Source organism: Myotis daubentonii, chromosome 7, assembly GCF_963259705.1.
Source record: "Myotis daubentonii chromosome 7, mMyoDau2.1, whole genome shotgun sequence".
In the NCBI taxonomy this organism is placed as follows: domain Eukaryota; kingdom Metazoa; phylum Chordata; class Mammalia; order Chiroptera; family Vespertilionidae; genus Myotis; species Myotis daubentonii.
In genome coordinates this window covers 83376128-83448216 of record NC_081846.1, presented here as the reverse complement: position 1 = coordinate 83448216, position 72089 = coordinate 83376128, and the positions used below count along the sequence as shown (strand labels likewise).

The following is a 72089-nucleotide window of genomic DNA, read 5'->3' as shown; positions in this document are numbered from 1 at the left end:
TAGGTCTTTAATAAATCAACCTATCTTCTAACCAGCACCAATTCAAAGTAAGATTTCGATTTCTCATTTAATGTATGATCTTATTTAAATCAATATAAGATTCTTTTATTGGCCCAGAAAATTTAAAAATTGTATACCATATGCTTGTTTTGAAGATTCTTGAAGATCGTCAAACATAATTAATTGGAAATTTTGAAGAGATTCTGTAATGGAAACAACATACTAATGCAAACTCTTTGGCCATTATGAATTAGTAAATGTGTTTTTAAATTTTTTTAATATATTTTATTGATTTTTTACAGAGAGGAAGGAAGAGGGATAGAGAGTTAGAAACATCGATGAGAGAGAAACATCGATCAACTGCCTTCTGCACACCCCCAACTGGGGATTTGCCTGCAACCAAGGTACATGCCTTTGACCGGAATCGAACCTGGGACCTTTCAGTCCGCAGGCCGATGCTCTATCCACTAAGCCAAACCAGTTAGGGCAGTAAGTGTGTTTTTGTGTTTATATTTTGGTGATGGGGATTGAACCAGGATAAGATGGACATCTGATGATCAAGCCTTTCAACTTGCTATTTTATAGTGACAGCAGCCAGGAATCAATACAGCTTACAAACAACTCCAAAACTGTTAACTATAACCATCTAAATATTAATTTCTTTATAACCATAAGTCTAGATAAGCATGAATGACTATCAGCTCTTTGAGTTCCTATAAGTGGTTGCCTTACCAATCAATAGCCTTGTATTTCTGGAGTTGACATGACAAATCAAACAAATATATTTTAATGATATGGTAGCATAACAGATATAAGTTGAGTTAAATAGGACCAAATATCATAGATCACTTTGTGAAGTCTTATAATCACATTAATGCATCAAATTTGGAGAATTATGAAAACCACTTCGTGGTTCTATAGCCTATCTTTGCCTGTCTTTTATAGACAGGTAATAAGAATTTCTCTAATAAAAAGAACAAACAAACAAACAAAAAAACTACAAATGCAATACTTACGTACATGTAACCAGTATTAGGTTAAAAGATTCTTGCTACCTGCATGTTTTGTTTACAGGTTGAATACTCATCTCTGCTGATAGACTCGGGCTCAGACACAACGGTTAGAGCATCTCTGTGTTGCCTGTCCTTCAGCATGCTGATTCAGCATATCTGGAAATACTGCGTTGGAAATGCATATTTCTGGAAATATAGTTGGCATAGCCCAGAATGCTGATTCAGCAAACTGATGATAAGCTGTGTGTGGAAATGTGAGAATTTATTGCAGCTTTTAAGATGAGAGCCAAATCTTTGGGATGAGGTAAATTGATAGTTAGCTCGCTATTAGGCCACTTGTGCTGTGTACTGAAGATTCAGGGTGTGAAAATTTAGACAAATGTGGTTACGAGTTCTAAAAGAAGCTACTGGGGAACAGTTTTCTTATTTTAAGTACTAAATACATTATGACTTAGCTTTTTGTTTTTTGCAATTTCTTTTTTGTTTTGTTTTGTTATTTTGTTTTGTTTTGTTAATCCTCACCCAAGGATATATTTTTCCCCCATTGATTGTTAGAGAGAGTGGAAGGGAGGGGGAGAGTCAGAGAGAGAAAAAACATCAATGTGAGAGACACATTGATTGGTTGCCTCCTGGAAGGAGGCCTAACCGGGGTCAAGGATCAAGCCTGGAATCCAGGAAGTGTCCTTGACAGGAATCAAACCTGGGACCCTTCAGTCTGTGGGGCCCATGCTCTGATCACTGAGCCAAACTGGCAATTTCAGTCTTAAATAAATCAGAAATCATATTATACATTTTGGAAATGTGCTTTTTTTTTTCACATTTGACAATCCTTTATGTTACTAAGGAACCAAAACATACATTTTCTGTTTCTGATAAAAGCGTATGTTTATGTTAACAATGCCAGCTTTTCTTAGCATAGTTATAGCTATAATTTTGAACCATAAAACATAGAAAATAGGATTTTATGTGAAAAGCAGTCTGTGGGAATTGAGAAAAGATAAAAACCAGTGTGTTCAAAGAGATTAGAAGAGTCATTCAGGATTTGAATAGGATTTTATGCTGTGTCTTCTACACAATATGCAATCAATAATAATTTTAAAATTTAATTTCAAAATGAAAAAAATCATGTTATGCAAAAGTACAACTCCAATTTTTAAGCATCATTTAAAGCAAGTTAAATTTAAATTGATATTAGCGCTACAAAGAAATACTTAAACATTCAAAGATAGATGACATAGCATAAGACATTGTAACTTAGGTACTGCCAAGTTTAAAACATGTTTAAGAGTCATATTCAAAGACTAGTTTTTCTTTATCAAAACTGAGACTAATGACCAGCTGCTAAAAGACCAGAGACAACCAGAACACACAGGATAGTTCAGCTTGAAAATGAGATCTGCTAGAAACCTTAGCTCTGTAAATTGAGGCACCTTTAGCAGGAAAACATGTGAAACTAAATAAGATATATTTTCAAAAATTACTTAGGAGAGCATTGTAGCTTAACCCTAATAGGATGAGCCTGGGACCTCTTTCAACTTTCTGAGTTGAGAAGCTGAATGGTAAGTGACAGTTATAAAGTTGATTTAAAGACAACATATAAAAATTAATGCTGGAGAAAAACTGAGAGTTTAAAATGTTAGGCAGGAAGATTTTTTAGAATCTGGTTTAGATATGGCCTTCAGTGTTTTTGAGAAATGGGAAGAAAGTGAAGAATAGTGGAATATGCAGCCCAGAATGTGCTTTTCTGGATAAGGATTATTTTGACAAATTGCAGATATAAAATCTCTAAAAACAATAGAGGATACCCTTTGCAAGGAGCCTTACATTCATAAAGAAAATTCCTGCATGTAAGGGTCTCTCTCTCTCTCTGTGCCAGAAGGAAAAAGATGACTAAATCATAAGAGAATCTTATCAACAGAGAAGATGACTTAAATCTGCATAACAAACTCTATCCCACTTACCATGCTTTCCCTGGTAATCTCTCACAACTGCCACTCCCTCCTGTCCCAGCATCTGTCCTGTGTCTTAGCTGAAGATGACATTTAAGATGGTGGCCTGGACTTCTAGGGAGTTATTCAGTTTTCCTGGATAGCTCCCATGTGTACTTGAGGTATACATGTTAATAAACTTTTGTTCAATTTTTTCCTGTTAAACTGTGCTTTATTACAGAGGGTTTCAGCTAAGAACTCAAACAAGTAGAGAGAAAATACATTTTTCTCCTCTGTTTAAAAAAGAAAAACAATATTGAGAAAATACAATGTGATTAATTAAATTATGCTTCAGGAAAAGACAATTTCTATAATAGCTATTTTAGCTAAAGCATATGATCCATAGCTTTATATTCCCTCTGTCATAACATAACTAAGAAAGGGAGAAGCATAACATAACTAAGAAAGGTGGAAATGCAGATATAAATGCCACCTTTTCTTCCTGGTGCTCAACTACTTAGAGAACCATCTAAAACACGTTTTTGTTTTACCGTAATTATTATCCAACCCAGGCCCGAACCTATAATCAAGCTCATGTACTCACATCAGTCTTTTTAAAGACATCAAGTTCTGAACTTTCTAGATGATTTCAGGACATTTGTCTGCTTTTTATACTTCCAAATTGCTCACGCTGCATCTATATTCTTTCTGTTCTTACACTGATTTTTATCCCTGCCTTTCAACTCTCCAGGATTTGATTCCCTTGTGAATCTTGCATCATAAAACAGTGGAAAGAACTCCCAGGCTTTGGAGTTAAAAAAAAAATGCATCAAAATACTATCATAATGTGCTGTTTCTGTGTGACATTGGAAGAAGGACCCAACTTCAATGAACTTCATTTAATGTGTCTACAAAACGTGGATTGTTAACAACACTAATGAGATAAACTCAATCATATTCAGAGAAAGTACTGTATTCATGGTGTTATTATATTTAATGATATGGTGATTTTGAAATCATAGCAGCAGTCTTTATTTCCCCCTCTTTCTGAAATATGTGGTTCTCTCATGAATAATGCCTATGTCAGTCCTCAATTATCTGGAATCTTTCCCTAAGTTTCCCCAAGTCAGTGCCTATTGGGGAAGATAATTCCTTAAGAATATTTAGCTTTCATCACCTGTCATCTGTCTATCATCTATCTAACTATCCATCATCTATCTATCTATAAGTCATCTATCATCTTTTCTCTTATCTAAGTACCTACTATTTCTACTTATTGCACTTTTAAAGTATGTAAAATTTTTATGCATTGTTAAAATCCAAACAAAAAGTGTACATTTAGAAGAATTAGCTAATGCTAGAAGTTTATTGATGGATTTTTTTTCTTTGAGGCTGCCATTTATCATCAAGTAAAAAGCTATCTTTTTCAAGATACCAGATAGGACCCATTTGACCCACCAGTCAGCTGAATAAAATATATAACAGTCATTATTTTTGAGATGTGGATATCAAATTCTTTGCCTATTAGAGAAAGTTACAATTTTATGGTTGTCAATTGAGAAGTGATTTTAAGTGAACATAAATGAGTGTTCTTATGTGTTTACTGAATAAAAAAAGAAGTAGTAAAACACTATTAATTTTAATGTGGTTGACTGATTACCTTGTATTTATAAAGAAAGGAATTTCAAATGGATAATCTTATAATAACTTTCAATGTCGTTAAAGCATGATATATATGTATGTCTTCCTAAGGCTTTATTATTTGCTACTGGTATAGGTGACAATAAATACTTCATTCTGGTTAAAGGGGTAGAAATATTTTCACAATCTATAATTCATTTCAAAATAACAACCTTTTGCACCCTAGACTATATAACCAACCTTACCAGAGGAAAAAAGTAATAATTATTATCTAATTTTGTTACAAAGGCCTGTTTGTCAAGTTTCCAGTTAGAAATTACTCTTCTAAAATGTTTACATTCTTGCAGCACAATTTTGAATATTAAATCCAGCTGTATCTTGGTATAAAATTTGAACAAATGCTAACATGTGTACAGGTAAATGTGGTGGGTGAAATTCTACTTCACAAGAAAACAGACTTAGAGAGCTTCCAGTGGACTGGAACAAGAAATACCGAGGAAGACCAACATGGTGACACAAGTAAATTCAGCCTCCGATCCCCCCACAAAGATCAATGATTGGATAGCTACCCTCAAACAAAAACAGCTTAGGAAACATCCAGAGTTTACTTAGAAAATTTTAGCGACATAATAGAACTAAAACACCTGAGCATAATTGCTCAAGAAAAGTAGGAAGATAACTACATTTCGGCCTGCATCACCCCCATCCCCCCACCCCCCAAGCTGGCGTAGTTCAACAACACAAAGGAACTCCTCAGCCAGAGAGAGTTTCCCTCACCAAGATAGGAAGCGCTGGGTGAATTACCAGCTTCCCCAGCCAGTTCAAGGTACTGCAGGGAAGTCTTCTCAAATTCGCGCCACCCAGACTAATGCAGGGGAAATGTACAGGGTGAGGAATAAGAAAAGCAGAACCTCTTATCAGCACACCTGCAGCAGGAGTGTCTGTGTTCACAGAAGCCTGCTCGGCAGACAAACTCAGCAGATCTCATCACTGACTAAGGCAACAGCCAACATAGCCACTGTGAACCCCCTGCAGATTTCACCCATTTTTGCCCCGTAGATATTTGGACCACTGATGCCAGCTGTCTGAGTTTCCCCAATCCCTCCTCCCAACCTGGCCCCTCAGGAGCCCACACCAGCAGCCGTCCCAGGCCTCTGGGCTATCCTAGGGTCAGAAGCTGGCCACTTGAGTATCTCCCTATCCCTGAAAGAAAGGAGCAGAGTTTACTCAGGCCTCTGTGGCCCTGCAAATGCAAGATGCTGGCCTCCGCCCTGGAGGCAGATCGTCTCAGCTGTGCTGTACTCAGGGTTGGCCCCTCCAGCTGTGCATCTGAATCCCACCAGCCTAATACTCAACATCAGTCTCCACAGCAGTGCACTTCCTCAGCAAGAAAGTGTGCAGCCAACCAGGATCCCTGCAGCTGCTCATGGGCTCCCATCAAGCCCTGCTTTCTGTTATTGGCCAGCAATACCATGCCCACCTGGGCTAAGCCCCTCCTACTGTGCACCTGTATACCCCCAGTCCAGTACCCATCAGCAGCCTCCATTGCAGAGTGCGTACTTAAAGGAAGAGTGGGAAGCCACAGGACAGCATGCTGACAGCCAGGAGCTCTGCACCCTCGGGTGGCCCTGGCACTAGCTGCCTGCCCTGGCCCCTGTCACTTCACATGTGCCTACAGCCAGTCCCCATCACTACACAGCACCGGCACCTGAGTGTGTACACACCACTAGCTCTGGTCACCGATTCTGTTTGCCCTGATTCCTAGCCACTTGTCCTGGAAGAGCTGCTGAGGACCCCAACAGTGCTTGAAACCACTGCACACTTCCCTCATTACTTGCTGAAAACCTCACAGTTGTGGGTGCTATGGACCCCAACAGCTTGAGCTGAAGAGATACCACATCCCCACACACAGGGTGCCACCCTGTAGCCCCAGGCTTGTGGTCAGAGCCATGCCCCTACCTGCCTACCCGCTTCAGCTGAAAGGCTTCCCTTACTGAAGTCAGTCCAAAAGGTATGGAAGAGGTAACAGAAAACTATGCAAGACTGCAAAATCAAAAAGAATGAGGGGAAAATGACTCCACTAAAGAAATACAGGAAAAAAAGTCTGTAACTAACTCCAAAGAAATAGAGATACAGGAATTGCTTGATAAAAAAATTAAAAATAATTACTTTAAACCTAATCAGAAAGCTATAAGAGCACACAGATGAACACTTTAACAATATCAGAAAAACAATACAAGAACAAAATGAAGAATGCAATGACTGAACTGAAGAATTCAATAGGGAGTTACACCAGACTTGAACAAGAAGAAAGAATCAATGAGTTATATGAAAGATCTATTAAAATTATTCAACCAAAAGAGCAATAATTAAAAAAAACAGAAAGGAATGAAGACAGTCTGTGAGACTTATGGAAAACCATCAAGGAAATGAAATGATGTATGTATCACTAGAGTCCAAGAAGAGAGGGAGAAATGGCAGAAAGCTCATTTAAAGAAACAGTGGCTGGGAAGTTCCCAACCCTGGGGAGAGATTTGGACAAATACATGAAACCAATAGGTTGTCTGAAAATCTTAATCTGAAACCAGTATCTCTATGCAAATTATAATTAAAACTGTCTAAAATCAAAGACAAAGAAAAACAATTTTAAAGCAGCAGTAAAAAATAAAATAAAAAATTCCTTACAAGGGAATCCCCAAAGGCAATAAAATAAATGGTGCTGGGAAACGATATTTACATGTAAAACAATGAAACTAGACCCCTACTTTTTTAAAATTTATTTTTATTTTATTTTTATAGATTTCAGAGAGGAAGGGAGAGGGAGAGAGAGATAGAAACATCAAGGATGAGAGAGAATCATTCATCAGCTGCCTCCTGCACATCCCCTATTGAGGATAGAGCCCAGAACCCAGGCATGAGCCCCCGACCGGAATCAAACCTGGGACCCTTCAATCCACAGGCCGACGCTCCATCCACAGAGCCAAACCAGCCAGGGCTAGACCCCTACTTTTCACCACTCACAAAAATTAATTCAAATGGAGTAAAGATCTAAATGTGATAACTGAAACAATGAAACTCCTAGAAGAAAACATGGGGAAGCCTCCTTTACATTAGGCTTGGCAATATTATTTTGGACATAAAATCACAAGCAACAAAAAAATAATAAATAAGTGGAAAATATGGGCAGGAAAAGTGAATAGACCTTCTTTCTAAATTAGACACACAAATGGCCACCACGCGTATGAAAATATGTGGATAATCCTAATCATCAGGGAAATGCAAATCAAATCCACAATGAGCTTTCACCTCACACTTGTTAGCATGGCTATCATAAAAAGACAAACTATACAGGTATTGGTAAAGATGCTGGAAAAAGAGAACTCTGGTGTGCTGTGGTGTGGGAATTTAAATTTGTGCAACCACTATGGAAAATAGTATGTAGTTTTCTCAAAAATTAAAAATAAAACTGCCATATAACCATTTTATTGGTAAATCCCATTTATAAGTAAAAGCAATAAATAAATGAAACATAGTATTAAAGAGATATATGCGCGCCCATGTTTAATTGCATTTTTATTTACAATAGCCAAGATAGGGAAACAACGTTAGTATCTATCTATGGATGTATTAACAAAGAATTTGATACACACACACACACACACACACACACACACAATGGAACCTTATTCAGCCATGAGAAAAAAGAAAATCCTACCATTTGCTACAACTTGCATGAAAGTTAAAGGCATTATGCCTGGTGAAATATGTCAGAGAAAGACAAATACTGTATGATATCGATTATATGTGGAATCGAACAAGTCAAATTTATAGAAAAAATAATAGTATACTGGTTATGAGGACTAGGGTGTGTGGAATAGTGGTCAAAGTGTGCAAACTTTTTTATAAGTTGAGTATGTTCTGGGCATCTAATGCACACCATGATGACTATAGCTAATACCATATTACGCAGTTGCAAGTTACTATGAGAGTAGATTGATAAATGTCTTACCATAAAAAAGAAAGACAGTTAGTTATGTAATGTATTGGAGATGTTAGCTAACACTAGGTGGTAATCATTTTGCAATATATAAGTGTATCAAATAAACACATCGTATACCTTAAACTTAAAAAGTCAATTGCACCTTAATAAAGCTGCAAATATAAATTTTAAATTTAGAGATTGAAAAAGGAATTGTTGAACCTGAGCAAAAGAATGTCACCCAGAGACATATGCTGATTCCTTAGATTTCAACAAGAAAAGTATTAGTTTAATCAGAGTTCTAAGTCTTTTTGTTCTGGGCCTTTCTAATAATTATATCAGAATCTGACTTAGGGATGGATGTTAAGCTAACTAGAGACCTGTGCAAGACATATTTTCAGTATGGATTATGTGATGGTGAGTTTCTTGTACACCTGTTAGGTTTTCCTACTCCTATTTCTTCCAGCCCCGCATTAAAGGCGAATAAAGCCACCAGTGTGCACCAATCGCGGATTGCATGATCTCCAAGAGCAGCTCTCATTCTAAGTCCAATGAACAGGAAGGTTAGTCCCTTTGGGGCAGCCCTGCTCCTAGTGCTGAAATTCTGAGGTCGCAGTAACCATGCAGGCTCAGGAAATACTGACACACAGAAGTCCTTCTTTCCAACCAGAGAAACTGTGGCCCAGAAAACTCTGTGGGAGATCACTGTTTTTCACCTCTCTGTGTCCTCCTGCCACTCGGACACAGCCCAATCTACTCTGAGAATCTATCTGAGGAACTGCTCAGCAAAATGGTTATTACACAGCCTTGGCTTACCAGCCAGAGAACTAGGAACGGGAGTCTGGAATTCGGAGAATGTTGGGCCCATCAAAGAAAGGAGTTCAAGAATAGAATTCATCTTGCGGTTCATGGGGGAATATCCAGAACAGAAATCAGATCCATCAAAGCAGCAAAGAAAACTTGCCATGTAATTCATCAAAGAACCAGAATGATTGGCTAAAAGTGCTTTTTTAAAAAAAATTTTAGGCTGAAAGATGGCTCTTAAAATAGAAATTCTCTGAAGAAAAAACTAGTTTAATTTTTCCACCGTCTTCCCACTAGATATAAAAATCCATCCTTTTATACAAGAAGACAGTGTGGTGTAGGGGAATGAAATAAAATTGGGAACTAAAATCTGAATTATAATCCGATTATCATTGCTGCCTAATTATATGGCTTAAACAGGTCAGCTGTCCCTGCTGTTCTTTTATTTTTTAATCATTTTTTTTTTTTTTAGTTTTCAATTGCAGTTGGTGTTCAATATTATATTAGTTTCAGGTGTATATCCTAGTGATTAAATATAACTTACTAAGTAATTGTCCCAATAAATCTTGTACCCATCTAACCCAACCATAGTTGTTAGAATACTATTGACTATATCCCCTATGCTGCACTTTACAACCCCATGACTATTTTTTCACAACCAATTTGTACTTCTTAATCCCTTCACCTTTTTTAAATAATTGATATTAGGGAGAGGGAGAAAAAGATGCCTCCACACTGGAGCTCAAAAGGAATGATAAATATAATTGTTTTAAAAAATCCTTTGATCATATAGCAATAAGAACAGAGAGCACACCAGTTACCTTTCCATATAAATATTCATACACCTATATATGTTACAGGAATGGTTACACTTATCCTTAATGATTCTTGATTTTTCATTAGAATTGGATAGTATTTTCATATGTATTAACCCATTTTATTCAAATGTAGCTCCAGGAAGATAGGCAAAAATAATGTCACATTTACATATTATCTTTGAATGTATGTAGTGCCTATTCATAATTTCATTACAGTCTTACTACCGCTCAGTGGAAGAGATGGGAAATATTATTCTCATATTTTACAACTGAGGACACTGAGGGTCAAACAGTTTAATTGGATGATATGTCCAAGGCTGCATTTTATAACATGAAGCACAACTAGAGACAAAGAATAGTTTGTCAGTGTCAAGTGCTCTTTCTTCACATCATGCTGCTATATATTGAAAGAGAAGATGGTCTGCTGAAGGCTTTACTAATTCTCAGTTATGAATAGAATTCAGTTGCCCTGCCTCCTGGCCAAGCCTCTTTAATTTCTAATAAATGTGATTTTTCTGCCATTATTTAATCACAGGGCCTTGGGAAAATTATAGTATCTTTTAGAGCCTTACATTTTAGTTCTATAAAATAGGAATAACAACATCAGTCTTGCAGGGTTATTATAAAAATTAGAGTTACCATGAGGAAGACATTTTTACAGTGCCTAAGCACAGTGCCATAATAAATATGATTACTTCATTATTGTTATAGTGCCTGGCTATTTTATATTGCTGTCATGGACGTTGGGACAGTCTGAGAGTCACTGGCACTCTGCTTCTTGGGTGTATTCTGTCAACACCAGTCTTTGATTTCTCTACCCAGATGTCCGCGGTCACTTGTACAAACACTCATGAACTGAGACCCTGACATTCATGTCTTACCCTGGTGGGAAGTTCCCAAGGATCTCCTGTGGAAATAGTTTTTACTGGAGAATCATGGATACATCAGTGCTCTCAAATGCAGTCTGGTCACTGCCATGAGCCTATATGTGTATGTATTACCTAGCGCTTCCTAATCTGAGCATGCCTGATATTTAATATTGGCTTGTGTGAAAAAAATAAATAAATAAGACTTTTAGTCCCACAGACACAGGATCAAATGCTAACTGTACCACAATAGCTATGTAATCTTGGGTATATTGTTTAATTTATTTGTTTCTCAGATTCTTTTTTGTTAAAATAAGTTAAATACAATTTTTTTCTTTAAAAGGTTTGTTAGAATTCAATTTAATAAGACAATGTGTGTTACATTTTCTCCTCCCTTTAGTAATTGGGTGGCTTCTTTTTATTTGTTTTATTTTTCTGGGTTTCTGCACACCCCTTGTGTGTTCCCAAATCTGATAAATTTGTTGTCCTCAGGTCACAGGCCCTGCCAAAATACTTCTAATCTTGACTGTGGTGAACAACAATTTACATGTATTGAGAGATTACTAAATATCAGACATGGTAAAGATTTCATTACTTGCACTGAATTTTTAAATACTCATTACAACCACCTAAGGTATGGACCAAGATTATCTTATATAATAAAAGGGTAATATGCAAATTGACCAGTGGAACGACCCATTGCTATGACACACACTCACCACCAGAGGGCAGACAGACACTCAACGCACGAGCTGCCCCCTGGTGGTCAGTGTGTTCCCACAGGGGGAGCACTGCTCAGCCAGAAGCCCGGCTCACAGCTGGCGAGCGCAGCGGCGGTAGTGGGAGCCTCTCCTGCCTTCACGACAGCATTAAGGATGTCTGGTGTCTCCATGGGGATGGAGCCTAAGCCATCAGTCAGACATCCTCCGAGGGCTCCCAGACTGTGAGAGGGCACGGGCCTGGCCGAGGGACACCCCCCCCCCCCCACACACACACACACACTGAGTGCATGAATTTTGTGCACCAGACCTCTAGTTTCATTATATAATTTAAAAAACTAAACCTTAGGAAGTCAAATAAATAAAGGCAAAGCTAGGACACAACCTATTAGTGTCCGAATGAAATTGTGTGCTTAAACTACCTAGCTAGATGACTTCCTCTAGCAAATATGAGCAGCCTTCCCCACTCCTCAATTTCTAGAACCTGATGAGGGACCCCTGGGACCTATAAGGCCACATCCTCAGCGCGGCACTTTAAGATAACAAGTAGACAATACAATGCTGAACATGCAGCACAAGGAGCTCCCTAATTTTGAAAAAAGAAACACAGGGTGAGCCTGGCGTCTCCAATTACCGTATGAAAATGATCAATGAAGAAAGATGCCAAATACTTCTTACCTGGCACTCATCGCACCACGTATTTTGAGAAGTCATTTCTTAGCTATTTAAAAACATCAATAGAACAGCAGAGACAATTTCACAACAAATGTGTCATGATGGATTTGCTAGTTGAGACTCCTAAATGTTTGATTTCCCGCATTTATTATAGGCATTGGAGACGATTCCTCTTCTGCAGTGCAAGCATCAATTGTTCTCTAACATCCAAAACAAAGATAATTTGTTGTCTTTCTGTCATTGTGCAGTTTAATTTCAGAATAAGCGAAACAATGAAGCATCATCATCTCAATTCATATAATTTGAGAAAGCAAAAACAGTTGCATAATAAGGAAAGAAAGATCAGAAAGGAACATTGTATACTTTGTATTAACTTTGAGAGTTAATACAGAGAAAAATAGTATATGTGCATGACTGAAGGTGGATTTTTTTAAAAAAAAATATATTTTATTGATTTTTTACAGAGAGGAAGGGAGAGAGATAGAGAGTTAGAAACATCGATGAGAGAGAAACATCGATCAGCTGCCTCCTGCACATCTCCTACTGGGGATATGCCCGCAACCCAGGTACATGCCCTTGACCAGAATCGAACCTGGGACCTTTCAGTCCGCAGGCCGACGCTCTATCCACTGAGCCAAACCGGTTTCGGCTGAAGGTGGATATTTTTAAAAATTATATACAGTAGTACCCCCTTCTCCCCAGGGCTATGTTCTAAGACCCCTACTGGATGTCTGAAACTACTGACGGTACTGAGTCCTATATATACTATGTTGTCTTCCTACACATGCATACAGTAAAGTTTAATTTATAAATTAAGAAGAATAGGAAATTAACAGCAATAGCTAATAATAAAATAGAATGATTATAAAATACAATGTACTAAAAGCAATGTGAATGTGGTCTCTCTTTATCTCCAAATACCTTGAGCTGTAGTACAGCATGGATACTCTGGACAAAGGGATGATTTGTGTCCCTGGAAGGACAGAGAAAGATGGAGCAAGATTTCATTATGTTACTCATTACGTAAATTGTGAGCAATTTATGAATTGTTTATTTCTAGAATTTTCTATTTAATAGCTTTGGATCACTGTTGACTACAATAATGAAAACTGTGGACAGAGAAGATGCAGATAAAGAGAGCTGCTATACCTGATTCTCCTTTGAAAATTGGATCACATTTGATCTGTTCAGTATATTATATGTTAATATTATTTTGAAACTCTGGAGTTAAATATTAGGACTAAACTATATATCAGGCAATGATGTAATAAGATCTTTGAATAAACCTACATGAGTGTATATTGCTTTAAATTTTACAAACTACTACTTTATCTGTATATCCTTAGTAAACTGGTGCATGACATAGTATCAATAAATGTTTCTTGAATAAATATAGGAAATTTTTCACATTATTCCAGTCATTTTTATAATAACCCCGTGAAGTATATATGATTGCCATTTCCTTGTTTGGGGATGAGTTAATTAGTCTAAGGTAACAGGAGTTGCTTAGGTCACCCAGTGGCAGGTGAGAACTTGAGCACAGTAAGTCCTCTAACTCCAAAACAAAAACCAGGTTCTGAGAAAGACAAGTACCACATGATTTCAGTTATATGTGGACTCTAATGAACAAAATAAACTAATTAACAAAATAGAAACAGACTCATGGATAGAGAGCAGGCTGACAGCTGTCAGAGGGGGGCAGGTTACAGGGCTGGGTGAAACAGGTGAAAGGATTAAGCAAAACAAACAAATAAAAAATTCATAGACAGAGAACAGCATGGTGATCACCAGAGGGAAAAGGGGGAGGGAGGGTAGAGGGTAGATACCTGGTGATGGGAGGAGACTTGACTTTGGATGATAACACACAATACAATGTATAGATGATGTATCATAGAATTGTACACCTGAAGCCTATATAATTTTATTAACCAGTGTCACCCCAATAAAATAAAACAAAGAAACCAAAAACAGGTTCTTTCCATCACACTTTGCAGCTTAGCTCTGGAGAGAATATGACCTAATCTGCAAAATACTAGACAGCATGACCAACATTTGTGTAAACATAGCCTTATGTTTTCATCCAGAATTCCAAGTAAAATATAATTTTCAGATGCCTTTTGTTATCTTGTTTCAAAGCTTTAGGAATATCCTAGGGAACAGGTATGCTAAAAACAGGATGAAAAATCCTTTTAAATAAAACTTGAATAAAAAAGACTTTCCTTTGGCAACTCACTTAATAAGAAAGGATTAAGTGTTTACATATATTGATTTTTTGTAAAGTTTGACCAAAAGAAAATGTAAACATTGGTATATATATATATATATATATATATATATATATATATATATATATATATTGTTTTAATGTATGCAGAAATTCTTGACATAATATTTAATTGACTGCTTACTAAAATTCAGGTGCATCAAATTCACTCTATTTCATTAAGTCATATTTTCTGATCCAATAAATTACTGCAAGGTCCAAACACTATATAGTAAGTTTTAAAAAGAAATAAATACAAGGTATTTGCTGAAGGGTGCAAATACCATGAAATAATCAAATTGTGAAGTTTGGAAAATCACCAACATAGAAGACCAGGGTGTCTAGTCGCACTAATGAAAGATGTTTGAGGAAATTGAATGGAAAAATAATTTCTGTGAATATATTTGTAATTGGGATGATGGAATTTTAATCACAGAAAAGAGTAGTTGGTAAAGGTAACCATTGTTCTTCATAATAATCTGGATTTCTACTTATTAAAGATTTCTCCCATTATGGTTTTCTGTACCATGTTTTCTTACTTAATAAGGAAGAATCGAATGCCCAATTGTCTCTCCTTTTTGGTTTAGGTTTATCTTGCCCAGGTGTCTTGCCATAAGACAAGAAACTTTACAAATAACATAGCACAGATATCACTCTTTAAATTCCCAACAGGTGCTGGGATTCACTCCACAACACCTTGGAGAGCAGTGGCACATCTTTGCTTGCACGTATCCTGGTGGAAAGTATCATTAGGATAAGGAGTGGCTTATACTGAGTTTTGCTTTCATTGAACATACTGCCTCTCTGAAATCTCCGCCCATTTGTCCTGGAACAGGTCAGCACATGCTACCCCAAATATGCCACTTCGGCATATTGATTATTTTGCACGGAGGGAATTTGAAGAAAACACACACACACACACACAAAGTAATGCAGGTAGAGGCTTTCTCTGAGTACTTCTTCTTATCTCCCTAAATCAGAACCTCCAAAACAAACAAACAAACAAAGGAAACTCAATTGTCATCAACCCCCTTCTCAGGAATCTCATCAATCAGGAAAGATTGGCTCTGATCACAGGAGAGGAAACTGGAAGTTGACATGGAACCCAGACAAACTGTCACAAACTATCACACCCCTCATCTCTTCTCCTCAAGACCCATTCATCTTTCCTAAAAATTATTTATTTTCCCCTAAGTTGCTTATATTACCCCTCCCCTTCCCCTATTAAGATGATTAATAAGTTCCCAAATCTCACTGCTGTTCTGGGTATTACTCTTTTTCCTTCCTGTGATGCCCCTGTGTACATAACATTAAAAATAATACATGTATATATCTTTTCACCTATTAATCTGCCTGCTGTTAGTTATTTCACAGACTCAACTATCAATCCTAGGAAGATAGAGGAAACGGTTTTCATTCTCTGTAGTCCTAATTCCATTCTTTTAAGAGCACAGAAGCATTTTTTTTTCTTCATGGGATGATGAGAAAAAAACACACACACACAAATAAACAAAATGACTGATACTTGTAAAAGACTTGGAGTACTACTTGGCATCTAGTAAGCTTCTGATAAAAGGTAACTATTATTATTACTAGTTGCCTCATTTGAGAGAAGGTGCAAAGTGTTCCTAAGCACCAGGCTCTTCTATTGTAGAATGAAGATTCATTTATCAGTCATTCTAGAAATATTTAGGAGTCTAATAATGATCAACCCTTATGTGAGACAGTGGTACTGGTAGCTACTTCACATTGATTTTAGAAAGACTAAGTGAGGTAATAAATATTAGGTCATCAACACCCTGCCTGCTGGTGGGTAAGAATTCAGTACATGTTAGCTGGTGATAGGGAATGGTAGTGGCTATCATGGAAAAATTATGTATTGTTATTTAACAATTCAAGAAAATATTCCAAAAACACACACACACACAACAATAACAACAACAACAACAATAAAAACAACACCAAGGTCAAGGAGAGATGCAGGAAATAAATCCAAGGAAGGGTAAAGGACAGCAGAAGAACATACAGGAAATGACTTGTCCCTGATGCAGGATCAAATATCAACCCAACTGCCCAGATTTTGGCAACAATTTGGAGCAGAAATACAATGAAGATGGTGCTGGAGGTGACAGACACTAGACAATACTAAGGATCAGAGCAAAACTGGAGATAGAATGTAGTTGACCACATCAAAGTACAGAAGCAAAACAAAACAAAGAAACAAAAAGAAGAAAACAAAAACCCACCAATGATATAAAAATTTTTGGCCGAAACCGGTTTGGCTCAGTGGATAGAGCGTCGGCCCGCTGACTGAAAGGTCCCAGGTTCAATTCCGGTCAAGGGCATGTACCTGGGTTGCGGGCATATCCCCAGTAGGAGATGTGCAGGAGGCAGCTGTTTGATGTTTCTCCCTCATCGATGTTTCTAACTCTCTATCTCTCTCCCTTCCTCTCTGTAAAAAATCAATAAAATATATTTAAAAAAATTTTTTTGATTAAAATAATATAGTTCCCTGGCTGGTGTGGCTAAGTTGATTGGAGCATCGTCCCATACACCTAAAAGTTGTGAGTTCGATTCTTGGTCAGGGGACATAACTAGGTTGCAGGTTAAACCTCTAGTTGGGGTACATACAAGAGGCAACCAACTGGTGTTTCTCTCTCACATCGATGTTTCTCTTTATCTCTTCCTTCATCTCTATCTAAAAATCAATAAACAAACAAACAAATATAGTGGGTGTGGGCGGGTACTGAGATCCTGACATTCAAATGAGGCAGGAGAAAGGAAATGATATAATTCAGTATCACAGGTGAGATACCCAGACTTTAGTGGCCTTATCTTCGCGTCTGTTCTTGGTATGCAAGGTCACCACATGCATGAATCCTGGAACTCTGTTAAGGCTTCTATCTCCTCCACTGTGCTTAAGAAAAAGCACATTTGGACAACAGAGCAAGGGTTCATGAGCTAGGCATGAGGTAAGAGGAGTTGGAGAGATTCAGCTTTCTTTTAAGTGAGTGAATTTCTTGATTGAATGAATGAATGAATGAATGAATGAACCAAGTAGAAAAAGTGAGAAAGTACTCTTAGACACCCTTGTCTAATGGCAAGAGCCCAGGATTAGGAAACAATAAACATGGTAGAAGTAGTTATTAAACTTTTTTTTTCATTATTTGAATTCTGGTAGAAATAGTTATTAAACTTTTTTTTTCCTCATTAGAAGGTTATATTGAATTAGATGTTAATTACTAAATAAACGTATGACACCATATATACACTGAATGGCCAGATTATTATGAACACTCCATCCGTACTTCGTTGGGCCACCTTTTGCCTTCAATACTGCTTCAATTCTTCTTGGCATTGACTCCACAAGATATTGAAAGGTGATGTGAGGAATCTGACACCATGCCTGATGAATAGCACTGTCTAGTTCTGTGAGATTTGATGGTTGTGGAACCAGCTGCCTGATGGCTCTTTTAACTTCATCCCACAAATGCTCAATTGGATTGAGATCTGGTGATTGTGGGGGCCACCTAAGCAAGGCAAAGTCTTCCTCATGTTCTTGAAACCACTCCTGCACAATATGAGCACCATAGGATGGAGCATTGTCTTGTTGGAAGAAGCCATCTCCATTGGGATACGCCATCAACATGATAGGATGAACTTGATCTACAACAATACTTAGGTATATTGTGCTATTCAGACGTTTATAATGATCTGGCCCTCTAGCAACTTCAGTGGGAAATTATAGCTAATTTGCTTCCGGGAACCAATTCCAGCATGTCATAATTTCAAGAGTTTCATCAAAAGGTTGATGAAACTTGGGGACTCAACAGGGTTGAGTCACACATGTAGTCACCTGTTGGGAATGGCTAAAGGCATTTCCCCAAACCTGAATAGGAAACTGATTGTGGCTGCCAGACAGTTAAAGGGCATCTTAATCTACATGTTATTGCCTCATACTGGCCAAACACCTGAACAGCCTAGGCTATTCCCCAAACTGACAATGCTTCTGTACCCTGTGAAACCTTACCCTTTGAAGTGTATTATCTCCACCTTGCCTTAGGACAAATTGTGTTAATAAAAGCAAGGGTCCTAGACAAGGAGGGAGTCTTCAGTTCCTTTAGCTGAAGGTCCTCTGACCCCCAATGCCTTTCAAAAGTATATCTTGTCTCCAGATTCTTTATTAGTCTCTGGATTCCTATGTCATCTACACACAGTGCCTTTTCCAGATTCCTGAACCCTTCTTGATGCTGGGACAAGAACCCCGGCACTTGCCTACAAATGTCAGGTGGTCATAAAAACCTGGCCACTCCATGTATATGTGGTCTTAAAATCTCTCATCTATACAAAGAGTCTCATAATAGGTAATACCTCAGATGATTTGAATTAGTTAATTAAAAAAATAATACCAGTGACTTTCTGATCACAGAAGAACCACTCTAATCTCCATAATGCTAGCATCGACAGATAGAGGTAACTTCTGTGATATAGATTCATTGTGCAACATTTTTTTAGCTTCCAAAAGGCGGTGATATTCATAGACACACTTAGGAAATGCCAAATCCTGACTACCTCATAAATATTTTAGAAAAGTGTCTATTATTACATCTAAATATTAACCTTTAAACAAATCCATCAAAAGAAAGATTCTCTCTGTCTCTCCATCATTTTCTGGATTTTTATCAGTCTCAACCCTAACGCGCTGTGGTGCCTGAGGGTTTCCCCATCACTGCCTCTCATATGCCAGAGATGCATGTGTGCGCCTTTATGGGAGCCATTAAGTGGTGTTGCTAGCAGAAACCTGGGCCACAGTGTTAGGGATTTCCCTTCTGAGAGGGAGACATATAAATGGGTTGGAATTATTGGCAAACACTGCTGTGCTCCTTGATCCTTTCATTTCTGTGCTCCCTCTATTTTAAGCATTTTGAGGCCCTGTGAGTCATGATCAAGGCAGACGAGAATGCTTTGGCCTAAGTGTGCTCAACCTGGCATCAGAACTGTTGAGCTTATACAATTAGATAGCCTATATTTCCCCAGCTAAACGGGTTACTCAGGAACAGCATGGAGTCTCATGGCGAGCCACATGCATGTCTAAAGAAACACAGGCGAGGAAGGCTCTGGTATGGATTTGCCAGGGGCTTTTGTAAAGGAAGAGTCCTTAGGAGGAAACTAAAATTTTAAAGTGTAGTGACTTATTGGCTGAGTTGTGGCCAGCTGCCATTGGCTGAGCTGTTACTGGCAAAGAGGAACCTTTATTTTCTTTTCTTCCTGCTGAGACAGTACAGTAGTGCCACTTCCTACCAGAGATGCAAGGAATATCTCTGCCTGGAGGGGTCACGAGTGTGCTGACATGTGCATGAGCCTTCTCTCTTCTAGGCTCCCTACTCCATTTTAAATTAGGTTTCTGTTTATTAATTTTTTTCAAATAGTAAAGTTTTAGGTGTTCAGGGTCAAACATCAGGTAAACTATGAGGAATATGTACATCTCTGAAACCTATGGCCGAGAGCTTGGGGATTTAGAATTATCTGTCAATTATTTTGTACTCCTTTTTTTTTTTTAGATTCAACATAAAAATGGTTCCCAGCTTACCCTGACTCTGTAATCATTGCTTGGGACCACTCTTTACAAAGGGCAAATGTCAGGACATTACTCTGTCTACAAGCTTTAGCTCACAAAGTGACAGCCCAGAGGTGGAGATAAAATCAAACAAACACTGGAATTCCTTTTAAAATATAATTTTAACTTAATTTGACCATAAGAGGGAACATTGTTGCCATTGGAGTAAGAAATAAAGCAAAGTTATGCCCTAGCTGGTTTAGCTCAGTGGATAGAGTGTTGGGCTGTGGACCAGAGTCCTGGGTTCGATTCCGGTCAAGGGCACAGACCTTGTTTGCAGGCTCCTCACTGGCCCGGGCCCTGGTTGGGGCTCCTGCAGTAGGCAACCAATCTATGTGTTGCTCTCACATCGATGTTTCTCTCAGTCTTTCCCTCTCTCTTCCACTCTCCCTAAAAATCAATGGAAAAATATTCTCGGGTGAGGATTCATAAAAAGTAATAATAAAAATAAAAAGCAAAGTTATGGAAACTTTTATATTTGTTCATTTTCAAGTAAGCGAAGAAGGGCAGGGGAGTTCTCTGACAGTGGCATTGTGATTGGCTTCATACAGACTCATCTCATGCTGGGTTCTGACAGCTTGCCAGCTTCTGTATCTTGCTTGAAAACCTGAGCCTGTGGAGAACCTTTTGATGGAATGGTTATATTCTCCTCTGGGGACATCATTCCTTTCAAGGCAGCTCCTGCGGGTGACCTAACACAGGTGTCGCTGTAGTAGAGGTGTTTCTGCACGTGACCTGGCTAAACTAGTGGAATACGGATGAATTCCAGAGAGGGTGCCAGAGGGCAGCAGGACACCCTGCATTCCAGAACCATCAGCTGAGCCGGGTGACATTCAAAAGCAAGAGAATGAAATCACCATGAAGGCAGATCACAGTGGAGGGCACACCCTCGTAAATTCAACAAGTAACATCACACAAAAGTGTGCCCTACCGCCTCGTGCGCTGATACGTACACACTTTCTAAAATAATAGAGACAATGAAGTATGTGAAAGATTGCTTTAACGTGTAACTACATGTGGGATAGAAAGGGAAAAAGACAGTACTCCGAGAGGATCCCTTTTCCAGTCCAGATCACATCTTACTGAAATAAACTATTTGCCTGTTTCCAAAATAAACTACTCATTCCTTTTGGGTAGGATGTTTGTTTCACTATTCTATTTGTAGCAATTCTGGTACATCATAGACGTCTACAATATTGTGATTTTACTGATCAAGAAACACAAATAATACATACAATGGCATAGGATAAACGGAAAAATAAGTTATTTGACAGAAAAAATAGTGAGTTGGATATGTTCCTTATGTGAAATGGATTTCAGCTAAATTATAGGCTTAGTGAGATACTGTGGCATTAATACACAAACCAGAGAGAAATGTCAGTATTTGACTTGGGGACAGAAACGTTGCAAGGATTTTTTATGCATTAACACACCAACAGGCGTCACAACAAACAGAAAGTAATAAATTTGCACAAAAACAAAATTGCAAAGTAAAAATTGCAATAATCAGTAAGTAATAAATGATGAAATAGAAAACACAGCACATATGGAAGATCAAAAGTTGATACTCTCAATTTACAAAAAAACCTTTATAAATGTAGTACAGCACATATCCCAGTAGAAACGTAGGTAAAGGAGACACACAAATGGTCAATGATCATGTTTTAAAAATTTAAATTTCTGCTTCTCCCAGCTGCCAGAGGTGCTCGGCCGGAGAAGCTAAGGCCACCTGGTGGGGAGGCCCGCACCTGGCCCCGCGACTAGCACCTGGCTGGGGAGCACTCAGCCACTGCATGGCCTCTGGCTGGGAGCTCGCCTGCATCTACTGGGCCCTTATCCGGCATGACGGTGACAGAGGACAGCTTATGCCCTCATTAAAGCAGGTGGTGCAAATGTTGAACCTTCCCGGCCAGGCTTCTTGCAAAGGCTCTGGCCAATGTCAATGTGGGGAGACTCATCTGCACGGAGGGGCTGGTGGACCTGCCCCAGCAGCTGGTGCTGCACCAGCAGGAGGTCCTGCCCCCACCACTGCTGCCCCAGCTGAGGAGCAGAAAGTGGAGGCAAAGAAAGAAGAATCTGAAGAGGCTGCTGATGACATGGGCGTTGGTCTTTTTGACTAAACCTCTTTTGTAACACATTCAATATAAAGCTGAACTCGGGAAAAAAATTAATCTCTGTAGTAATAAAAGAAATACAATTGTAACTAAAAATGTATTGTTCCATATGAAATTAGAAATAAAAGGTTGCAACATAAGACATCCAGGGGCAGTGAGAGCACAGTGAGCTGGGCTGTTTAATATGCAGCTGTGGGATGTGCTTTTCCTAAAGGCGGTTGCCTATTATATAAATTAGGAATTAAATTGTCCATAGCAAAGCTAAAGTGGTAGTGACTTAAATGATTTAGGTGTTTGATTTTCTCACATAATGAGAAAACTGGAGATGGAGAATCTGGGGATGGGATGGCAGCTCCTTATCAATACATTCTCATTCTCCTTTCTGTCTCTCTCCCTCCCCCGTTGCATTTCCTCTGGGTGCAGGCAAACCAGGCCGTTCCCAGGTTGCTGTTTATTTTCCATGTGCAGTTGCTAAAGCTCCAGGCCTGTGACAACATGTTGGCACATTCCAATGCTGAAGGCAGAAAGGAACAATGCCAAGAGGGTCTTCTCTGAACAGAACTTTTCCACGGGTCCACCTTCAGTTAGGTTTTACTGCCAGAGCTCTGCCACAGGACAGTCTGCAGGCATGGAGAGAGTGGAAGTGGATAGACAATTGGCAGTCCCTATCATAGTCTCAAAAGTTCATGCACATCCAACCCATCAGTATCTCAATATCACTTATCAGTTATATAATCTGATATATAATTTTTTAAAAGGTTTTTACTAATATGTTGTTCAAAATAATAGTTACAACAGTGAAAAACTAGAAACAATGTGATTGATCAATAATAGTGGAATGGTTAATTTAATCAAAGTATGTTCACACAATTCATATACTAAAATATGGCTTGCAAATAAAGCTAACAACTTATAATATTTAACAACTTAAATCTCTACCTATATATATTTACACACATACACAAAATGACTCATAAAATGTAAATAGTGCTTTTGACTGATTTGCCAGGTTGTATCAATTTTTATTTACTTACTAGAGACCTGGTGCATGAAGATTGTGCACAGGGGAGGGGGTCCCTCAGCCCAGCCTGCCCTCCCTCACGGATGTCCTTCTGACATGGGGAGCGGGCCTAAGCCGCAGTCTGGCCTCCCTCTGCGGGAGGTGACCAGCCGATCAGGTATACAGATACTTTCTGGAGGCAGTACGGACTCCTTCCTTATTTCTTTCCTCTGTGGTTGGAGAACAGGGGACTAAAAGTTGGAGACAGAACTGTGGCTGGGCCCAGGGCTTTTGTAGGCAGCGGAAAGAGGGAGAGGGCTGGGCAAAGTCTAGACACGTTTCCTTCGATTGTCCTCCCTTCCTCAGGGCCCCTCCCTCCGTTTTCTCCTTCTCGTGGTGGACATTCGGGCCTCAGACTGACCGGAGCCCAGCAACAGTGGTGTTCAGTCCCCTCACTTCTCAGCTAAATGTACAGCCGCCTCGCATTCCAAGCGGGGCTGTTTTCAAGTGACTAAAGCGCTGGGAATCCACAGCTCCCGGCCTCTCTCCTCTCCGTTTCCTCCTTGGGTCGGTTGCAAAGTTCACCGAGACACCGAAGCAGCCCAATGTGAGTAGCATAAAGAAAATAAAGATCACAGCAGAAATAAATAAAATAGAGTCTAGCCCTAACTGGTTTGGCTCAGTGGATAGAGCGTCAGCCTGCGGACTGAAAGGTCCCAGGTTTGATTCCCATCAAGGGCATGTATCTTGGTTGCGGGCACATCCCCAATAGAGGGTGTGCAGGAGACAGCTGATCAATGTTTCTCTCCCATCAGTGTTTCTAACTCTCTATCCCTCCCCTCCCTCTCTGTAAAAAAATCAATAAAGTACATTTAAAATAAAATAAAAATAAGAGTCTAAAAAATTAATGAAACCAAGATCTGGTTCTTCAAAATTAAACAAGGTTGCTAAAACTTTAACCATACTCATCAATAAAAGAATAGATATGACCCAAAATAGTAATATCAGTAATGAATGAAGATAACTAAAAACTGACACAACCAAAATTCAAAGAATTATAAGAAAATATTATGAACAAACGTATGCCAATAAGTTTCACAGTATGAACAAAGTATGTAAATTCTTACAAACATACAATCTTCCAAAATTGAATCAGGAATAATCATAAAATATGAATAGACAGTTTAAAACAGTTGAAATTTAAGCAGTAACAACAATTAAAAAAAAACCCTCCAGCAAACAAAAGTCATACACCAAATGGCTTCACAGGTGAATTTTATAAAACATTCTACACCTATCCTTCTCAAACTATTCCAAAATTTCAAGAGGAGACAAAACTTCCAAGCTCACTTCATGAAGGCAGCATTATCCTAATTCCAAAACCAGATATAGGTACTATAAAGAAAGAAAATTATAGGCCAATATCCCTAATGAACATAAATACAAACATCCTCAACAAAATATTAGCAAACTGAATCCAGGGATCCACTCAAAAGATCAAATACTATTTTCAAGTGAGTTTTATTCTGTGGATGCAAGGTTGGTACAATATCCACAAATCAATAAATGTGATATACCACAGGAACAAAATAAAGAATAAGAATCACATGATCATTATATAGATGCAGAAAAAAGAGATTGATACAACTCAGCACTGTTTAGGATAAAAAATCTCGGCAAAGTAAAAATGCCTCAATGTAATAAAGGCCATACATGAAAAACAGTCTACATCATACTGAAAGGGCAAAAACTGAAAGCATTTCCCTTAATATTAGGAAAAAGACAGGAATGCCTGCTTTCATCACTCTTATTCAACCCAGTACTTAAAGTCTTAGCCACAGCAATCAGACAAGAAGAAATAAAAGGCATCCAAATTGGAAAGAAAGAAGTAAAACTGTCGTTTATAGATGACAAGACACTGTATACAGAAAACTCTGAAGATTCTACAGAAAGAAGAAAAAAACTACTAGGACTGATAAATCAATTCAGTAAAGTAGCAGGACACAAGATAAATATCCAGAAATCAGTTGCATTTTAACAAATCAATAATGAACTATGTGAAAGAGAATCTAAAAAAACAATCCCATTTATAATAGCATTAAAAATAAAATAACTAAGAATAATTTAGACAAGGACATAAAAGACCTGTACTCAGAAAACTATAAAATACTGAAGAACGAAATTGAGGAAGATACAAATGAATGGGAGTATATACCCTGTTCTAAAATAGGAAGAATTAGCATCATTATAATGTCTATACTGCCCAAACAAATCTATAGATTTAGCTGAATTCTCAGCAAGCTATCAATTTGCTCAAAGAATTACAGCAAATATTCCAAAAATGTATATGGAACCACAATGACTGTGAATAGCCACAGCAATCTTGAGAAAGAAGAACAAAGTTGGAGGTATAACAATACCTGATATAAAACTATACTACAAGACCATAGTAACCAAATCATCATGGTATTGGCATAAAAACAGACATATAGATCAATGGAGCAGAACAGAGAACCCACAAATAAACCCACATCTTTATGATCAATTAATATTTGACAAAGGAGGCAAGAACATACAATGGTGTAAAGACAGTCTATTCAATAAATGATGTTGGGAAAACTGGAGAGATATGTGCAACACTAGACCACCCCCTCACACTGTACACAAGAATCAACTCAATATGGATTAAAGACTTAAATGTAAGATCCTAGAACTAAACACAAGCAGTAAAATCTTGGTCAGTTCTTGTAGCAATATTTTTCTGATATATCACCTTGGGCAAACAAAACAAAAGGGACTACATCAAACTAAAAAGTTTTTGCACAGCAAAGAAAATTATCAACAAAATAAAAAGACAACCCACTGAATGGGAGTACATATTCGCCAATGATGCATTTGATAAGGGGTTAATACCCAGACTTTATAAAAAAACTCATCATCAAAAACAAACAAACAATCTAACTGAGAGGGGGCAAAAGACCTGAACAGATACTTCTCCAAAGAGGATGTGCATATGAAAAGATGCTCAATGTCACTAACAGTCAGAGAAATGCAAAGTAAAACTACAATGAGATACCGAACACTTGTCAGAATGACTATCACCAATAAATCAACAGACCAGTGTTAGTGAGGTATGGAGCAAAGGGAGCCCACATCTGTGTTCTGTTGGCGGGAATGAAGATTGGTGTGGCCACAGTGCAAAACAGTATGCCAGCAGTAGATTAGTGGATAATGAAGCCTTGGTACATTTACACAATGGAATACTACTTGGCCATAAAAAAGAAGAAAATCTTTCCTTTTTGGAGAGTATGGATAGACCTGGAGAGTTTTATGCTAAGTAAAATTAAGCCAGTCAGAGAAAGACAAGTACCATATGATTTAACTTATAACTGTGAAATCTAATGGACAAATAAATAAACAAAATAGAAACAGACTTGTAGATACAGAGAGCAGACTGACAGGAGTCAGAAAGGAGGAGGAGTGGGGGGACTGGGTGAAAAATGGAAAGGATTAAGCCAAAACAAACAAACAAACAAAAACAAAAAACATTTCATAGACACAATATGGAGATTACCAGAGGGAAAGATAGAAGTGTGTAAAGTGGGGATAAATGGTGATGGAAAGAGACTTGACTTTGGTTGTTGAAAACTCAATGCAATATATAGATGATGTATTATAGAACTGATGACTTCAAAGCTATGTAATTGTGTTAACCAATGTCACCCTAATAAATTCAATAAAAAATTTTAAAAGACAGAAATATAACCACTGACAAGATATTTAATAATATTTAAGAAATCATTGTTCATAGATTTTTAGATATATTGTGAGGTTTGATAGTTGTCATCAGAGTCTTTGTCTTTTAGAATATATTTATGGATTAAATGAAATTATATATTTGGAATTTGCTTTCAAAGAATATAAGGAGGGGAGTGGTTAAAACTGTAGAAGAAACAAATTTGGATGTGTGTTGATAATTGTGGAGGCTGGTGCGGAGCAGTGTGGAGTTCTTTCTTCTATTCTATTTTCTATATGTTTAAAATATTTCAAAACAGAAATTAAGAGATAATAACAGCTGACTTAAGAGGACAGAACAACCACCATTACAAGGCTTATCAACTTTGAATTATACTATTTAAATTGTAAAAAATTTGAGAATAAAAAATTAGTCAATTGAAACATTAACCCAATGACATTTTTATGAGTCCAAAATGTTAAAAAGATAATAGAAGCCAGAAATTGCCATTTGAGATAGCAATAAAACAGCCCAGCTCTTTGAATACCAGTAACTAAAAGGAGAAGAAAGGGCAAGTATCCTAATTTTGAATTAAGAACTATAACCAAATAAACCCATGATGAGGGAAAACTCTACTTTACAGAAGAATGACAGCTAATAAATAAGAACAAAAAAAATTATCATTCCACAATCCCCTTTAATGAATATATTAACTCAAAAAAGGACTCTGAATAAATGCCAAATCCATTGGGCATATGGTAGATGATTAAACTGGAAATTCATATGGTGATACAAAAGTTATACCACATTTTAGCTTCTAGATGTAAGGATGGGAATGTATGGGGACAATTTAGGGCTCTGTCTGTCATCACTCTGATCAAGTAGTATCATTGGTATAAACGATGGCACAAGCCAGGTAATATATGTTTCTTGATGAGATGAGATATAAAGTAAACAACATCACTTAGAAAGTATTTTAGAAAACGTTCTTAACTTAAATTCTCTAGCCTTTAGATCTAGCTTTCAGATTTCAGGATCCACAAAAGCTGTTTACCTTACATGTAAGTTGTTTAACTTACATGACACCATGAGGAAGCTGCACACAAATGCAGAAGGATTGACCTTCTGTAGGACACGAGGCCAGGTCCTGTCAAAAAATGAGCGTCATTAAAAGTGATGTACTAAGGAAAAAGGAGCTGAGAGAACACAAATACCAAATGGAATATGTTTCTGGAATAGATTATCTTTGGAAGAAACCAGCTGTAAAGGACATTTTAGGGACTTTTAAGGAAATTTGATTGCAGAACTGAGTGTAATATAAGGAAAAAGATGTTATCATGGAATAATGGAGATCATTAACTGAAGAAAGCATGTTATAAATCAGCACATAGAGTATAATTTCATTTTGAAAAAAGAAAAAAATACATAGTCATATATAAACATAAAAAGTTTGGGAGGATATACCAAGAAAGAAAATGATAGTTTCTTAGAGATGAAAATATGGTGTGTGTTTTTTGTATTTTCATGATCTGTGTCCTCAAAAATTATTCAAAGAAGAATTTATTTTTGTAATAAAAGCATTTGATTAAAGAAAAACTATTAGCATTCCTGTATGAGACACTGGAATATTAAGAGACTTTTTCACTGATGCAAGGTGGTGACTAATTATGGGCTAAGTCAATGATATGCAGAGCTGCATGAAGATGATTTTGAGAAGATTGAAAGGCGGCATTTGGACATGTGTAAAATCACAGTTCACAAATAGCAAAAATTGAAAAACAAAAACACAAAAATACATATACAGCTGGCTCCAACTATAGTTTTCTTTAGGTACCTTTAAAGCACTAAGGGTCCCTGGGACATTGTTGCTGACAATTATTCCATCAAGTGCCAGAGGTTTGTTTGTATGCTTTTATCATGTCTTTGAAGACTGAGCTTTAAGGGGGGTAATTCCTGACACCCTCTGAATGGTGACAGGTCATAAAATATTCAGGATCTAGACATCTTACCAGCACCTCTCAATCTCATTAACACTTCATGTTGGTTTTTATGGCTCTGTGCATCTGGACGGCTTTAAGCTAACAGGAAGGAAATATCTGTACATCCTGATTGCCAAAGCAATAGAGCAGAAATGCTTCCCTTGGTGTCTCCTCTCTGGGCTCTTTCTGAATTATTATATTCCTTTATTTATATTAATTAGTTTTTTAAAAGTTTCTTAACTGTGCATCTGGAATAAGCAAGCTGATAGTAACACATAGTTCATCTGCTCCTCTAAATAAAAAACCGCAAAAATTTAACTTAAAGAGGAAGTGGCAGCAGGAGCTGCATCTATCGGGGCCACAAGTGTGCTGAGTTGCTCTGATAGAACTCAGAGAAGAAAAAAATCACAGGGAAAGGTATAAAGCCATCACAAGAAAAGAACAGATTTCTCAAAAACAATGATTCAAAGACGTTCCCAAGAAATGTTGTTAAAGGGAGGTGGACCTAAAAATCACATCTAAGAATTTGGAGAAAAGTGCCCTACTACCAGGGAAAACAGGTGTGACGCAGTTCAAGAACAAGCAGCAAGGGGATAAAATATCAAAGAACAAATTCCAGCAGGCAAATAAAGCCAACAAGAAGAGAAAATCCCAGCCAGGCTTTAAAAGTGATGGATTAGCTCCCATGAAACAGAAATGGGATGATTTCAAAAAGAACTGAAGCAAAGCAGACAACTCAGTGATAAAACCAGAACTATGACACTGTTGCTCAGGCAAAGCAGATTTTGTGGATCTTAAGAAGAAAAGACTGTGACAAAGAAAAAGAGTGAAGTTGATGAGCGATTTGCGGAGGTTGATTCAAGGAAAAATGAAACATTGCATTTGCTCGTGTGATCCAGTTTCGTATTAATTATGGCAATGAAGAACAGAGGAAATAGGCTTTTGAAGAACTGGGATGGAAACACACGCAGTAAGAACGATACAGAGGCCCATCACAGAGAGCTCCCAGAACCCACCTCTCCAGCTTTGTTACGCTACCTGCAAGGACACGTCCAAGAAGTGGTGTTGGTAAGTCTGCATGTGTGTTGGGGTCGGGCTTTCTGGGAACTGCCATTGGAGAAGGTCCACCTGCCCTGAATGTCATCACCAGCGTGGCAGCAGGAGAACTGCATCCGGGTAGCAAGGAGGGAGAGCTTCACCTTGCAGAACCTTCTATAGGACATCTTCTCCTGCAGTGGTTAATAGAGCAAAATAAAAAGGTGAAAGAACACAGAAGACAAGATTGTTTTGGGAAAACACTCATAGAGCATCTGGGTATGAAGGGCCTGCAGTCTGGGACTTTATTCTTTCTAGCCTTCTCCAGAGTCTTACCAGGAAGTTGCAAATAAAGTCAAAGCTGGATTGAACTAATCCCACATTGGGAAAAAAACACACACACACAAAACACACACACACAATACACACACACATACCAGCAAAGGAATAGTAATGCTACTTGAAAAAACTGTCTGCATAGATGGAAATGATTAACAAGATGAAATAACTTTTTCTCTTCTTATCTGTTTTCCCAGAATTGAAAAGAGGGGGATGAGGGTCCCCCTTACTGGTAATTTGTGCACTCTGTGCATATGTTTCTTCTTTGTATAGAAATTTATGCATAAAATGCTTTCTAAAGAAAAAGTTTACTTTTGTAAAATTAGTCTCAACATCTATTTGCCTATAGGAAGAAAGTAAGTCATTTCTGAAGCCTGACTTTCCAAACTAATACACGAACCTCCCATAAATAATAAATTTATTGTAATGGCCCCATAGAACCTTTATCTTTCAAAATGGAGCCATTTGTCAGTTTTCTACTGTTCCAGAAACTTACAGTCTAAACTTCTCTTTTTGGAGAAAAATGCTCTCAAGAGAATTTTTATGGTTTAGTTATGATGCCTGAAAATCAGCAGATAGCGTCTTCCCCAGTAAAGTTCTTACTCCCAAGTTTGATGCCTTGACAATAATGGCAAAGGGTTTTATTTTTATTTAGATAGGTTTTTAGTATAAAAAAGCCTAATGATTTTAGGGATACTGAAATTATATATATATATATATATATATATATATATATATGAATATGTCATGTACATATTCATATATACATACATTTAAAAAATAGCTATAGCTTTATAATTTAAATTTAAATATATTTTATTTATGTATGCCCTATTGCCTTATTCCAGGATATTATATGAGACACAGCCAAATATTTGTGTACAATAATATTTGTCACAGCATTGTGGTTATAAATTTTAAACCAAAATACTCATTTAGCATTTTATAATATTAAAAATAAAAAGAAATCAAATATTCAGTGATCAAGGAATAGTGAAATACATCTTGGTACCTCTGTGGAAAGACAGTATAGCCATTGGGGAAAAATGAGTAGATATTTATCAGTGTATCTCAACAAGCAGCAACTTTTGCCTCCTCCCTCCCACCCCAGAGGACCTTGGTAATGTCTTGGAGACATTATTGTTGAAGTTTGGGAATGAAGGCCCTGCTGCTGGCATCCAGTGGGTGAAGCCCAGGGTTGCTGGGAGACATCTGGCAATGCCCTGGATAGTCCCCAACAACAAAGAATTATTGTACCCAAAATACCAATAGTGAGGATTGGAAAAACTTGATCAATAGCTATACTGACAGAGAAAATGTGCACCTTATGTATTTAAATAAAAGCAAAGAGTAAGTCAATATCCTATAAAATAAAAGCCTAATATGCAAATCGACCAAACAGTGGAATGACCAGTCGGCAGGGGGCAGGGCCAGTGAGCAGGAGGCACCAGGCCAGCCAAGGCAGATGCCAGCGGGCAGAGGGAAGGGATGGCAATCGGGGGACGGCGGTGATCAGCAGTGGTGGAGGGGTGATTGGGGGAGGGGCTGGCTGCTCACCAGCCAGTGCCGTCCCCTGATTGGCCCACGGTCGTCTCCCTCAGAGGGAGGCCAGACTGCGGCTTAGGCCTGCTCCCCGAGCATGCCTAAGCCATCAGTCAGACATCCCCCGAGGGCTCCTCATCTGTGAGAGGGTGCAGGCTGGGCTGAGGGATCCCCCGAGTGCACAGATTTTCATGCACCAGGCCTCTAGTATTGTATAAGTTCTCACATTAGAAATTCTATGATCACAACAAACCTAACATTTTTGTGAAGACAGAATGGAGACATTCTAGGCACTCCACCATGTGTCTTGTATGTATTATTTTATTAGACCTTCATAAAGTTGTGAGATTTATGATGCTTAAAATACTGGACCCTGTGTACCAAGGGCAAGGAGAAATGGATGAAGGAGGCAGAGTACACAGAGTGCTAGGTGGCAGATTTCATAAGCAAGAGAACTTAATATAAGGCTTGTCTCGGTGGACCTAAAATGAGATCTCCACACCCACTTGCCAGAGTGTTAAGCGTTTATATAGAGGCCTTAATGGGGCTCAGTCCCTTACACCACCCAGATGGTTTCATTAACACATTGCTCTCTCAGAGCTGTGTCCTTGAAATGGCTGCCGGTGTGGGAATAGCAGGCAGCAGGTGCACTCCAAGGATCCCGGAGGGGTGAGGAGCCTCCAATTCCGGTTGCCTGAGTCCTGCTGGTGGGTCCACCAGAGGTCACACCTTTCTGATTACCTTCTCCAACAGTGTGTTTACTAATTAATTTCACAGAAGGAAACTGTTTCAAAACTGGTGTAGGAACACCAACTGACAAACTGCACTTAGATGTAGGAGGGTACAGAATTTATGCAAATGGTAAAAAAGTGTGATCTCTGAAGGAAGAATTAGAGGAAATATTCATTTTTAGGTATATTAATTTTTATTAGTTTATCAATGAATATATTTTTAACACTATGTGTTATCTAACCTAAAAAGGTAATCCTTTTCTCACTCTGCACTCCTCCCATCTCTATGCCCCCCTTAGAAACAACCATTTTTAACTTGTTTAGCTATTTCTTTTGTATTTTCTTCTATATTATTAAATAATGTCATAGCTTTATTTATGGTCTTTCTGCTATAGAATATGAGGATTAAATTCCATTTCCCTCTCCACAAATAGTAAAAACCCATCTCTTGGCCTTCCACTATATCTATATTACAGTTTTAATTAAGTCAATATTATTGTCTTCTCATACAACTGAATTAATATTGCAAATGAAATTTACTTTTTATTAACTTTGTATTTTGTCTCAAGTTAATAATTAATTAATTACATTGTTGCCTTTTCTTTTTTATTATCACTAATTTATCTCCAGTCTCTCAACTAAAACGTTTATCCTAATATCACTATGTATATCAGGTAAATTAGCTGCACCTTTTTTTCCCCCAACATCCAAAATCTATCTATATAAAATCCTATTATGCAAATCAATGAACAGTGGATTGACCAGCAGAACAACTGGTTGCTGTGATGTGCAATGGAGGGAAAGACGTTCAATGGAGGAGCTGCCCCCAGCCCTCAGGCCCCGACAGCAGCAGGGGTCGGGGGCAGGACCGGTGAGCAGGTAGCACCAGGCCAAGGCAAGTGCAAGCAGGAGCCCCAATCATTCAGCGATCACCCCACAGATTGGCCCTGATCGCTGGCCAGGCCTAGGGACCCTACCTGTGCACAAATTTCGTGTACCGGGGCTCTAGTCTTTTAAATAAGAAGATAGGAGCTGAGGTTAGTTTTATAGCCACAGCTGGCCAGTTTGCCTCTTTTGCACTTGAACTTCCAGCCCTTGGAAGGTAGGCAGGGTTTGGTGTGGCTGTGAGGGCATCTTGAGGCTTTGCTGAAATACCTTTACATCTCTTGGCCCTTGCGAGGACCAGAAAGCAGGATAGTGGGCGCCACAGCTGCTGGTTCTTGCCCCCAGTCTTGAGGATGAGGCTCCGGGTGCAGCTACTCACACGAAGTGCACATACCGTACCTTCAGGTTGGGCACCTAGTGGACACTCACCTCATGGGTTATAGTCCCACAACCATAGCAGTTTTGCCCTCCCAGCCAGGAAGCTTCATCTTCCAGATCATCCAGGGAAGCGACAGAGGTGACTGGTTGGTGCCACTCAGGAACAGCCTCTCAGCCCCAGTTGGTGGAATTGGTTTGTCTGGCTGGAAACCTTACAGCTTGACCAAGGGCCTTGGGTAGATGTCCTGGCTCTTGGGCTCCTTGGCAGAGACTTTGGGTCATCGTTGTGGCAGATCTCGGCTCCCATGATGGCACCTCCTGCTCCACCAGGTCGGGAAAGAGAGGCTTTTTTGTTTTCCTTGAAATCTTTTCTCCTTAGGTTCTCTCTTCTCTTCTCCTCCTCCAGTGGGTATGGATTGTTCCGTAGGCCAGATGCAGAGCATTCAGCTCAGCATGTGGAAACGTGGAAATTAAACTGGAACCCGTGGTTTTTCCTCTGGGCAGGATGCAAAGGTGATTTCCTGGGTTCTTGTCCAGGTGGGCTCCAGGGATGAAGCCATGGACAAAAGGTGGCATAGGAAAAGGTGGAAGTTTATTGAGAAACAAGCACAAACTCCCACGTGGGGAGGGGGAGAGACCCACCAAGTCCCTTTCTTAATGTTTATAAAGGCTGCATTCTTTGTGTCCTGATATCCCCTCTGATTGGTCACTCTAGCAGCTTCAGAACTCAAACTACACGTGGGGTTCCCCCCTTTTCTCCCTTTTGTTTTTCTATTCCCTGTGGCCTTCCTCTTTATTCTGTAAATGCATACCTTTTGGCAGCTCCCAGCTTTTCAGCCCCTTGGTTCTCTCCCATGGACCCCCTAATTCCTAAACCTGCCTTTTTTTTACCCCTAAAAACTCCTTTTAATATCCCTCCCCATCAACCTGAAGATTTCCTTCTTCTCTCTCCTTTGTTGTCTCCTACCCCTGTCTCCTTGACATCTGACTAATTTTACGGGTTCTAATGTGAGAGTTTCTAGAAACTCTGTATGCATGGGCAGGTCATGCAGCATGAGATGATCTCATGAGATGTGTTACTTTTATTGGGGGAAATTCCAAATATCACTAAATGTAAGTGCTTATCTCTCTTCCAATCTCGTGTAATCTTGAAAGCTACATTTCGGGAAGTAAGAAGAAAAATTAGAATACAGTATTGAGTGTAGGTTTTCACACAAACTCTTTGTTTTCACTGTGGTGCCTCATTCTTCCCTCCATTTTCCTAGCGACCTAGCCTGCAAGGCCTCTTCAACATCTCTGTCTCAGTTTTCTTTCTGGATTTCTGGGGAGAGACATTGTTCTTATATAAACAAAGTGCATTGTTTCCAGAAAGTAAAGCCTTAGGCCTTCTCTAGGAAAGGAAAAAGATTAATTGCCTGGCATAAAGTGGTAAAGTCTTTAAGTATGGGGATACATGGATTCCTTAAATGTTCTTCAGAAAAACCTCCCTTTTTATTACACCTAAAGGCAATGTTTCAGATTTTTTTGTACTTTCTGGTGATCTGTGACACAAATTAACCTCTCTGCTTCCCCTTCCTTCTTTCAGCCTTTAACATAAAATATGTTTGATAAATCACAATGGTTTTAGATTGAGATTACCAATCAAATTCAGAAGACACAATGAAGTTTATCTAGTATTTACTGAGTTTAAAAAAGAGTGTAGGACAGGGAGGAGAGGGTGCACAGCAAGAGCTAGCAGATGCCTCATGATTCTCAGGGGCAGATTCCAAATGTCCTAGTCTTTCCCTGTCGGATGCAAATAAGTCATGTGAGATGAGGTTCAGTAAAGCTGTACTGGAGGTGTGTTTATGCCTCATTAGTCATGTATCAGCCTCAGGGGCACTTGACTAGCTCTCATTCCCTGGTGAAACAAGATCTCATCAGTTGCACATTGCTTCTCAATTACAGCTTATTTATCAATTTTGGGTAACTCATCAATAATAGGTTATTTAACAAATAATCTTAATGACCAGGTTCAGAATCTTAGTCTGCTACAAAGTAAACTCAACACAATCTTCCTTTATCTTGGAGACAGAATACCCCTATACTTTCCTTGCTTGGTCTGTCCAGGAGGGTTTATCTAAGGGTCAAATCCTTAGGCATCCCTAAAGCTAGAGGAAAGACTACAGATTAGCTATTAATCCTGCCCCAAGCACTTAATTGATTGCAAAAGCTGAAGCATAAATTTGCAGCTCCTTATTCACCAATTTTTATCTTCTAAACCTTTTTTGACATCTTTCATCTGCCTTCCATCCTCTCCTCCTCAATTCTCATGTCCTCGCTGACTTAATCCCTCTGCTGTCCTTTTGTTGGAATTCATGGAGGGAGCAGAGAAACATGTGCATGTTTAATCTGTCACATTTAAATATAATGACTGTACCAATGCTTTGGCTACACACATTTTAAATGTGGAGAAAATAGACTAAAAGAAAAATGCCTTGCAGGCCTATAAGTCAAGTTTATAAGATTTTTTAAAAAAAATTCATGTTCTTTCACCGGTTACCCAATAGTGATTTTTAAAGTAGTTTTAGAAGAAAGACATTGGTTGATGTAAAAAATAGTTATCTAAATTAGAATAACATAGTACATACATTCTGCATATCTACCGATTCCTTAATAAATTGTGCAATTATAAAATGAAGAAAATATTAACTGTAGTTAATGTCGAAACATTTCTAAGTAATTATATAAAATGATCCAAGTTGTACTCTACTTGTAAGCACCACTAGAGGCATATCACTTAGATTATTTGCGTTATGTTTGCCTATGGAATAGCTTCTGGTTGTTAATATTATATAATGTTTTAATAAAATGAAGAAGTTGGAATTTTTTAAATAATATTCTAAATAAAATGAAAGTAGATACTTTTCCCAAGAAGACATGCAAATGGCCAACAGATATGTGAAAAGATGCTCAATTTCACTAGGTGTAAAATAAATGCAAATCAAAGTCACAATGATATACCACCTCACACCTGTTAGAATGTCTGTTATTAATAAAACAAGAAATAACAAGTGTTGGAATGGATGTGGAGAAAACACTCATTCACTGCTGATGGGAATGTAGCAGCCAATATGGAAAACAGTGTGGAGTCTCCTTAAAACACTAATAAAAACAAACAAACAAATAAACACAAAACAACAACATTAATTAAACTACTATATAAACCAGCAATCACTCTTTTGGGTATCAAACCAATTAGAAAATATTTATCAATCAAGATATATATACCACTACATTCATTGCAACATTATTCATTGTCATTGAATACGACATTGATAAAGATGTGTAGTTCCATACACAGTGTGTCCCCCCAAAATGTATACACACTTTAACAGCTGATAGCTCAATTTTGAAAATAAAATGTATTTTAATAAATACTGCCTTTATAATTATTCAAAGTGTGTGTGTACATTTTTGGGGGACAAGTTATATATGATGGAATACTACTGAGCCATAAGAAAGTGTGAAATTCTGACATTTGTAACAACTTGGATGGATATTGAGAGCATCACACTAAGCCAAATAAGACAAATGGAAAAGGATGAGCCATATAATTTTCTCATATGTAAGATATAAAACAGAAAGCAACAAATAAACCAACAAAACAAACAAACTCATAAAGACAGACAAAATGAAGGTTACCACAAGGCAAGGGGAGTGGAGGAAGAGATAAGAGGGTGTAGACACTGGAAGGTCAAATATATGGTGATGAAGGAAGATTAGGCTACAGTTGGTGAGCACACAACACAATATATAATTGATGAATTTTAGAATTGTACACTTGAAACTTATATAACATGATTAATGTCATCTCAATAAATTTAATTTAAAAAAAATGAGAAAAAAGGACATCTGAACCACCTATAAAAATCTTGAATTGAATATCAGAAGAGGGAGACTGTGCTTGAGTGTTAATAGTATTGTTGCCCTAGACCAGTGATGGCGAACCTTTTGAGCTCGGCGTGTCAGCATTTTGAAAAACCCTAACTTAACTCTGGTGCCATGTCACATATAGAAATTTTTTTATATTTGCAACCATAGTAAAACAAAGACTTATATTTTTGAAATTTATTTTGTATATTTAAATGACATTTAACAAAGAAAAATCAACCAAAAAAATGAGTTCGCGTGTCACCTCCGACACGCGTATCATAAGTTCACCATCACTGCCCTAGACAGTCAGTCAGAGCATCCAGGAATCTCCCTCGCTTGGAGAATTTCTTACACTGAGCTCACGAAAAAATAGAAATTTGAATGGACAGGGACTAAGCAGGAAAAAGTTAGTAAGATGAATGGATATAATCCCTAATGCACCAAAAACTATCAAGATAACTCTATCCATATAAGAACCACAGCTGGAGCAGGCAGGGGAGATGGTCTTTGAGATGGGAGTCCACCATTCTCCCAAGTCCTGTGACTCCTGAATGAAACCTCTTTCCTTTTGCATCAGCACCTGCCTCACGAGTTTAGCTTTCTATGGGGCAGGGAGCAAAACCCCATTTTTTTGTTTGTTTGTTTGTTTTTGTTGTTCAGTTATACTAAGAGGTATTATCACATCAGTTTTTGTGAGAAGCACTCTGTCATGCTATTTGTTCTGATCTCTTTTCTATTGATACTTTTAGTAATGCAGCCTTTGCTAAATTCTGTTTTAAAACGAATCATGAAAACATGTTAGAGAAAATTATACAGAAAGATATAAAGTTTTTTTAAAAATGAGATTATACACACATACATTCACACACACATGTTTTCTGTGTTTTAGTGATATTTTAGAAATTAGAAGTTTGGTATTTGAGAGTTTGGAGGGTTAACTTCTAATTCATTATAAATTTCTTCAAATGGCCGAAACCGGTTTGGCTCAGTGGATAGTGCGTCGGTCTGTGGACTGAAGGGTCCCAGGTTCGATTCCGGTCAAGGGCATGTACCTGGGTTGCGGGCACATCCCCAGTAGGAGATGTGCAGGAGGCAGCTGATCAATGTTTCTCTCTCATCATCGATGTTTCTAACTCTCTGTCTCTCTCCCTTCCTCTCTTTAAAAAATCAATAAAATATATTTTAAAAAAAATTTCTTCAAATGATGACAAACAGGCTTTTGGTTTGTACTTTTATCTAGAACAGATTGCTCATGTTAAGTGGGAAATGCTTTTGCTGTATTTCAGTACATACTAGTATTGAAAATATAAAACAAACTGTAAAATTTGAACTAATTCTCAAAGAGTACATGTATTCAAAACAAATAAAGATAAAAATAGTACAAAACAAGATATTTCCATTACATTTGATGGAATTGTTTTATATTAGCAAATACTTATTTCAGTAATATCTTGTATAAAACATTGAATAAAATAATATATTCTTTTTGATTTAAATTCTTTATTGTTTAAAGTATTATATATGTGTCCTTTTTCCCCATTGACCTCTCTCTGGCTGTTCCCACCCCCCACCCCCCACATGCCCTTACCCCCCTATTGTCTGTGTCCATGGGTTATGCTTATATACATGCATACAAGTCCTTTGGTTGATCTCTTGCCCCCCTCCTCCTGTCCCCTGCCTTCCCTCTGAGGTTGGACTGTCTGATTGATGCTTCTATGTCTCTGTATCTATTTTTCTTCATCAGTTTATGTGTTTTATTATACTCCACAAATGAGAGAGGTCATATGATATTTATCTTTCTCTGACTGGCTCGTTTCGATTAGCATCATGCTCTCCAGGTCCATCAATGCTGTTGAGAATGGTAAGAATTCCATCTTTCTTTTTTACAGCAGCGTAGTATTCCATTGTGTAGATGTACCACTGTTTTTTAATCCACTCATCTGCTGATGGGCACTTAGGCTGTTTCCAAATCTTAGCTATGGTGAATTGTGCTGCTATGAACATAGGGGTGAGAAGGCTGAAAAGGCTAATTCCACTGTAACCCTGATATTTGGGGGGCTAGCAATCTGAATCTGTGCCAGCAAGCCCAGTGTACATTCTTGATAACCTACAATTAAATTACTGCCTCTTTCCCAGAAACTGGTCTTGCAGAACATGTTACCTAAATGCTCACATTTTATAGAGGCCATAAACCCTATGAACAGTGCACAGCCCCAGAAGGGGGCTTGTTAGTGCTGGCGCCAGGCCAGACCATTACACATGGCCTGGGGACCCCCAAAACCTGGGGCCTTTTTGTGAAGCCTACAAAAAGGACTGGAAGCATAATCCATATTTGAGGGACAAAGACACCAGAAAGATATTAAAGAGAAGCTCCCTGCATGTTACTTTGCTCAGACTTGGGAAGTTATTCCACTGAGTCCACCGGCGTAATAAACAGTGTAACTCCTTTTCTCTAAAGCATTGCTTGCTTTTTCTCTGGTCTACTGCAACAGGGGTGCATACATCCTTTCTGATTGGTGTTTCTGATTCCTTAGGTTATATTCCTAGACATGGGGTTACTGGGTCAAACGGGAGTTCCATTTTTAGTTTTTTGAGGAAACTCCATACTGTTCTCCACAGTGGCTGCACCAGTCTACATTCCCACCAGCAGTGCAAGAGGGTTCCTTTTTCTCCACATCTTCCCCAGCACTTGTCCTTTGTTGATGGTAGCCATTCTGACAGGTGTGAGATGGTACCTCACTGTCATTTTGATTTGCATCTCTCAGATGATTAATGACTTTGAGCATGTTTTCATGTGTCTCTTGGCCTTCTATATGTCCTCTTTTGAAAAGTGTCTATTTAGGTCCTTTACCCATTTTTTGACTGGATTGTTTATCTTCCTTTTGTTAAGTTGTATGAGTTCCCTATGAATTTTGTTGATGAAACCCTTATCAGAGATAACATTGGCAAGTATGTTCTCCTATTTAGTGGGCTTTCTTGTTGTTTTGTGGAAGGTTTCTTTTGCTTTACAGAAGCTTTTTATTTTGATGTAGTCCCATTTGTTTATTTTCTCTTTAGTTTCCATTGCCGTAGGAGCTGTATCAGTAAATATAATGCTACAACATATGTCTGGTATTTTTTTGCCTATGGATTCTTCTACGATTTTTATGGTTTTCCATCTTATGTTTAAGTCCTTTATTCATTTTGAGCTTATAAAATAATATATTCTTTATAGTTTATAAAATTCCCTCTTTTAGATCATGCTAGTTCACTGTTATTCTACACTTTTTAATCCTTTTATTGCTTGATTTACATACATGTTTATTACACAATATATTTTAAATCTTTTACTATAATTATGGAATTTTAAAATTCTTCTTGAAATACTGTTATGCTCAGACTATGTATATCATATCAGTATGAAATTTTCATGTTATATCGATAAATTATTTTATAGGAATTATCTTAATGCTTTTTGATTTTTGTGCTTAATTCTTTTTGCTTAATTCTTTGTGCTTTTTGCTTTAATATACATTCTTTCTGATATTAACATTGGTATTCCAAATTTTTATTTGTAATTGGATTTTAGCTAATATATTTTTTCCTATCATCTTATTTACATATGTTTTGTGTGGTTTTCCTTTAGCTGGGCATATGATAAGCAACATAAAGTTGTCATTTTACATTATGTTTTTGTTATCCAACTTGATAATCCATGTACATTTAATGTGTTTACTGATATAGAAATAAATTCTCTGCTCATTTTCTATTCTCTGTTTACCATCTGTTTTGTTTGCTTTTTAATGTTTTCTCTGCCTTATGTTTTATTAAGACATATTTCTCTATTCCCTTTCTTTTCTTTTCCTGATTTCTAGGTTACTGGTTGCCTTTCTTTGGTTTCTGTGATTACACTTAATTTTAAGATGCACCCGTAGTAAGTTTGTTTAAATAAGGTGTCCCAAGTAGATCCCGGGAAAGGATCTGGGGTGTTTATCTATTCTAAGGCGTCCCTTCAGATAAACTTTAACTGTGCAGGTGTTGGGACATTCAAGTAGCTGCTAGTGAAGAGGCTGCTCTTACACAAGCAGGACCAAGGGCAGGCCTAGGACCGAAAAGACCAGAAACTTTAATTTCACTCTTAAGTGTACACAAAATAACTTAATTAACTGCCGGAGAAATTACACCATGTGAAACATATGCAATTGCAATCACACAGCACTTTATTACTCACAAAAGGTCCTCATGCTGCGGGTGCAGGCTTGGTGGGATCCCAGTGGTGCTGTCCTCTGGGGTCCGGCAGCTGAGCTGGAACAGTCCTCACCCGGGAGCTCGGTCATGTCTCGCTCGGAAGGTACTAGCCGTTCTTCTGTCCTCTGGCAGAGAGAGAAGCATGGAGCGGGGTCACTTGCTGGACTGGCAAAAGGACGTGCTCTGTGGTGGTCTCGACAGGCGAGCACTGTTGGCTGGTCAGGACCCATTTTTAAAGCCTGATCGTACCCACAGCAGTTCAGTGAATTACGTAATCAGTGAATTACGTCAATGCACACATGTTAACCTACATGTGGTTATCTGGGGAGAGTACATCACTCGCACATGTGGTTATCTTAGCAAGTCACTCTGAGTCAGTAATTGAAGTTCAAATCCTTATCTATGGGGTATACACGCTTCAGGGCAGTGGGGAATGTGTCCTTAATATCACACTTTAAGTTTCAGGAAAGTTAACTCAAACATTTTAAGACCTTTTTTAGCAATTTTTAGACATTTTTAAACTTTTTTTTTTAAAAATATATTTTATTGATTTTTTACAGAGAGGAAGGGAGAGAGATAGAGAGTTAGAAACATCGATGAGAGAGAAACATCGATCAGCTGCCTCCTGCACATCTCCCACTGGGGATGTGCCCGCAACCCAGGTACATGCCCTTGACCGGAATCGAACCCGGGACCTTTCAGTCCGCAGGCCGATGCTCTATCCACTGAGCCAAACCGGTTTCGGCCATTTTTAAACTTTTTTAACATGTCTGTATTGTACTACAACATAAGGACATTGTCCTATCTATTCTTCTGATAAGAGATGGAGATCTTGGCAGTTTATTCATAGAAAAGCTCACTCTCTGCCCTAAATCTTATTGCTATTATGTAGAATTTTTGTTCTATAATTTTCAAAAAAATACAAATTTATTGTGTTTTGTCAGTTTTTTTGCTCCTGTTTCTAGTATCCCATCGTTTTTATCTGAAATCACCTTTCTTCTTGTTGAAGTGCAAAAATTCATATTTTAAAATCAAATCTGTGATAAAGGATGACTTTTACCTGTGAAAATGACTATATTTTGCATTTCTTGCATAATAATTGTGTTTGAGTATATTGTTCTAATTTAGGAGTGGGGAATGAGAACTACATAGATGAACTAAAGTCACACAAAGTTAAGTCAGGGACCTGCCACATGCTGCCTAACAGGGAACTTGGCTGACTAGAGATGCAAGCAGATACAAAGAACCTCAAGACAAAGAGAATTCATCCAAAGACTGATTCATAGCGACTCACCTGCACCTGATCTTTTGCCCATACTGTCAAGAAAAAACAACAAAAAAATAGCTTGTAAAGGTAAAAGTTCATTGTGGCGGGAACCGGGTGGAGGGGAGCTATGGGGGGTGGGGGGAGGGGAAGGAACAACTGTAATAATCTGAACAATAAAGATTTAATTAAAAAAATAATAATAAGTGGCAAAAAAAAAAGACTGTAGTTCTTTGTCACTTGATTCTCCCTTCTTATTGGTCACTATAGCAGCTTAACAGGGGAGAATATCGGGGGTCTTAATCCAGCATCTAGAAGGGTTCAGTAATCTAGAGAAGGGCTGAGTGTAAATTATCAAGAGTCCGGAGATGAAACATAATTTTGGAAAGCATTTTGGGGAAACAAAGGAGCCTTAGCTAAAGGAAGCAAGTTCTCCTGTCTCTCTGGACCCCTTGCTTTTTATTAACACAAATTGTCCTAAAGCACGGTGTATATACACATCAAAGGGCCAGGTTTGGTATACAGAGTCCATTGTCAGGTTGGGGGAACTGCCTACGGCTGTTCAGGTGTTTGGCCAGCAGGAGGCAATAACATGTGCATTGAAATGCCCTCAGCTGTCTGGCAGCAAGCAGTCATTTATGCATTCATTTCAGGTTTGGGGAAATGCCCTCAGCCATTCCAGATGATTCAGCCCTACTGACATGCTGGAACTAGCTTTGGGCAGTAGAATTCTCTATCTCCTTTGAAAATCTGTTTTCCTCTTTCTCCCTTTTGTGAGCATTTCTCTACTCCCTGTGGCTTCCTCCTTATATTCTGTGAATGTGTATCTTCCTCTCCCTCATCATGTGGTGTCTTTTGTTCTTTGTGAATGTATGCCTTTTGGCAGCTGGAAGTCCCCAGCCAACTATGCCTGCCTCCCCCATGGGCCCCCTAATTCCTGAAACTCCCTAAACCTGCTTATTTCCCCCCTAAAAACTCCCTTCACTAATTTGCAAATAATTGAGCCCCATTCCCAGAATGCAAGCCAAACAAAACAAACAACAAAACATTAAAATGTTCTGCAACAATAGTGATGTTTTAAATACGCAAATATAATCTTGCCCAAGCCCATCAGAGTAATTCAATAAATTTTTTCTTGTTCTAAAGACCAATATCATTATCACCCAATCACATTAAAAACATTCACTGGATTCCTCTTCTAGATACCAGTGTCTGTATTAACAATGTCTGTAAGACCCCTGGGTTTCCACCCTGTCTGCGTCACTCTGCCTTCATCTCTCTCTTTCAAACACTGTGAACTTACTGTTCCTTAAGCAAGCTCTACCTCCCGTTTAGGGTCCGCACTCTGCAGATTGGTCACATCACCGTGTTCTTTGCTCTCCAGAGCTTTCAGAACTCCTTTGTATTTCTTAAATGTCTCCTCAAAAGTTTATGTATTTATCCACACAATTGTATTTATCACTCTCTATCTCTATATTAGATTCTTCATGGCAATTCTCATCACTGCCACAGTGCCTGGAAAATAACACATGCTCTTCCTATAACCAGGACAGAATCAGCAAAGAGAAAGCAAAGCAGTTAAAATGTATTATCTTTTGCACCGCAGAATGCATTCAGGTAACAATTCTAATAGTTTTTGGCCCCCGTGTCTACATGACAATGCCTAGATGTATGGACTGCCACACATTCTTAGAATTGTATAAGGTTTAGTGTACTTAAATATAAAGTAAGAAGAATGCTCACCTTCGAAGATGGGCTTGTCAATTTTATTTGGGAGCAATTAGATGGGAGAGTCATTATCTTTGCATTTTGCAATTCAAAAGAATAAAGATCAAAATTTTAAATCTTATGGGATAAAAAAATTATAAATTTCAAAGAACCATGTTTGTAATTAATCTGGCCAAAAAGAGAATGCAGTGTCTCAGTACATACTGTGACCTCATCAGTGGACCTCTTATAGAAGAGTTCTGTGGCTCTCCGCTAGAGTTAGGTTACTGCTTAGGAATGCTTCAAATCGTCAACATTTTTGTAACCCTGTGAATTTGATTCATTAAACAAAAATAACCCTTAATGTTTGTTTATAGTCATAATACCCAGCGCACTGGCTTTTCTTTTGTTATTGCAACTGAAGATTTTATGACCTTTAATACCCTGCAGCCTTGCTTCAATATGCTAACACCTGCAGGCTCACTCCTATTGAAAAGAATGAAGACAAAGAGGCCTGACAATTTGCACTCTACATTTAAATATTGGCATCAGGGAATTATTGGCTTTAACCTTAACTCCATTGTCTTAGGATCAAACAATATCCTTCAAATGTTACTTAGCTGCCCAGAGAAGGATTCTTTTTTTTTTTTTTTTTTTTTTTCAAAGAAAAGACTCTACAGTCAAGCTGTTATTATGTGAAACAAAGAAACTGATTAAAACTCTTGAGCCCTTCCTTGTCATTTGAAGGGAGGCTGAGAATTATGGAGCCCAAGGGAGAATGTCTCAAAATAAGAATCGTGATCTTAAGTGCTATTTCTCCATTACTTATTTAGGCGTTTAATTTATCTGTGTAACCATCTTTGAGGCCATGCATATTCCAGGCAGAGAGAAGAAAAAGGAAGCGAGCTTTCTTGTGATTCTCATAAGGGCACTGACCTCATTCATGAAAGACCCATCCTAATTTCCTCTCAAAGGTTTCACCTCCTCATCCCAACACCGGGGGATATGGACGTGAACATAAAAATTTTGAGGGGACACACATATTCAGCCCATAATGGTTGATAGATCTAAATGTCTGAGGGCATCATGGATAAGGAACTAAGCCCGCTGCACCAGGGTTCTTGGTATCCCACGGCTACCAAACTCAAAGTGGGGGAGAGAAGTAACCTTCTGGTAAGTAAGGATGGTTATTCACTTACAAGACAGGTACAATATAAAGGGAAGGTCAGCTAGGATATTTGATCAGGGCTCCTACCCCTGTTTCTCAGCCATTGTCTTAGTTTAAAACATCCTTCCCATCTGTTCACACACTACTGTGAAACCAGATAACCAACGGTTCTGGGCTGCCTGTCACTACTTGAGCCAATTCAGCAAAGACAGGATTGAATCATATATGAACATTTATCCCACTAATACCAGCAGTGTGGGACAGCAGCAGGTCATCCACAAAAATCTGTTCTCCTCACCCTCATAAGCCAGCTGCTTCTATTGGGTAGAAGGACAAAGACTACAGGGAGAAATGGGCAAGAGGAATAAGAATGGGTATGCAACATGGGTATAATGGTTACAGTTTACAGGCAATATGGGCTGGGGGTTTGCAAAGGCCTGGGGGGTTGCAAAAGGCTTGGGGTTTGCAAAGGGCTGGCACCTCTGGTTTCTGCAACAAGGTTGTTAATCTTTCCAGCTCCTGGAAAGAGAGGATGGGCCACATTTGCAGGTGAGCTCCTAGACCTCACGCGCAACTCCTAGCCAGGTTAGAATGCGCTTCTGAGACGGCAGGCGGTTGTTTTCCCGAGCAGGAGGCAAGGGTGATTTCTTTCCAAGGTTCTTATCCAGATGGATTCAAAGAACGAAGCCAGGGACAAAAGCTGGACATTTATTGGAAGCAAGTACAGACTCCCACATGGGGAAGGGGTCTCAAGGAAGTGACCCACTAAGCTCCTTTTTTCTAAGGTTTATAAAGGCTGCAGTTCTTTGTCTCTTCATAATGCCTTCCAATTGGTAGAGTATCAGCTTCAAAGCTCAAATTCCACATGGTGCCCACCCCGCTTCAGTGGTAGGATTCTCTATCTGCTGTGAAAATCTGTTTTCCTCTTTCTCCCATTTGTCCGCGTTTCTCTATCCTCCGTGAAAGTTTGTTTCCTCTTTCTCCCCAGAACCCTGTGCTATTCCCTATTTTCTGTGAATGGATGTCTTCCACACCCTTATCCTGTGGCACCTCTTTTTATTTTTTTTATTCTCTGTGAATGTATGCCTTCTGGTGGCTCCAAGCCCTCACCTATGCCTTCCTCCCCCATGGACCCTCTTTACCCCTAAAACTCCCGAAACCTGCCTATTTTACCCCTAAAACTCCTTTCACTTTCTTTAATCAGAACAAAATAACCACAGTTAACAGGACATTATTAATATTTCTTATGATCATATCTGGTCCCCAGTATTCTATTTCTTTCCCTAATGTTACGGAATTTTTGGACTGGAACACACGGTGTTCCCTGGGCAGGATGTCCCGGATTCTTTGTCCGCCGGAGACAAGAATGCATCCACGATAGAAGGTGGAATAGCAAAGGTGGAGATTCATTAAAGAACAAGTACAGACTCCCGCTTGGCGAGGGGGCAAGGGTCCCACTGAGCTCCTTTTCCCTGTGGCTTATAAAGGCGCTGGTACCTTGATATCCCCTCTGATTGGTCATTATTCTCTTGGACTGGTTACTATAGTAACTCCTGGGCTCAAAGGTTGAATCTCACATGGAACATGTGCGGTTCTTCCCCACCCCTTTCCTTATTGTTTTCCTATTCCCTTTGGACATTCTTCTTCTCCTGGATGAAGGGCTTCCTTCCCTTGATTTTGTAAATACTGACCTTTTGCTGTTCCCAGTTCCCTCATTCTATGGAAATGTATGTACCTGCTGCAGCTTTTCAGCTCCCCTATTCTATGGAAATATACCTTGTGCTGCTCGGCAGCCCTGTGTTTCTTCCCTTAATTTCTAAAATTTCCTAAAATCTGTCTTTATCACCCCTAAAAATTCCTGTTTCACTGGAAAGGGTGAGGTTTTCTCCCTACATCCCTTGAAAGAAAATGTCATATTTTATTAGGATTTGATAAACCGGACCAAGGAATATCCGTCTTCTCAAGTTATCATTTATATCTTTTAGCAAAAATTTGTAATTTTATTCATAGGTCTTTAAAAATTTTAGTAATGTTTATGGTAATTCATAAATACTTTATAATTTGTCCCTATAAATAATATATTTGCCCTTGAAAAAGGTTTTATAGAAGTACAACACACATAGAGAAAAGTGATTTTGTCATCATACGAAATACAGGAATGAAGGAATATTAAGGAAATATGCACCCCAATGGGATCAAGTAACCAGGTAAGAAAATGGAATACTCCCAGGAAACACAGAACCACCCCCACCTCCACCTCTCCCCAGTGGCCCGTCTTCAATGCATTGCCACTCACCTGCCTTCCAACCCTATCATTTGCCTGTTTTCAAGATTTATGAAAATGGAAGCAGACAGTATGACTGCTCTTGTTTCAGGCTTCTTTTGCCCACCATGTTTTACATTTGTCCATCATTATTCCAAGTTTTTGTTTTAATTCTAAGGGAAAATACATTTTAATAGTCTACTTGATGAGTCGGGTTTGTTTTTGTATTTTTTGTTTGATGCATTTTAGGTTTTAGCATTCTGAACATGTTTATGTTACGTTTGTACTTCTATTGTCTCTCATTTATACAATTGTACATGGATTTTCTCTATAGTGTCTTGGAAAATATACATCCTTTAAAATTCTGCTAGTAGTTATTTAAATCTAATTTTTTCTAAGTATCGATGTTGAAAATGAAAAGATTTTAAATTTAAGACCTCTCCTTAAATAACACAAGGGAATTATAATAATGTACAAATCCTCATCAGTAATATATGCTGGGTCAAACTGCAGTCTTGTACCCAGTTATTGCTTCAAATTATTATTAATTTTAAAAAATCAACAATTAAAAAGAAAACACAAGGGAACAAAAGCATTAGAAATTAATAAGTATTGATTCTATTTATAATCATTTTTCCATAACTGTTACAGAAACTGTCTGCCTCCCCCACCAAACCTTTGCCGCTTAGCTGCTGTGCACAGAAGTAGGTTGTATTTCCAAGACAGGTGTAATAATAAGAATTGTGGCTAGTAGAAATCACGTGACTATGATAGTTGATTTCCAGGCTCTGCCAATAAAAACTTTGTGTGAAGTGATACTCGTGTTCTTGTCCCACCATCCATCGGAACACAGAAGGCCCAACAGAAGATTCTGAGATCTTAAGAGATGAAATAGTCACAGGACAGAAGGTCACTCACCAATTGCCTGCATTCAAACATTTGGGAGCCAGAAACCAACATATCTTGCTTCCTGCTTCACACCTACCCACTGGCTTATTAACTCAGTTAAGTAAAATTAAGTATGCCACTCAGAGTTGTCACTGCTCATCAGTCATTCTATTAGACTATGCTTCCTTTGATTTGGGATTTCTTAAATTGATTTTTAGAGAAAGCACAAGGGAGAGGGAAAAAGAGAAACATCAATGAGTGAAACATTAATCGCTTGCCTCCTGCACGCCCCCTACTGGGTACTGAGTCCACAGCCCAGCATGTGCCCTGGCCAAGAATAGAAGTGGAAACCCCTCTATGGACAGGACAATGTCCAACCAACTGAGCCATACCAGCCAGGGCTAATTTGGGATTTTTAATTATGCTTTAACTTGTGTTAATTTGAAACTTTCTCTGAAGAACATTATTCATTGTTAATAGCTGGGTGATATATATATATATATATATATATATATATATATATATATATATATATATCCTATCTAATAAAAGAGAAAAATGGTAATTGGCGTACGATGATACCCTTTTCATTGGCTAATCAGGGCTATATGCAAATTAACTGCCAACTAAGATCAGCAGTTAACTGCCAACAAGATGGCGGTTAATTTGCATATGTAGGCACAATGCAGGGAGGCGAAAGGGAAAGCAGGAAGAAGCCCCCTGCCAAGGAGAATCAGGCGACTTTGCTGCCCTGGCCAGTGATAGCAGGAAGTAGGGGTGGAGCCAGCGATGGGAGCTGGGCACGGTCGAAGCTGGCAGTCCCGGGAGCTAGGGGTCCCTTGCCTGGGCCTAAAGCGGAGCCCACGATCGCGGGGCCACTGCAGCTGCGGGTCCCTGCTGCCCGGGCCGGACGCCTAGGCCAGAGGTGTTAGGCCTGGGCAGGGGCGGAGCCTGCAACCACGGGGAGCTGGGGGTCCCCTGCCCAGGCCTGACACCTCTGCCGGAGGCCTCAGGCCTGGTCAAGGGGCCGATCCGGTGATTGGTGATCGGAGGGTGATGAGGGTCAACTCCTCTGGCCGAGGCATCAGGCCTGGGTGGGGGGCGGAGCCGGGGATTGGCGGGATATGATGGTCCCCTTGCCCAGGCCTGAAGCCTGGGTCAGAGGCGTCAGGCTTGGGCGGGGGGTGGAGCAAGCGATCAGAGGGAGATGGGGGTCCCCTGCCCAGGCATGATTCCTGGGCCAGAGGCCTCAGGCCTGGGCGGGGGCCAGAGCCAGTGATAAGGGGGAGATGGGGGTCCCCTGTCCAAGCCTGACACCTCTGGCGGAGGCGTCAGGCCTGGGCAAGGGGCCGATCAGGCGATTGGAGGGTGATGGGGGTCAATGCCTGAGGGCTCCCAGTATGTGAGAGGGGGCAGGCTGGGCTGAGGGACACTCCCCCCCCCCCACACACACACCCAGTGCACGAATTTCGTGCACCGGGCCCCTAGTATATATATATTACTAGAGGATATTACTAGAGGCCCGGTGCACAAAAATCAAAAATTTGTGCAACCGGGGGGGGGGGGGGTCCCTCAGCCCAGCCTGTGCCCTCTCGCAGTCTGGGATTCCTTGGGGGATGACCACCTGCTGGCTTAGGCCCGCTCCGTGGGGGATTGGGCCTAAGCTGGCAGTCAGACATCCCTCTGTCAGCCCGGGAGCCCTCGGGGGATGTCCATTTGCCAGCGGGGAGCAGGCTTGAGCTGCAGTTGGACATCCTTAGCACTGCTGAGGAGGCAGGAGAGGCTCCCACCACCACTGCTGTTCTGGCAGCCATTAGCCTAGCTTGTGGCTGAGCAGAGCTTCCCCTATGGGAGCACACTGACCACCACGGGGTAGCACCTGCATTAAGCGTCTGCCCCCTTGTGGTCAGTGTGTATCATAGTGACCAGTCATTCCCAGTTGTTCTGCTGTTAGGGTTAGTTTGCATATTACCTTTTTATTATATAGGAGTGCCTGGCCAGCCTGGGTGAGGGGCTGATGGCTGTTTGCAGGCTGGCCATAGCCCCTTCAGGGTTGGGGATCCTGCTGGGGTGCCTGGCCAGTCTGGGTGAGGGGCTGAGGGCCGTTTTCAGGCTAGCTAAGCCCCCCAGCAGGGACCCTCACCCCATGAGGTTGTGGCCATCCTGGGTGAGGGGCTGATGGCTGTTTACAGGCTGGCCACAGCCCCTGGCCACCCAAGCTCCCAGTGGAGGCTGGCTGGAAGCAGGTATCTGGGATTTATTTGTCTTCTATAATTGAAACATTGTTGCCTTGTGCAGAGGCCACAGCCAGCCAGGGCAGGTGTGAAGCTTGGCTTCCTCCATCGCCCGGGCAACCAAGCCTCCTGCTTGCTCCAGCTCTGTGGCTGCCAACCGCCATCTTGGTTGAGTTAATTTGCATATAGTCACTCTGATTGGCTGGTGGGCATGGCTTGGGGCATTGTGAAGGTATGGTCAATTAGCATTTTTTCTTTTATTAGTGTAGATAGTTTTTATTTGAGTGGAATTTTAATATATCTATTTGTTGGTTATAATTTTCATATGTCTACACCATCAAATTCTTATCAAGAAATAGGTTCTATTCAGACAACTGCTTCATCCCCATGTTATTTCACAAGGTTTCTTCTAGCTCTTGTTCTGCTGTAAGTTTATGGAAATATCCTATGCACTCATGGTCCATCTCCTTTAGATCTGTTTGTTAAAGATAATGTTAGTTATTTAGGGTAATTTTAGTGGAAATTTACCAGAGAAAACAGATAAATGCTTGTTGTGTCCTGAACTGGAAGCCTCCTTGCTATTCTTAAGACTACAGAAGTAGTTCACACCTTTGCCATGCACCCTCTACCATGACAAATAGTTACATGTTATTTTTTAACCTAATTTATATTGATCTCTCTCTCTTTAAAAATTTGTCTTATTGAATAGGCTCCTTTAATAAAGGAATTTAAAAATCTGAACTGATTAAATTTAGAAAACTTAAAAATATTTTTATATTTCTTTGCTTTTGGGCTGTTTAAATTTTTTAATTATTTATCTTATTAACTAAATGCTGTTTTGATTGTTATTCTATTTTTATTTTAAATATAATTTTATTTTATTTTATCATATTTTACAAAAATGTTATTAAGAATTACATTATTTGGTTTACTTTAAAGAACTTGTATTTAAGAGTTTATTTTTTATCTTTCTGTAATAACTAGTTTGAGTCTGATCTCTTAAAGTATGCTACAACTTTTTTCTTCAAATATATGCAGCTAATATTTCTTTGTAATCTACCATGGTTAAGGTTAAGATCAACTTCATTTATCTTCTTTTACAGGCTAGTGAGTCATTACTTATTTATATAAACATCCATTTTTACCTTACTATGACTAGATTGCACGTTTTTACTAGGTTTGTTTTTGTTTGTTTGTTTGTTTGTTTTTCCCCCTCAAACTCACTTATTATTTTGAAACATCTTTGAAGGAACATTTAGTACCTACTTTTCTGAACTCCAGCATCCAGTCTCTGTATATATTATATGCATTCTTGATAGTTTGAACTGTGTCATTTCATGGGTTGCATAAAAATTCCAGCTTTGTTCTTTATTTAATTATTTGACTATTTTATGGACTTTAGCTTTTCCAATGCCTCTTTAAAAATTTATTTTTGTGGCTTTTGTGTCTCTGAATTTTTTTCTTTCCTATGATTCTCCACTTCTCATGTCTATCCAAACTAATTTCATGGAAGCTATATGCTCTTGATTCTCTTTGAGGGCATACATCATATACAGGATGGAGCAAAAGTAGGTTTAGAGTTATTCATATGGAAAATAATACAATCATTATAAATAATAATATAAAAATAAATTCTTTGTTTTGCATACTCACAACTATAAACCTACTTTTGCCCTACCCTGTATTTTCTAATATTTCCTTCTAAATCCTAGTGCAAATACTTTTTTAAGGAGAAAATTACAATAATTAGATACAGATTTAGTGGTCTTTTTCCCACATTGAGAAATTTTCCATAGGCCATTCATACTCACTGAAGGAAATAATCTGTTTAGAATTGATTTATAATGCTGTAGTATTGGACTTGGATTTAGTAAAATGTTATTTTACATTCTTTCCAAAATACTTCACAGTGAGTCATGGGTATAAGTTCTGGTTTTTGCTCTGGAGTAGGGTAAGAAAAAATGGAAGGTGCCCAAACAGAATTGTATATATATATTTTTATCAACCTGATACTATTGTAATGGCAGATATTAGAAATGTTTGCAGATTCTCTTACTTGGCTGATTTCTCTATATAGATTTTGATACCCATTAAAGTTTTAAAATTTGTATATATTTTATACAAATTTAATACATATATATACTAGGGGCCCAGTGCACAAATTCATACACCTTTAAAGGAACTATGGGCCCGAAGCTGTGGTGGGCACAGGGGCAGGTCTCGGCCCATCCTCTGTGCCCTGCCTGGCCATTCCTGCCATGGCCCCCAGTCCCATGTCTGCTGGAAGCCCTGTTCCCACTGCCATTGCCCCATGTACTGACGGTACCAGCTCCACTCGCATCTGCTGATGGTGTCAGCAGCGGGTGCAAGTGGGGCTGGCGCCATCAGCGGGTGTGAATGGTGGTTGCTGCCCTGATTGCCCCTCAGGAGCAGGGGAAGGTGGAGAAGTCCTCAGGGGTGATTGGGGCCAGCAGCCACTGCTCGGACCCACTGACAGAATCGAGTGATTGGGACCGGCGCCAGATGCCGGCAGCGGGTGTGAGTGGCAGCTCTGGCACTGGCTGAGGGTGTGAGCGGTGGTGTCGGAGCTGGCAGCAGGTGTGAGCGCCGGGAGGGACGGTGGCTTGCGGGAGCAAAGAATTTTCAGTAACCACCAGAGGCTCACCTCGATGACAGTGACTGGCGCCCCATCTTGATCTGGAACCCCTACTAACCTGCTCCACCACCCTGCTGCAGCTGATGCCCACCATGTTCCACATTCTGCCACCTGCTGCCAATGCCCGCCATGTTCTGCGCGTGCCCCTGGTGGTCAGCGCACTTCATAGCGACTCGTTGTTTGGTTGTTCCACTGTTTGATCTATTTGCATATTAGGATTTTATATATATCCTATATAATATAAGGGTAATATGCAAATTGACCCTCATAGCAGAATGACCAGGAACGACTGGTAGCTATGACATGCACTGACCACCAGGAGCCAGACACTCAATACAGGAGCTGCCCCCTGCTGGTCAGTGTTCTTCCACAGGGGGAGCGCTGCTCAGCCAGAAGCCAACTAATGGCTGGCCAGCGCAAAAGCGGTGGCGGGAGCCTCTCCCACCTCCTTGGCAGCGCTAAGGATGTCCGGCTAAAGGCTTAAGCCATTAGTCGGACATCCCAAGGAATCCTGGGCTGCCAAAGGGATTATCTGACTGCCAGCTTAGGTCTGATCCCCAGGAGAGCAGGCCTAAACTGGCAGGTGGATATCCCCCGAGGGTTCCTGAACTACGGGAGGGTGCAGGCCGGGTTGAGGGACCCCCTGAGTGCATGAATTTTCATGCACCAGGCCTCTAGTAGATATATAATATTATATATATAGTAAGTGTGCTGGAATAAATAGAAAAAACATATTAATGTCTATAAACATATGGTCATTATATGAAAATCAAACTTGAAAAAAATTTATTTGACAGTATATATTTATTATAGAGATAACATAAGTAATTACTAGCACAGCCCTGAATAATTTATGGAACACATATGCTCAGAAATAATATACTGGGATAGGAACTTCTATCCCAGAAGTTTGGTTATATCAATATATAAAAGCCTAAGTGACCATCTGATTGTCCAACCAGTAGCTGTGGTGTGCAATGACCCCCAGGGGGCAGACACTCTGACCTGCAGCTCTGATGCACACTAACCACTAGGGGGCAGATGCTCAACGCAGGAGCTGCCAAGCTGTGGTGACTTGACTTGGCAGCTGCGGTTCTTGGGTGATGCACCCAGAACCAGAGAGGAGGGAGCCTGATTCCGGGGTAAGTCACCCGAGAAGCACCCTCTTATAACCTGGGACCCCTCAGGGGATGTCAGAGCCAGTTTTGGCCCAATCCCCACAGGCCAGGCCGAGGGACCCCACCGGTGCATGAATCCATGCACTGGACCTCTAGTATTAATATAAAAAAAGTATATAAATAAATGAGAAACTGTATTCATTTATAAAATGGCGTTCTGAATATTTTGATGCTAAAATGGTATACAAATTCAAAATGTGTTAGAATGATTGGAACAAAGTTAATTTCTATTGTAGGATAATATATGCATTACTACTTTTAGAATAATAGTCAATAAGGCTATTAATGTTTACAAATTTGAAAATATACACATTTAAAAATACAGTGAGCATGCTAAACAGATGAGAAAGATTTGTTAAGTTCTTGGATGAGAAGATTTTCTTATTTGTCTGTATAATTCAAGGCCCCGTTAGAATACTTATATGTACATAGTAAGTGTTGAGATAATGTATTTACTGAAAATATATAGCAGAAATAATAACCAGAAAAATCATGTGCTTTGTTTTCAGGTAGATTTGGGCTAGATTTTGGGTGCCGTTACTTCCCAGCTATGTGGCCATGGCCAAGAACACACAGTGCCTGTGCATACAGGTTCCTCATCTATAAAACGTGGAGTGAGAACCTACTTCATTAGATTTTCTGGGACTAGAGAAATGTCATGCAAGTATGGTGGAACAGGTCTGGAAAATTGATGGAGGTCAATACATTGTTAGCCATTAATGTGATTAATTTGTTTAGAAGTCTGTTTCTTTGAAAGCAAAAAAGAAAATATGAGTCATTTTTTTTCTGAAATAATAATGACAAATTTGAGGATAATTTAATTGCACTTTGGGTTTAGAACATGTCAAAACTGTAGAAAGCCATTACCATGCAAAACACATTGAAAGAAATAATGAGAGAGAGAATGAGAGAGAGAAAAAAGCAAATTGGCAGTATCTCCTAGTGATTTGCCCTGACTTTAAAAGTTTCATGTTAGCCTAGCCTGTCATTTAGAAATACAGGGCCCATTTTAATATCTGTCATTCTGTCAGGGTTCAAGACTAAATTCACATTATGAAAATAGGTGTCTCGTCCCTATTCTGTTGAAGTTAGAAATTATATTTTCAAAATCTGTGAACATAAGTTTTCATCCTGGCATACGCATTACACAACATCTGACTTGTATGTGCTGGATGTTTCAGTGAAACATACTGGAAAATATTTGCCAGCAATTATTCTGCAGTGTTTAGAATAATGTGATTTTTAAACGCCAGTTTGTATTATTTGTAGATCACACAGCCATTTAAGAAAGGTTGGAGGGATGATATCTATGTGGCTAAACTTGAATAGCAAAAATATAAAATGAAATACAAGTTTGATTGCTTGATAGGAGGAATAATTTGGTAAGAAGGGTTTTGTTTTCCCCTAGTGTTTTTAAATGGAGGAAAACAAATAAAATGTAAATTCCCCCAATGAATAGCACAGGGGTCGTCTCTACAAGCACATGCACAATCGTGCGCCGTCATCTGTGAAATACAGGTAACTAGATTCCGCTATGCTAACAAAAGAAATGCTATTAGGCCTCCTCTCTCCTTACTCATGAAGTTAGATTTGACAGAATGAAATTAGAGGGGAAGATGGAAGGGAGCTCTAGAGAAGAGATGTGCAGATTTAGTTTGGAGCATCATAAGTACCTAAAATATTCATTAAGGATCTTATAGAATATGGTCCAGTGTTGCTAATAATAAGGATTCTTCCATGGACTGTGTTTTAAGGGATACGGTTTTGGGTCTTTTCTGCCATTGTACTAGTATAAACCCAGGGATATTTGGAATAGATTACTTCTACAGTTCCCTCTTTTTCCCAGAACAAGTACAGAGAGTTGGTATATGAGCCTCCTAGCACCTACATATTGTCATTCGGGATTCCTGGAAACCTAAGAGAAATGTTGAATGGTAGACAACCCCCTATTCTGCCCCCTTCCCCAACTCCCTGGGACATTTACTGCTGTTTCCAAAACACCTGCATTTAGGCCCTTTGCATTTTGTGAGTTTCACAACTTATTGGGACATAGGAAATAAAGAAAAATGAATTGTACTCCTTTGGAAAGTTCGGATAGCTCTTACCATGGTGGTCTCAGGTTTGGAGTTCTTACTTGTTAGTGTATTTCTAACTTTACTCAAAATAAGTAATTAAGTGGATTTTTGAACATTTGATTATTTTTCTGTTAACAATTTGACTTCATATAGTCACCCATAAAGCGAATAAAAAGGAATGAATAAATCTGTCCCTAATCTAAAATGGTTACATTTGTTTCTTGAAGTTTTTTGTTTGTTTGTGTGTGTGTGTGTGTGTGTGTGTGCATTTGGTTTGTTTTTTGGTAAAATTAGGGCATGGAGAACTCAGTTATTTGGATTTCATTTTAGATTTTTTTTATAGATTTTTTAATTGATTTTTTAATTTGTTGATTTGAGAGAGAGAGAGAGAGAGAGAGAGAGAGAGAGAGAGAGAGAGAGACGGAGAGGGAGAGGAAGAGGGAGAGGGAGAAGGAGGGGAGAGAGCGAGAGAGAGAGAGAGAGATTTGTTGTTGCTTGATTCTTGTATGTGCCCTGACTGGGGATCAAACCCACAATCTTGGTGTATTGGGATGGCACTATAACCAACTGAGCTATCTAGCCAGGGCTCATTTTAGATTTAAAATGTAATATTTTAATAACAAAACAATGAAATTCATTAAAAGTAGAGCCAGCCAGAGGTCTTTCTTTCAAAACATGACTTTTTTCCCCTGGTATCTCTTATTTTTCACATTTCTGTACTCTACCTTTGCTTCCCTTTATAGGATACAGCAACTTACCAAAGAAAATGGAAATATTTGTTCCATCTTCCAGATCTTACTAAGGCTTATTCGGACCAAGACAGAAATGCATTTGGAGACTGTAGTTGAGGACAGAATTTCAGAGCCCAGATAAGCATGGATGGGATGTTGAGTAGAGAAGACCCAGTAGGAATGAGGACGGTATGGGAAGTCCCACAGGCACAAAGAGGCTGTTTATAAAGATCTGGGGAGGTGGTTTCTGGATTGAGAACAAGAGCAGCGCGTGTCCAGGAAATCATAAGGATGCAGTCTACTTCTTGGGGAGACTAGAGGCTCCCAGTGCCCCTGCCTGTCCCTCAAGGGTGCCTACAGACAAGCTCTGGGTTATTTCTACAGCTAGATGGAGAAACAATGGCTAGAGGTTGAACTTCTGTGAAAGTTTGGGGCAAATAGCACTCCTGCAGGTTCTTAAAAAATAAATTGGCTATAAAATTTGATTTCGGTTGGCAAAAACTACACAGTAACAACACCTTCATATCTTACTTATTTTGCCCTCCCCCTCCCTTCCACTAAGCTTTTAAAATATACTTGGTTTATTAAAAGATCTCTTATGTGCCTTTATTTATTATTTGCATTTATTTTATGGTTTTCAGGTTCTGTCTTTATACTTGCCCTTAGTCCATGCTCTCTCATATCTTTTCTCTTCTCAGATGTTATGAATGTCACAATTCGTGCTCACAAATATTTTGATATTTTAAATGTTTTAAGTGTTTTAACACTTGAGATACAACAACAGAAAAATAGAGTCATTCACTTAGATGTTGTTAGCTCCTCTCCTATAGCGAGTTAGCCTTGGCACAGGTATTCACAGGGCTTTAATATTATTTCATTTACTCTTGAAACTGAAAACAGATGCTTCCCCAAGAGAGTGAGGGAAGCTAAGAAACTGTTCAGGTTAGGCTGCTAAAGCCATCACTACAATGCTGACTTGTGTGCATTAATTATTTGATTTTTTTCTTTGTAGATTTATATAAATGAAGATGTTTTGTTGTGTTGTAAAGCATAGAAATAATTGCACTTTAACAGTATCAGTTCAAGGGGAATCTGAAAAATGTAACTGGCCTCTTTTATATTCTTTTGTTATAAAATAAATTATTGCATATTAATACAATTCTGGCCAATATGAAATATTAGAAATAAGTTTAAATGTTTTACATGTTCTCTCCAAAAGACAATAGTTTTCTAAATTTCCTAATAAATTTTTCTTGTACATTTCTGTATTTTAAATTATACATGGGGCACCCCAACACCTGTGCGTTCTCTTTCCTGTTGGGATCACCCCAAACTTGAACTTTAATGAATAAGATTAAAATTTCTCATCCTGTTTTCAACCTGGTGTCCTTCACAAGCTGTGTAAGCATTTCTAGATGTGCTTGTCCTCACCCTCCATTTGCATTCTTTCTTTAACCATGTTCTCACTAAACATTCTTCTTTCCTGTGGTTGTCGGTCTTTTTCCTTCTCTACATTCTCCCATGTGTGACCTCTAACCTTGCCCCATTCCCCAGTGCACCTCTAGCCAACCTTGGTTGCCGGAGGACATTGCAAAGAATCATGGAAAAGATGGGGGAGAGGACAGCATGGTGGCAGCAAGATACACTGTAGAGGTCTCTGTCCCTGGTCCTCTGTCCTCAGCAATACAAAGAAGCAGCAGAATATTTGAAGTTAGTGTTTTGGCTTTTTACCCCACTTCAACTCTCCACTGACACCTAAAGTTTTGTTATTTCCAAATACGTGAGGGCATATAAAGGCCCAGTTAGTAAGAACATTTTTTAAAAGATTGATCTTATGTCTATTCCCCTGCAATGATAGTAAACTAATTGTTATGAGCAAAATTTGAAGCTTAATTATTGTTAGAATTACTGTGGGTAGCTAGATGATTAAAAACAAGATGTAACTGACCATCAAATAATTTTTTTTTAATAATTCATTCCTTTTTAACTGTCATCCCTCAAAGAGATAAAGAGTGATAATGTATCGATGACAAGTATGCAAATAGTAGTATTAAACACCCCAAAAACAAAGCTATAGAACATTTAACAAGGTATCTTTCAACTTTGTTTTCATTTTAATAATGTAAATAGGACAGGTATCTATTGGCTCTGACCAACGCTAAGATAATTACCCATTGCCCACAGCTTCATTCACAGTAGAAACTCTTTATATTTTGCTTGGAGAGAAAAGTATTTGTGTTAATTTCTTTTGCATCCACATACACTTTATATTTTTTTATTTTTACTTATTTTTTTTCAATATATACACTTGAAGGAGGAACAAGGTTGCCTAATTCCATCAAGATTTCAAAGAAGTGAAAAAAAACAAACTCACACACATGGAAAAAACACACAGGAGAAGCTTTGAGGAGGAATATATGATGTAGGCTTTAAAGGTTTGTTTAGTGGTTATTTTTCCTTTTCTGAATATTTTTAGTCAGATTTTCTTGAACATGAAACTGTAAAATGAACTCAGTAGGCAATGAGCTTACCTGAACTCCTCATACTGATTCCATAGAACACTTCTGCTAAAGGCACAGCGTGGAAGATCCCTCTGCAGCCAGCGGCAGCTCAGACTCTCCCCCCACGAGGTACAAATCCCTCAGGATGGAGTCCTTTCTCAGGCTTCAAGTTATAGAGCCTCCAAATTTCCCCAGACTATATATTGAGAGGACTTCCTATGGCTGATCTAATCCAAATGCTAAAATCTCACATTATTCATTTTCTCACTTTTAAGATACCTTGGGCTTATTTATTTTCTCATCAGATCTTACCTAAGAAGGGAAAGAGGACGTAAAGAGAAGCGAAGGTGGGAAGCTGGAGCTGACATCCAGAACTTCCACTCCTTCAGCCCCCTGGGGGATTCCGTTCCTTCTGAAGAGTGTGTTTTGCTAGATTTCAGAATTCAATGTTATTTACCTCTGTTCAAACCACTCCCTGGATGAAAATGATTATGTCTCAATATCCAGAAATACAAGGCCCGGTCATATGTTTCCTCCCTTTCTTACTTGCCTAATACTCCTCTAGGATAAATTTGACCTAGTTGGCATGAATTGTGTGACGTACCGGTCTCTTGATTACACACATAAATATATGTATACTAGTTCAGAATCTAGTGGGGAAGGCAGTGAATTGGAAGATATCTTGAAAGGAGGACCTAGTCCTAGAGTCATTCAAGAGCTGAGTGGGGACCCAGTACATTCAAACTAAAAACAAAACAAAAACAAAAACCATGCTTAAGAGATCAATAGAGTTAATACGGGTGAATAGAAAGTTGTATGCACAATTAGATGATACAGGTGGTAGCTCTTACTCTTGACTGGTGTTTTATCTGCACCTTGAGGCAAGCCTCAGTGTAGGTGCTATCAGTAAAGAGCTAAGTGTGAAGCAAATGTCTTTACTACCTCCATGTGTGACCCACGTCCCTCTTGGTTCAGGGTTCAGGATCTGGAGAAGGGCTGCGTGCAAATGACAGAGATGAGACAAGAAATAATAATTTGGAAATAATGGAGTCCAATGCAAGGGGAAGGACTTCACTGGTGCCCAGGCCTTGCCAACCTTTTATTCAATTTTGGATACACATATAGCCCTTATTCAGGCAGGCAATTCCGGCAACAGACAGACTACCTTAAAGGTCAGTAAATATTAGTATGAGACTAAGATTTACTATGAGACTATTTGCTCAGGAAATTGCTTGAGCCACCATTGTCTCGACTAAACAATCAGTGCATAGCTCTGGCCCTTGCCAGGGCTCAAGGTTCAACAGCGTTCAGGGCTCCTTGTTTATACTTCTCTGATAGTGAAGACAATGGATAGCTTCCAACACCTCCACATCTTGGAACTGTCAGTTTGATTGAGCCAAGCCACTGTAGCTCCTTAAACAGGCCACATTGCTTTTTTCTCCCTGTTTTGAACATCCCATTTCCTTCTTTGCTGTGGCCTTTCTCCCCACGTCTAATACAAAATTACATACAAAGTTCTCAAAAACTCAGCTCAGATTCTTTCTATTCTGTAAAGTCCTTCTGTTTAAGTTTTCTGTGGATGACAACAAATTACACAAACTAGGTGACTTAAAACAAGAGAAATTTTATTTCACAGTTCCAGAGACCAGAGTAGGAAGTGCAGGTATTGGCAGGGCCACTCTCCCTCCAGAGGTTCCAGTGAAGAGCCCTTCCTTGTTTCTCCAAGTTTCTGGTGGCTTCCTGTGTCCCTCAGCTCACTCTAATCCAATATGACTGTGGGAACTATGCCAGAGTACTCCAGATGCCCAAGGCCAACTGGAGTGTGAAAGGCCTTGTTGAGAGTATGCTGGATGGCCATGGCCACTTTGAACACGAGAATCTTAATCAGGGTGTCCACGGACTATACACCAATGCAAGGCCACAGCAATCTCACAGCACACTGTGCCCTGCTATAGCTCAAATGATTAATGTCACTGTTGGCAGGAAGCCTCTTTTGTCTAAGTATTCAAGCATATTACTAAGGCTAGAGAGCAGAGACGAAGCTAAGAGCTGTACTGCTGCAATGTAAGGCTAGAAAGGCTATGAGGCTGCTGAGGAGAGAGCTCAGGTGCTGCTACTATGTGAGGCGGTGAGGCAGGGAGCGGCTGCTCGCTAGTGGCTGTGGGTACAGAGGCTGCTGCTACTTTGTGGGAAAGGTGATTTATTGACTAGCAGTGTTTGGCTGCCTATATGAGACTGTTGCAAAGAACTGTTTTGTCTGCTGGCTCCTGTAATAAAGACTCGTTCTTATATACTCACAACTTCTCATGGCTTCTCTGTCTACCACCCGGTGTCCAAGAAGGTCCAGCCCCTGGCAGAGGGGCTTGACCCCAACAGTTAGTGTGGTAGGGCAGGATTCAGAAGAATATGCGGACCCGGAGCAGCAGTGTTCTGACATGACCTTTTCTTAACTTACATCTTAATGACAATCTGCAGAGACCCTACTTTCAGATAAGGCCGCATTCACAGGTCCTAGATAGACATGAATTTGGGGGAGACATTATTTAACCAAGTACATATTTTTTTATCAAAGTTTGCCTATTCCTCAGATTATTTACCCTTTTTGTGTGTGACAGCAGTAATATATATATATATATATATATATATATATATATATATATATATATATATATATATATATATATATATATCTTATCAGCTTGACAGTTCCTAAATACAGAATACATGTATTATTTATCTTGATGATCCTAGCACCCTATACTGAGATTGATTCACAGTTGATGACAAATAAATGTTTAATTGTCTCATATACAGCCTTGAATACCTCAAGAATAGAACCCACAGTGAATTTCTCACTCTTACTGATGATCATTGTTCCTTATAGCTACCCAATTACATCCTGTACAAATGTAAGTACTTTTTTTAAAAGTAAATTTTATTTAAGCAGAATGATAGTTCCACTTCTCTCTTATTTATATCTTCATATGAAGCACTGCTTATTCTGGCAACATTTAGTAGTGAACTATGTTTTATGTTACGCTTTTGCAAAAGAAGTCAGTACAGCTCATGAATTAGAGAAAGTATTTCTTACTATGATTCTCTTTTGAGAAACTATGTCTAAACTAGTTTCTAAAATCATTATTTCTGCCTTACTATTTTAAACAAAGGATTTAAACTGTTGTTTAATATGCTCTTGATACTCAGGGACTTTAATATGAGCATACACTATTTTACTGAGCTAAAATAAAATGATACACTCAGGAATGTCTGGATATGGTTTTATGTTTAATAGCTTTCTATGGTAAAATAGTGATTGATAGCATTGGTGTAGACCTAACTAAATTAGCAAAGTTTTAAACACTTTTCATCAGTTAATATTTACAACACAAGGATAAAGTAGACCTTATTGACCCATTTCACAGATTAGGAAACTGAGGCATAGAGTTAAGTGATTTCCCTGAGGTTATGCAACTAGTAAATGGCAGAACAAGAATTCAAAACAGTGTCATGGTACCAGAATCAGCAGTTTAATAATGAAACAATATCATGTTTGTCAGCTTTCCTCAGCACTCCATCGGCCAGATGGCTCTTACTTGGACTGGCACCTTTCACATAAAAATTTCACCTCCCCTCATCATTTATGGCTTCTAATTTGTCCATGTATTTCTGCACCAGGAGGAAATCAGAGTGGCAAGGCCTGGAAGGCCACGATCATGGACATTTTGCTGGCTTTGGTGAATGTGTAACACGTCACAACTATTTTTTCAGGCAGAGTCCTGGGATGGAAGCTGTGTTCTCTTTGGTCACCAGCATCTTTCTTTACTTCCATATGCAAATGGGCTATACTCATTTAGGAAGTTTCATAAGCATTTTCTAAATGGTTCCTTAGTTCAAGGTCTTATAAAGAAAACGAAAGGGTGTATACAGATGACTAGTGAATATAAATTCTAAGAGCGATAGAGAAGCCTGATTCTAAAGACAGGAAGAATGATCTTAATGGGCCAGGTGAAGGCAGGTTGGAAGTTGAAATCGGTGGCTTTATTGCTGATTGGTAAGGAAGCAGACCATGGTAAAGCTATTTTTGTTTTACTATTTCTTTACAGGTTCCATTGTCTCACTTTTTCTTTGTTTTCTAATCCCTTTATCAGGCCTTCTTTTATTGACAAGTCAAAATTAATTAGCAATAGTATTCACATGAAATTCTGAAAAGGAGAGAGAGGGAGAGGGAAAGAGAGAGGAGAGAGAGAGGGGGGGGGAGAGAGAGAGAGAGAGAGAGAGAGAGAGAGAGAGAGAGAGAGAGAGAGAGGCCAAAGTTAGAATCCAGGAGGAACTGACAGATTAAGATGGCCAAGTCAAGTTTTTACAAGTTCTGAGATGCCTTTGGCTGTCTTCATAGAATGTCAACAGTATGATGAAGTGTGAATAGCTCAGACCAGTTGCAAAATACAGAATTGTAATATAACCTAGATTTTGGATTTATTCCAGCTAACTGAGACGCCCTGGTAAATTGTTTCAGACACTCCTTGAGGAAAACAAATATGTAACCATATAAACTCTTTCCGTTTTGATTAGGTAGTCTAATTTAAAAAATTATAGTAAAATGTTTTCTGTATACTTTTTCTAGTCTTATTTTCTTAATTATATTTATGACTTGATTGCAGAACAGTAAAATTATTTCAGGACTTTTTTATGTGAAAAATTAATTAATATTAATTCTATAAAAGGACACTTCAGGGAAGACTAATTTTTATCTTTTGAACTTGGACAAGGGTAGAGTTAGAACACATGACATGACACAATTTTCCTCAGGCCTCAAGCCATCAGTCCTGGGTGCTCAAACAATACCTGTTGAGTGATTGACTAATTGGAATAGTTGTCTGGAACGTCAAGCCATCTTATGTGATCCTACTATTCAAATTCTTTATCTCATGCCTGCTCTCTGGTAAGCTAGGTGACTACTGCCTTTATTTTCAGAGGCTATAGTGTATTCAGAAGCAGCTCTTCTTTCTCCTCGCTCCAACCTCAGTTTTCACTGACCGCAAGGATCTGCATTTCTTGGCATTTGTAACCACAAATAACTGCCTTAGGGAATTTTCTGAACTTAAGAACCAGTGTATAGAAAAGAATACTTTAATCAAGTTGAGGAATGTCCAGGCTTTCAAAGTCACCTGTGAGGCTCATCAAGGTGGAGGGACTATGAAATAGCACTAATGTGAAGGGCATATAGGTGGCAGTTCTTAATATCAAGATGATTGATTTCATATCCTTGAAATGTACCAAACTTTAACTCTAGGTTCAGCAACTCCATCATTTACATAAGTACTGGTACATTCTTGTGTCAGTTCATTAGCCGTTCATTAATAAGTCTGGGGAAGATGTTCTAAAATGTTCTCAGGAAAATCACGAGGGAAAACACCAGAAAATAAAATTATACTGAAAGATTACCTTTAGAGAAAGGTGTCCGTGTATGTGTGAAGGTGTGTGTTTTCTTTTGTGTTTAATCTACCTTCATTTTGAAGCAGTGATTCTGGTCAGGTGTACATGGGTCAGCATTTGGAATGGAGGTTAAGGGTAGAGTAAGAACCAATAACATAGTTGAGAAAGAATACAAAAATAGGGTGACATGAAGAAGAGGGTTTAGGTGTATCTTGATATATGCCTTATTATAATAATCTTGCTGAGGGTGCAATTTAAAAAAATCAGTTGCCCATTGTTTAAAATGGTAGTACTAGTCAGTATATACAGTATATGGCAATGATGCAGGCGTTCCACCCTGCCCCGGCCACTCCAGGCCTCTGGGCAGCGCACACGTGCAGGTGAGGAGTGGCTGGGGCAGAGTGGGATGCCTGCTACGAAGGGGGGTTAGGGGGTGGAGGGAGCTACAGCAAGGCAGCAGGGCCAGAGTGAAGGTGGAAGGCAGTGGCCTGAGCGAAGGCCCGGGTCCTGGGTGCCGGAGGGAAGCCGGTGCTGGCAGCCAGGGAAGAAAGGCCTATTCTTGCACAAATCTTCGTGCATTGGGCCACTAGTAAGATTATAATGGAGCTAAAACCTTCCTATTGCCCAGTGACATTGTTGCCATGGTAACATCATAGCATACAGCATTATGTGTTTATGGTGCTGCTGGGGTAAACAAAGTTACTGCTAATCATATAGAAGTAGTAGGCCAGCCCATCTCGGTTAGTCACACAATGACAAAATGGCTAAATGATGCATTTCTCAGAATGTAACCCCCTACATTAAGTGGTGCATGACTGTACTATGCAAGACACTAAGTGAAGGAGCTGGTTATGACTACAGAAGTAATAACATATTAAACTACATGTGGATTCAGGAGCACCTCCTTCACCTCAACTCCTCCATTGAATTGCTTAAATTGTAATTTTTATGATCTTTATAATTTATATTAACAATATTTCAGATATATTAAAAGAGGTAAAATATAAAATAATAGACTATCATGTGCCAACCATCCACCATTAAAAAAAAACAAAAAAAAACATTTGAGGATGCTTATGTGCCAGAGCTATGTTGGCTCCCCATTCCTTGTACATTTTTCTTCAGAGGAAACATTTCTTCATAGTTTTACTTGTATCTATCAGTCTGTCTGCCTATCTACATCCCATATATACATATGAGAGAGAGATGGAGAAAGAGAATGTGTATATATATATACATGATTTATATAAAGCTTGTGAAAAAATACAGAGATGGCCAAATTATAGGTTTATAGCTGTAATACAAATAAATAATACAATAATTAATCCTATATAATAAAATCCTAATATGCTAAGTGTCCTGTCATCCAGTTGACTGTTCAACCAACCAAAGAGTACTATGCTAATGATATGCTAAGGTGGTCAACTGCTTGCTATGATGTGCACTGACCACCAGGGGGCAGACAGTCGACTGGTCAACCAATTGCTATGATGTGCACTTACCACCAGGGGGTAGACAGCCAACTGGATGATCAGTCGCTATAGCATGCACTGACTACCAAAGAGCAGATGCTCTAACTGGTAGGTTAGCTTGCTGCTGGGGTCTGGCTGACTGGGACTGAACAAGATGGGCTGGACATGCCCTGGAGCCTTCCTGCAGTCCCTCTCTGGCTGGCCAACCTCCCACATACTTCCCCAGCCCCGATCCTGCCCCCATGAGGTCCCTTAGCCAGGCCTGTGCCCTCTTGCAAGCTGGGACAACTTGGGGGAGCTCGGAAAGCCACTTTCAGCTCGATGGTGGAATGACTGGTCACTATGATACACACTGAACACAAGGGAGCAGATTCTCAATGCAGGAGCTGCCCCTTGGTAGTCAGTGTGCTTTCACAGGGAGAGCGCTGCTCATCCAGAAGCCAGGCTCATGGCTAGCGAGTGCAGCAGCGGTGGTGGGAACCTATTCCTCCTCCATGGCAGCACTAAGGATGTCCGACTTCTGGCCATCAGTTGGATGTCCCCTGAGGGCTCCCGGACTGTGAGACGATGCATGCCAGGCTGAGGGAACACCATTCCCCCCCCTCCCCACCAAGTGCATGAATTTTGTGCACTGGGCCTCTAGTAAATAATATAAGAATAAACTATGTTTTGTGTATTTTCAACTATAAACTTACTTTTGCCAACCCCTGTATAAAACACATTTGTGTATGATAAAATATATTGTTTCTAATATATTATTTTGTTTAACATGTTTTTCAACTTTACATAAATTTATATTGTGCTTTATGAAACTTTTTAACCTGATTTTTTATTCATTCAGTATTATATTTTTGAGTCATCTATATGATATATGTGCTTTATTTCATTTATGTCACTTTTGCTTGAACTCGCATTGTGAAAATATATTACAACTAGAGGCCCAGTGCATGAAATTCATGTGTGTGGGGGGGTCCCCTAAGCCCAACCTGCACCCTCCACAGTCCAGGACCCCTTGGAGGATGTCTGGCTGCCGGTTTAGGCCCGATCCCGGTAGTCGGACATCCCTCTCACAATCCGGGACCTATGGCTCCTAACTGCTCACCTGCCTGCCTGCCTGATGACCCCTAACTGCCTCTGCCTGCAGGCCTGGTCGCCCCCAACTCCCACCCCCCCTCGTCGGCCTGGTCACCACACGCAGCCTGCTGCTCAGTAGTTTGGTCATCCCTCACTAACCCCACTGCTGGCCTGGTTGCCCCACACAGCCTGCTGTTCAGTCATTTGGTCGACCCTCCTTAATCCCCCTGCCGGCTTTGTCACCCACCCAGCCTGCTGTTCAGTCGTCCATCCGGTTGTGTCGGTCGTGACGGCTCCTGGCTTTTTATATATCAGGATTATCCTTTCACTTGTTGATTGACAACCAAATTGTTTTCAGTTTCTGGCTGTGACAAAATAGTTCTTTAAATATTTTAATATATGACTTCTATTGCATATATAAGTAGAAGTAGAATTCCTGGAGAATAGGATATATTAGACATCATCAATATTCAAAGCCTCTTAAAGTGAGAGTATGCTAAGATGGCATCTAATATTTGAATATGTGCCTAGTATTTGAATAATAATGTCATTGATTTTATCATGTGCTTTTTTTCATCTAGAGTATAATTGGGTAAAAAGATCATAGGTGTATCAGAGATGTGGCTACCTCAGAGATACGGAATGAAGGGATACAGAATAAACAAAAGGACACAGGGTAGATTGTGTTCTCTACAGCTAATGTTATTTATGCATTTTATTATTCATCATGCTCTGGATTTACTTTTGCCTGAGCTGATACCTCTAATAACTTTCTTATACTTTCAGTATGTAATTATATACCGATATCAAAAAATTACCAATAAGTGCTTATTGCTTATTTCCTATAGTTGTTCCTCTATAGTTTTTGATACCCATCGTATTTACTTAGCTTTAGCCAACCAAAGGTAATTCTTACTGTTTAGAAACTAGCACAGTTAGCTGACTTTATCACAAGGATCACACTAATACATACTCATTACTATGAGACAATATTTTTGAGAATTATAGAATGTTCAAAGTAGAAAAGGACTTTTAAAGTAGACCCATGAACAACATGGGTTTGAACATCACAGGTTCACTTATACATGTATTTTTTTTCAATAAATACTATAAATGTATTTTCTCTTTCTTATGCTTTTCTTAATAACATTTTCTTTTCTCTAGCTTCCTTTTTTGTAAGAATGTAGTATAAACACATATAACATGCAAAATATGTGTTAATTAGCTGTTTATATTATTAGTAAGGCTTTCAGTCAAGAGAATGCTATATGACTTTTGGCTGGGGTGGGGGTTGGTGCTCCTGCATTGTTCAAGGGTCAACTGTACTTATATTCCTCATTTTATAAATAAAATAATTTTTAGAGATAATACATTAATTTGATCAATAATATTCTTGGAGAAGAAAGATTAGGACTTAGCCTAAAATGATCATTCTACTCCTCATTTGTATTAAAACTTTCACTTTTTATAGTATAGTATCCATTATCACTTTCTTGTTCATATTTTTATTTCTCCTCAAATCATGCAAATATATCACTTCATATATTTAGCATATTTAGTGATTTTTAAAAATATATATATTTTTATTAATTTCAGAGAGGAAGGGAGAGGGAGAAAGATAGAAACACCAATGATGAGAGGGAATCACTGATCGGCTGCCTCCTGCATGCCCCCCACTGGGGATCAAGTCCACAACCTGGGCATGTGCACTTGACTGGAATCGAACCTGGGGCCCTTCAGTCTGCAGGCTGATGCTCTATCCACTAAGCCAAACCAGCCAGGGTACATATTTAGTGATTTTTATCTTAAAAATTAAATTTCTTTAAGTCTATAAAAGATACTATTAAAGAAGAAATTTTTCAAATAAGCTGTAATGAATCGAATGTGTAAAAAATGAGATAATCAGGAAAATAATCAATTTGACCCATCTTTTGTTATGGAAAAACATAATGAAGACTACTCAAGTGACAGAAAAAAGTTCATCTTCTGAGATCTGACTATTCCCCATGAAAGAGTAGAGTAAGGTAACTCTGGCCAATGCTGGGGTGGGGTCTATAGCTGAAGCTGATGCTGCTTACAGACAGAAACTCTGGGGAAGTACAACCTGTGTCCTTGGGGGCACTGGGGAGAAACCAGGAAAACTGAGCTCTGTTATCATGTCTAATGATAAAATGTGGTGGTGGCAAAAGAGATGGCAAAGCCAAGAGATTCAGAAACTCCAAATGAGGTGGAATAAACAGCAAAGACAGGAAAATATCACTGACGGTTACAGCAAAGACATAACAAACTTATTAAAACATCATCAACAACAATAAACCCAGCAGCTAGAAAGTGTAGGTGAATTTGTTCATGTTCCTTCTAGTGTTTTATAATTTGGTATATAGGTTGCAGATATTAGTACAAGTTAGCGTCTGTAGGTTTCATGTTGAGACACTACATAATTCAAAGATTTTTTTTGTAGTATCTAGCACAAATCCTAGAGAAATATGATAATAGATATTACATTCCAAAATGCTGGAAGAAGGAAATATATCGTTGTCTTTGTAGAAACATTGTTACTATTTTATGAGGACAAGACTGTGATGTTAAAATGAATTTTTAAAAATAGGTCAATAAATGGAAATGTTTGGGTGATCAGAAACCATTATTCCTGAATGACTAAACCACATTTCAGATAATAATATTAAGACTGTGTCCTGGAACTTAATAATATTAAGGTTGTGGCCTGGAAGTTAATAGAATGTTCTATCAGAAATGAAATATCCCATAAGTCATTGGTTATGTTCCACCTGTGTTTTTCTCTGTTAGAGAACATCTGTGATGATTTTAAAATAGGAAACTTATCCAAGATGACACTTCTCAAGGTGAGAGTACATTTTATGCCTGAAATCTGGAGCCATCTGGATTTCTTAATTAAAGTAGTGATTCTAGCAACTTTTACTTAATTAAACTGAAGGTTATAAATTTTTTGCTTGCTATGTCTTTTTTTTTTATTGTTGGCACTATTGCAGATGTCCTCCATTTCCTCCTCATTTGCCCATGTCCACCCAGCCCCATTCCATGGCCTTCACCATATTGTTGTCTATGTCCATAGGCTATGAATATATGTTATTTGGTTCATCTCTTTACCTTCTTTTATCCAGTCGTGCCTCCCCTCCCATTCCCTTCCATCTGACATTTGTCAGACTGTTCCATGTATCCATGCCTCTGGCTCTATTGTGTTCCTTTCCATTTATTT

The 72089-nt window shown here is 39.0% G+C and overlaps 3 pseudogenes; 2 read left to right on the top strand and 1 right to left on the bottom strand.

Moving 5' to 3' along the window:
* Window positions 1–22116: 22116 nt before the first annotated feature.
* Window positions 22117–22461, top strand: LOC132238011 (large ribosomal subunit protein P1-like; annotated as a pseudogene).
* Window positions 22462–28330: 5869 nt separating this feature from the next.
* Window positions 28331–30126, top strand: LOC132238781 (pumilio homolog 3-like; annotated as a pseudogene).
* A 3686-nt stretch (window positions 30127–33812) lies between these two features.
* LOC132238780 (large ribosomal subunit protein eL18-like) lies at window positions 33813–34369 on the bottom strand (annotated as a pseudogene).
* Between the last annotated feature and the right edge of the window lie 37720 nt (window positions 34370–72089).